Source organism: Nicotiana attenuata, unplaced genomic scaffold (assembly GCF_001879085.1).
Source record: "Nicotiana attenuata strain UT unplaced genomic scaffold, NIATTr2, whole genome shotgun sequence".
Taxonomy (NCBI): domain Eukaryota; kingdom Viridiplantae; phylum Streptophyta; class Magnoliopsida; order Solanales; family Solanaceae; genus Nicotiana; species Nicotiana attenuata.
In genome coordinates, this window is record NW_017673381.1 from 68,911 (window position 1) to 138,299 (window position 69,389).

Sequence of the window (69,389 nt, forward strand, 5' to 3'; positions counted from 1 at the left end):
ATCTAGGCAGGATAGCCGAAGATCGAGCTCGAATGGCCATGGCTGGCCGGACAGAGGTTGAAGGCGACCGGAGAACAGCCATCGAGCAACGGCTTGGTCGAGACCCCTTCAAGATCTGGTCATAGGACCTCAGAGATGAGCGCATAGAAGCCATGGGAGGGCGGTATAGGCCTCCGATGAGTCTGGGAAACCATGGATTAGGGTTTCGGTGAGAGGCGGCGGCTAGGGTTTGAGGTGAGTTGAGAGAGAGTTGAGAAAAAAGGAGGATTCAGAGGCGGCGTATTGTGAGGAATGGGGTAGGGTTTGGGGTCGTTTGAAATTAAAAAAGGAAAGGGGAGGTCTGGGCCGTTGATCAAAAATGATCAACGGCTTAGATTAAAAGAAAGCGGGCAGGTTTCATTTAATGGGTACTGGGTCGGGTTGATTGGGTAATTGGGCTGGGGTGATTTGGGCTCAAATTGGGGTTGAATTGGGTTATCAATTTGGCTATAATTGAAATGCATTGGGGCTAAATCGTAAATAGCCAATTTTCCCTTTTTAATGTTTTATAAAATAGTAACACAATTTTAAAAGCAAATTAAGAGTACTGGGTAAATAAATATTGTATAAATATTAATTTAAAAATGCTGGGATTAATTTTATAATTATAAAATGCTAAAATTACAAGATAGGCTATGATTTCAATTATATGCAATTTAGCTTTAAAAATGCCAAATGAATTTGTAAAAAATATGCAAAAATTACCTTACTTATATTTTGGTGTAAACATGAGAATGAAATAAGTTACTCACCAAAAATGATAATTTGGGAATAATTTTGGATTTTTGTGGTATTAAAACAGGCAATAAATTGGTTTAAAAATCATGAAAAATACCAAAACTCATGGGTGTGCTTATATATGCACACATATGCTATTTTTGAAGTATTTTGGGTACAAAAATACATAGGAAAAAATTGGGTATCAACAATGGCCTCGAGGCAGGTCAATATGAAAAGTAAAGTAAGTACAATAAAGTTAAGAGACAATTCTGATGAGTAATGAGCAAGCAAGTAAGAGTGTGTATTCTTTTGCCAATGATTGATGATGCATTACAAATGATTGGAGTCTCCTTTATATAGTAGGGGAATCCCAAATAAGGTACAATTCTAATTGTAGCAGGGAATCTTATTATACAGCTGTCTAACCGCCTAGTACAAATCTGTTCAGGGATTTACGCCGTGATCTTAGGGCCACCGCGGGAATCTCGCTCTTTTTGTTATAAAACCATAACGGTATTATCTCGAGGTTGATCATACTCGGCCCCGGTATTCATCGAGCACTTTGATCTTCGAGCTTCGTATTCTGCCTTCGGGCTTGAGCTTGATCCATATTGAACTTGTTCCCGACATGACACCTTGAGCCTACAAAATCGGGGGCACATGATTTTGACCGTATACAGATAGTCCCCGCGTTTCTTAGAATGAAATGATAAGAAATGACCTGAGCCTCGATTTTTTGGAGTCCTTGAGATGACGTTATTCCCGTGACGTAGGTGCTCGAAGTGACCAAAACGTCCCGTCGGTTCGCTTCCCCAAAATATTAAATGCTTCACCAGTGGTGGTCGACCATTAGCGCCATCAAATCGTCGTTGCTTGCCTATAAATACAAGGTTTCATTTACTTCAATCTTCAAACCACCTCCAAACTTCTTTTATATCTCCCCCTCTTCATCTCTTCTCTCTCATTACCTGTTAGTTCCGTTCTTTTTAGTGTCAGAAAACACCAAACTCCGCCTATCTCCAATTCTTCTAACTCGAATCAACCTTCCAAAATAGCTCCTCAAAAGGAGAAAGCGTCCTCCTCCTCTTCCCGACCGGCCAAACTTGTGGCGCCGACCCTTCACGAGATTATTCCCAGCCCCCGTGTTTCAAAGAAAGATTTTAACGTTGAAACGCCCCCCCCTCCCCCGCAATCCCTGGCCGATGCGAGCATGTATCTTGATATATCAGTTCAATAACGAAGAAGCACCTCAAGGCCGTGAAGAAAGACTGTGGCTGGGAGACGAGGTCGTGGTACAGATCCCTGACCTCGAGGAGAGCATTACCACTCATGTGGAGGGATTCCTATGTGTTTACACTTACCCCTTTACACTAGGTCCCCTCGATCCAATCGTGATCGACTTCTGCAAAAGATATCAATTCACCCTCGGCTAGATCCACTCTTCTTTCTGGCATATAGTGATTATGCTTCACTACTTCTCTAGCAAGGCCGAGGGACTAGAGTTCACCCTCAATCACCTCATTCGATTGTATCAGCCTCAGCTTTTCCAAGGGTTGATCAAACTCCAACGTCGATCGAGCAAAGACTTCTTCACTAGTAATGACGAAGATAAGGACCGAGACTGGATGAGCCGGTTCATCCGAGTGAGGACCTCGGACGTCATCCCCGAGGAAAAAATGTCGTTCCTAGAGAAATGGAACTCCGATCGTAAGTGAAGTCCATTTCCCAATATCCTCTTATATTCCATTTTCGCATTGTGTGATGACTTTACCTTTTTTGCAGCGGTTGCTTGGATGCCCCATGCGATACCCAACCTCAAATACTGGGTCCGGAAATTAGCTACGACCTCCTCGTATGACGAGCACAGATGACGTGACTTGTCGAAGGGAAAATAGGAGGCCAAACACCACGGTTAGTTCTTTTCCCAAATCTTTGATGCTTTTCCTTTTATCAGAGATGCCATCTTACTTATGCCTAATTTTCATTTATGCAGGCAATGGAGATGTCTCTGAAATGAGGCCGGCCCCGCCCGGGGAAGAGACTGAGTCCTAGATTCCAATATCGGAGAAAGATAACAACAGAAAAAGGGCATCAAAACCCGAAGATCCCCAAGATAAGAGGGACCCTACTCAAAGGCAAAAGACGAAACTCATTCATGTGGACATAGACTCAATCCATCAACTGAATGATGAAGAAGAGGACGAGGGCGAAGAATCGACGCTGGTGACCCGAGTCAGGAAGCCAGTTGAAGCCGTCAAGCCCTCCGAACCGGAGACCCTGCCATGTGGTGAGGAGGCTCCGAACAAAGACGTAGGCAAAGCCCCCGAATCGCCTAAGGTCGAGATTGTTCCTCCGCCTTCAACAAATACACCGAAGGGGACAAGTACCGAGACCCCCGGGGCTGAACAGAGCGCTTCGAGCGACTTGCACGGGGCCTTGACAATAGGTCACTCTCCTCCTCTACCATCTTATTCCGAGGAGGCAATAAAGGAAGCTCAAGCTCTGCGAACGCCTGATCTGAGCGAAGTCCCCGGTGAAGAAGATCTTTTCCGGGATTGCTTTACTGGGTTCGATGATGCAGCCGACCTCAACGATGCATCTACCCTCTTTGAAGAGGCTCATCGTCTTTTCTCTCGGGTAAGCATTAGCTCCTATGGTTGTAATTTTTTCTTTTCCCCTTTCTTCAACTGATATCTCTTTTTCTGCATAGGCCATTACCAGGTTTAGGGCCGAGCTGAGTCAATGTGAGGCCGAGCTCAAGAAATCTTCGGACGAAGGGAAGGCTCTGAAACTCCTTTGCAGCCAAAAGAAGGAGGAGCTCAGAGACCTTTGGGCAGACTTGGCCAAAGCTCGCAAAAATGAGGCCGAGCTTGTCACGACCCAACTTTCCCTCCGTTTGGGTATCGTGATGGCACCTAGTCTTAAGGACTAGGTAAGCCTAATAATTGCGGAATAACAACAATACATAATAACATCTAAAATTCTTCTGAATTGAATCCTTTATACAATGAACATCTTCCCAAAACCCGATAGTACAAGTCATAAGCTCTAAAGAGTTTCGCTACAACTTCTAAACACAACTGTATGGAAATAAGTATAACAGTGTGAATATAAAATAGGAAGGTGAATTTAAGCCTGCGAACGCAACAACAGGTTTACCTTGAGTCTCCTCGGCAAGAATCCGCTCAGCTACTAACGATCAATACCTGGATCTGCACAAAAAAAATGTGCAGAAGTGTAGTATGAGCACACCACAGCGGTGCCCGATAAGTATCAAGACTAACCTCGGTGGGGTGGTGACGAGGAACAGTCAAGACACCCACTGGTCTAATAAGCAGAACAAGTATAAGTATAGAAACAACCGAATATGATATCTATATAAAGACTAAGCGATATTGCTAACAATACAGTAACTACAATAAGGAAAGGAAACAACAAGTAACAGTGGAAAACCATAATAAAGCTCATAAAAGTGAACAAAAAAAAATACAATCCAAATTCAAAATCACAAATACAGCAAGGACAAGTCATAACTCAGCAACTACGGCAGCTTTCACATTAGGTCATAGCCAACAACTTCAATCAATTTGTCAAATCTTTCAGCTGATAAAAAATTTCGAATTATATTTCCTTCAAGTAAATATTTTTCCGAAATAGTTCTCTAAAAATGAATACCTTTCGAATATAACCTTTTCAAATAAATATCCTTTGAATATAAGTCACCCTGTGAACCCTCATCTCATAATCATACAATATGGGTCTCAATACTTGAACCCTAACGCTTCGCATCTTGTGCCTTCATCACACCTCATAATCATACTGACAACTCACGTGCCCAAAAGAGTCATTCTCACATGGAAGGAAAATAAACAAGGGTGTGCGTCTACACTCAGAAATCTCAAGGAGGCTCCTATCTGATAAGGGTGCTTAGCCACGTGTATGCTTGTGCAAGTGTCCTAACATAGTTCATACCAGCTAGTAAGCATAAGGACAAGAATAGACAACATATATACTGTTTACACAGGGATAGGATTAATGAAAACAACAGCTCAGAGCATAGTGATAATAACAGGGGATCTCCCAGGATACCGTCCCGTAGTCCCAAACGTAAATGTACAGAGGATCTCCCGGGATACCGTCCCGTAGTCCCAAACATGAATGTGCAAGGGGATCTCCCGAAATACCGTTCCGTAGTCCCAAAGTAAATATGCAGAACAGGGGGATCTCCCGGGATACTGTCCTGTAGTCCCAAACGTAAATATCCAGCGCAACCAAAGAGAATACAATTACAGCACGGCAGGAAACTCGTACATCACCACAATACGTACAACAGCAACAATGACAATAATACAAGGCACGGCAAGTAAGTCAACTCAAGAACTGTAAATCACGAAGAAACGGTAGGACCAACTCACAAGGGATAACCACAGAAAAGAATGCTGGCATAAAGTGAACAGTTCAACAAGGGAAAACTAACATGTAGCAACGATACCACAACACACAAGTCAATAACAAGGGAATCAACACGAGTCAAGTAGTCCCAAATAAAGGCAAGTCTGCTTTTTAAGGTTGAACAAACACGAGGATATCCGACAATTCAATTAAGGAAGATGATCTTAGCTTCACTTAAGACTAAACAATTATAGGAGGAGATGATGATAAATTCCCAATTAAGACAAGCAGCTATGAAAAGATATCATGACAAAAGGGGAAGCGAAATTCTTCAGTTAAGTCAATTAGGAGTCGATTACGCAATAAGAGTGAATCATGATGCAATTAATTCCAATTAAGCATGTAGAGGTGAAACTAGTAAATAGGAAACTTAGTCATGTCAAGAACACATTCATACCCAGTGAATATAAAGACCTAAGAACTCTAAGGGCCAATTTTCCACAAATAAGTCCGAGCACGCACTCGTCACCTCGCGTACACGAACTACAATCAACATAGAAGACTCAAATTCTAAGGGAAAGTCTTCCACACAAGGTAGGTAAGATACTTACCTCAATCCGGCCAATTCAATACTCAATTTAGCTTTTCCTTTACCAATTCATCAACGCTCGGCTCAATGTAGCCAAAAACTACTTGAATACATCTAACAATGCAAGAGAAAACAATTCCAATTAACAAAACTATGATTCTTATACAATTTGCAAAAAGTCAACAAAAGTCAACTCCACGGGCCCGCACCTCGGAACCCAACAAAATTTATAAAAATCGAATACCCATTCCGATACGAGTTCACCCATACAAAAATTATCCAATTCCGATACCATTTGCTCCTTCAAATCATCATTTTATATTTTTGAAAGATTTCACAATTTTTTCCCCAAATTCCATCCAAAATCACGAATCAAATGATGAATTCAATGATAGATTCATGTATTTTAGCCAAATCCGAGTTAGAATCACTTACCCCGATGAACTTCTTGAGAAACCTTCGAAAAATCGCCAAGATCCGAGCTCTCTAGGTAAAAATATGAAATAAAACCCTAAATCTCATATTTATGGTGCACCTCCCAGATTTCCATCACCGTTGACCGCGGAAAAACCACCGCTGACCGCGGTAAATCCACCGCTACAGCGGAAAGTGTTGACTGCAGTGACATGCTTTAGTATTTTTTCCATAACTTTCTCTACAGATGTCCAAATTATGATTTCCTTAGCTTTCTGAAAACTAGACACGAAGGGATACAACTTTTGTTTTTGAATCATCTTAATATTACTTGTAGATCAAAATATATAGGCTTCCGAAGTCAGACCACTGAACCTGCGGATTCTTCCTCACCGCGGACCGCGAACCATTTTTCGCCTCAGTGGTAATCCCACCGCTGCAGCGAAATATCACCGCTGACAGCGGTCCTTTTGGCCACTGGGGTGATGATTTTCTGCTGTCCACGGCCCCCCACGATCCGGAACAACTTCCGAGTGCCGAAATGTCCGAACTCGCTCAAAACTCACCCCGAAACTCATCTGAGGCCCCTGGAATCTCAACCAAATGTACCAACACATCCTATAACATCATACGAACTTAGTCCCACTCTCAAATCACTTCAAACAACGCTAAAACCACAAATCAGATGCCCAAATGCACGAAAATCACTATGAACTTCAAGAACTTCTAGAATTGCAATCAAGCGTCCGAACCACATCAAATCAACTCCAAACAACACCAAATTTTGCAGGCAAGTCCCAAAATTCATTCCGGGGTTGTTTACTCAAAGTCCAGTTCCGGTCAAATTCTCACCGTTTAAACTTCCGAAACTAGATTCCATCTTCCAATTTGACTCTGAATCATCCGTTATCTCAATTCAACCATGCACACAAGTCGATACACATAATATGAAGTTGTTCAAGACCTTACGCCTCAAAACAAAGCTTAAATTCTCAAAACGACCGGCCGGGTCGTTAAAGAGCTAGACAAGCAGGTAACCGTCATTTTGAAAGAGTATAGTATACATGACCCAACTGTGGAGGCTAGCACTTTAGTGTCTCAACTGCTGCAAAAACTGGAGATGATAGGGCAACTTCGATGGGAGGTCGACCAGGCTAAGGCCAACTGCAACCGGTGGAAGGACAATATGGATCGACTTGATGCTGAGAAAGAGGCTGCTCTAGCCAAACTGGCCTCGGCCGAGACCCAGCTCCGGGGTACTAAAGTGAAAATTTTGGCCCAGGCCAAAAAGATCGATGAGCTCGAGGCCAAACTTGCCGCAATCGTGGCCGAGGTTCAGGGCTGAGGTCGAGAAGACGAAGGTCACGACTGATAAAACTGTTGCTATGTACCTAAGGGATGCTGAAGCTGCTCAAATGGAACTAAGGGAAGCCTCCAACCGGGAGAAACGGAGCAGTGATTTTTCCAAGTGTCAATCCCGGAGGGAGACCCTCGAAGAGATCCATGCTCGAGGTTTCGACCTCACTGAAGAGATAGCCCAAGCAAAATCGCTTGAAGCCGATGCCAAGTTTCTCGTCTCCTCCGACGACGATGATGATGTTGAAGGCAGCCAAAGTGCGTCCGATAATGAAGTTGGGCCCGAAGCGGAAGTTTCTCCCGAGGGAGAGATCAGCCCTGGGCATAGATAGGATTTTTCTTTCTCTTTCTGTATTTTTCTTTTTGTAAGACCTTTCATCAGTCTCTTGTATACCTTTTTCCAAGTATATAAAAGAAGAATTTCCTTAAATGTTTTCTTGATGCTTCCTTTCTTATAAAATTCTTCTAATGACTTCATTCTTTTTAACTGTGTGTTTCAGATTTTATCTCAGATGTTTTCTTCGAAATTGTTGTGGTCGAGTTCTAATAAGGTTCAAACTTTGGGGCATAGACCTTTACGGGCTCGTGCCGGATAATGGTGAGTCCCCGAGCCATAATCGAGTTATTATTTATTTAGGCTTGGGATAATCGAACCCTTGGGTTCGGATCGGGTGAGAACAAGGTCTCGAACCCTAAGTGTATCGGCCCTTAGGCTCTTTTAGATCGGGCCATTATGGCCTCTAAGAGATGGCTATTAATTCCCCCTTTAGGCTTAGAAGACTTGGTAAAAATTTATTTATGCCTTGGCATGCATTTTTTACCCATTGGGTTTTTAAAGGGTTCGGTGTCGATCAGAATCCTTTATTTTTAGTGCCTTAGCACAAGTTCGTATTTGAATAATTTGATACCTCTTAAGGTTTTTCGAGGGCTGATTTTATCGAAGCCCTTTGATTATTCTGCTGAGGGTAGCCTTTATTTAACCGATTTTTGAGAATTCGAAGGCCTATTTTTATTGCGGAATTCGGACGTCTTCGAGCAGCGTTATTTCATTCGTAGCCTTCGGGTGTGTCTCTTAGACTTGTTTCTCGATAACATTTCGAACTTGTCCAAAATGTTAGTCCCCGAGGATAATGGCCTTGGCCTTTACGTCGGGGGTGCCTCTTTGAGGTCTTATGAACTCGAGTTTAGACAATTCAACTGTACTGAGTGTCGACGACAGTCCCCGAGTATTTGAGGTGTGTTTGCGCTTTGGCTCTTGAGCCATTTCTCACAGAATCACAAGTATGGAGTTCGTATAGTAGCAAATTTCTTTGAGACACAAAGTGTCTGATATAGAAAGAATGCTTCTTTGAATAATTCATACATGCGTACATGCTTTGCCATCGGGGCTCGATTATTCTATATGGACACAGTTCATCTGACTGTTTGGCCCATTACAAAGTTTTCCTATCGAGGCCCTTTTTGGCGTGAAGTGTTTTCCTCGAAAATAGTACCTCCGAGGGTGATGCCCCCAGTATTCGAGGTTGATTGAAAAGAAGCCTTGGATACTGTTGAATTCTCCTTAGGTAGCACATAGTTGTTGCCTCATTAAAAACCTTGCCGGAAAAACCCATTCGGGATAAAACCCGATCTAAGGGAAAAAGAGTGCAACGCGTGCTTTAAAACCTAAGGTCTTCGTGTATAAGGGTGCCCTCATCGTCTTCGATCAAACATCTGCAATGAGTTAGTCTTAAATACAAATACAAAAAGGAGAAGGTCATACCTTAGCAATAATACCGTTTAAGTAGTGATACATTCCAGTTGTTTGGCAATTGTTCGCCTTCCATCGTGCCAAGTTTGTAAGATCCTTTTCCGATAACTCCAAATGACTCGGTACGGTCCTTCCCAATTCGGGCCAAGTTTGCCTTCATTCGGGTCTCGAGTATTGAAGGTAACTTTCCTTAGAACCAAGTCCCCAATTCCGAAGTGTCGAAGGTTGGTCCTTCTATTATAATATCTATCGATTCTTTGCTTTTGCGCCGCCATCCGAACAAGTGCATCTTCTCATTTTTCATCTAATAGCTCGAGGCTAGTATCCATAGCCTCGTGATTTGACTCCTCCGATGCATGTCAAAATCTGGCGCTGGGTTCTCCGACCTCGACTGGATTAAGGCTTTGGAGCCATATACCAAAGAGAACGGGGTTGCCCCCGTACTGGACTTCGATGTCGTTCGATATGCCCAAAGGACCTCGGGAAAAACTTCTCTCCATTTTCCCTTAGCGTCGTTCAGCCTTTTCTTCATGTTTTGTATGATAGTCTTGTTTGTCGATTCGGCCTGCCCGTTTCCGCTCGGCTGATAGGGTGTTGATAAGATCCTTTTTATTTTGTGTGCTTCGAGGAATTCCGTTATTTTGTTGCCGATGAATTGTTTGTCGTTGTCGCATACGATTTTGGCAGGTATCCCAAATCGACATACGATGTGGTCCCAGATGAAGTCAATAACTTCTTTCTCTCTCGCCTTTTCGAAGGTCTGTGCTTCCACCCATTTAAAAAAGTAGTCAGTCATAAATAAAATGAATTTAGCTTTACCTGGGGTCGTTGGTAGAGGGCCGACGATGTCCATTCCCCATTTGATGAAAGGCCATGGGGACAGGACTGAGTGAAGCTGCTCTCCGGGCTGATGAATCATTGGTGCAAACCTTTGACATTTATCACATTTTCTAACAAACTCCTTAGTGTCTTTTTCCATGTTATCCCAGTAATACCCAACTCTAATGATTTTACGAATCAAAAACTCGGCACCGGAGTGATTCCCACAAGTGCCTTTGTGGATTTCTCATAGAACATAATCGGTGTCCCCCAGCCCTAAACATACCGTCAATGGTCCATCGAACGTCCTCCTGTATAATGTTCCATCTTCATCCAATGTGAACCTAGCAGCCTTGGTTCGTAGAGCCCTCGACTCTTTATGATCCGATGGGAGCTTTCCATTTTTCAAATATTCGGTATACTTGTTCCTCCAATCCTAAGTCAAACTTGTAGAATTAATCTCGGCATGACCCTCTTCGACTACAGATCTCGATAATTGGACGACAGCCCCCGAGATAATATCATCTTCCTCAACTGATGACCCCAAGTTAGCAAGTGCATCGGCCTCACTGTTTTTTTCCCGAGGCACATGGTCTAGAGTCCATTCCTTGAAGCAGTGCAAGGTCACTTGTAGCTTGTCCAAGTATCTCTGCATCCTATCCTCTCGAACTTCGAAGCTTTTGTTTACTTGGTTCACTACCAATAGAGAATCGCACTTGGCTTCAATGACTTCTGCCCCTAAGCTTTTAGCTTGCTCGAGACCTGCAATTATGGCCTCATACTCGGCCTCATTATTAGTCAACCTAGAAGTTTTAATAGATTGTCTAATAGTATTACCTGTAGGTGGCTTCAAAACAATGCCAAGCCCGGACCCTTTCACATTCGAGGCACCGTCCGTGAAGAGGGTCCATACCCCCGATGATGTACCCGATTTTAGCAGAAGTTCTTTCTCCACTTCGGGTACGACGGTCGGCGTAAAATTGGCCACGAAGTCAGCTATTGATGGTCGTTCCGGGTTGATATTCGATATCATACCCGCCAAGTTCGACGGCCCATTTGGCTAATCGGCCCGATAGCTCGGGCTTATGCAAAACATTTCGAAGAGCATAAGTGGTTAACACACATATGGAGTGACACTGGAAATATGTCTTTAACTTTCTAGATGCGCTTATTAATGCAAGTGCCAAATTTTCTAAGTGTAGATATCTAGTTTCAGCATCTCCTAAAGTCTGACTTACGTAATAAACAGGGAACTGCATACCTTGCTCTTCTCGAACCAGTACACCACTTACCGCTATTTCGGACACTGCCAAATATAAGTACAACTTCTCATCTACCTTCGGAGTGTGAAGCAGAGGTGGGCTCGACAAGTATCGCTTCAATTCCTCCAAAGCTTGCTGGCATTCTAGGTTCCACGCCATTTTTCTTTTTGAGTAAGGAAAAGAACCTATGACTTCGATCTGATGACCTCGAAATGAATCAGCCCAAGGCGGCTATCCGTCTTGTTAGCCTTTGTACGGCTTTCACACTATCTACGATAGATATATCCTTGATGGCCTTGATCTTGTCGGGGTTGATTTTGATTTCCCGATTTGATACCATGAAGCCAAGAAACTTGCTCGAACCGACCCCGAAGGCACATTTTTCTGGGTTAAGCTTCATGTTGTACTTCCTCAAGATTTTGAATGTTTCCTGCAAATGAGTTAAATGGTCCTTTGCGTAGGGACTTAACCAACATATCGTTAATGTAAACTTCCATTGATTTACCTATCTGTTCCTTGAACATTTTGTTAACTAGGCAATGGTATGTAGCTCCAGCATTTTTTAGCCCGAAAGGCATTACATTGTAACAGTATGTTCCAAACTTAGTGATAAACGAGGTCTTCTCCTGGTCCTCGGGGTTCATCTGAATTTGATTGTACCCGAAATAGGCATCGAGAAAGGTAAGGATCTCGTGGCCAGCCGTGGCATGGATCATGCGATCGATGTTAGGCAATGGAAAAGAGTCTTTAGGCCATGCCTTGTTTAAATCCTTATAATCTACGCACATTCTAAGTTTGTTCCCTTTTTTAGGGACTACAACTACACTTGCTAACAACTCGGGGTATTTTACCTCCCGAATGGATCCTATTTTAGGAAGTTTAGTTACCTCATCCTTTATGAATGCATGCTTCACCTCGAACTGGGGCCTCCTATTTTGCTTTATTGGTTTGAACCTAGGGTCGAGGCTCAACCAGTGTGTTGTTATTTCCGGTGGGATCCCTGTCATGTCTAAATGGGACCAAGCAAAACAATCCATGTTATCAATAAGAAATTGAACGAGTTTTTTCCTGAGTTAGAGGGTTAACCCCATCCCCGGGTATACCTTTCTCTTATACTCGATCAGTATGACCTGTTCCAGCCCCTCGACCATTGACTTGGTTGCATCTGACTCTTCGGGAACAACAAAAGTTCGAGGAGTAAGAAAATCCTCTTCTTCTTCCTCGATTACCTGCTTCTTCGATTCGGTCGAGGCTGGGGACGGTTATTGCTATTTGGCCGTCTGCTTATCTTTGGTGCCCGATTTTTAAGAGGTCGAATGCACTGGTATCGGTGTCACCTCATCGACTGCGAACATTTCCTTTGCAGCGTGTTGTTCCCCGTAAAATATTTTCATACCCATCCACTGTTGGGAATTTCATCATCTGATGAAGGGTGGATGGTACTGCCCTCATGTTGTAGATCCATGGCCTCCCGAGTAGTGCATTATACCTCATTTCGCCTTCAATGACATGGAATTTTGTATCTTGGATGGTCTCAGCCACATTCACTGGTAGGATTATCTCCCCCTTCATTGTTTTGCTTGCCATGTTGAGCTGTTTAGGACCTGAGATGCTGGCACAATTTGGTCTTGCAGGCCGAGTTGCTCCACGACCCTTGATCTGTTATGTTTGCTGAACTACCTGGATCCACTAGAACACGTTTAACTTGAATTTTATTTAACAAAATAGAAATTAGCAAGGCGTTATTATGCGGCTGGGAAATGCTTTTCGCTTCCTCGTCATTGAAGGATAGGATGCCCTCGGGCACACAACTCCGAGTCCGTTTTTCTCTGGTAATCGATACCTTGGTATGTTTGGATATAGGCCCTTGCGGAACGTCGACCCCGCCAATGATCATATGAATTGCATGTTGTGGCTCTTCCTGCTCATTCTTTCTGTTGGCGTCTCTTTCTCTGAAGTGGTTCTTAGCTCGATCATTGAGAAACTCTCGGAGATGACCCTCGTTGAACAATCAAGCTACCTCATCCCTCAGCTGTTTGCAGTCTTCGGTTCTATGGCCATGCGTGCCACGATACTTACACATCAAGTTTGGATTTCTTTGAGAAGGATCAGTTTGTATAGGCCTGGGCCACCTGGTGTCTTTGATCCTTCCGATAGCCGATACGATCCCTGATGCATCGACACTGAAATTATACTCCGATAACCGAGGTTCTTCTGTGGGATCGGTATGTTTATCAAAACCATTCTTATTCATAAGTCCCCGAGAATTTTGCCCTCGATCATTTCTTCGGTCATTCCAAGGAGGATTGTGCCCCGAACTGTTATTCCTTCGATCTGTGACATATGGCTGATATTGTTCCCTGTTTGATGTTGGTTCCCTGTCAGTATCCCTTGGGGCTTTAACTGCCAATCTATTTGGATGAACCGAACCCGAGGGGGCTCCTAGCTGGTCTCTTCGACCCTAATTTTTGATTGGTAACGATTATGTACATCTACCCAAGTTACAGCTGGATACTCGATCAAATTTTGCTTCAACTGTCGTGACGCGATCGAACTCCGCTCGTTCAACCCCTGTGTAAAAGCTTGCACAGTCCAATCATCTGAGACCGGTGGTAATTCCATTCGCTCCATTTGAAATCGGGACACGAACTCTCTTAGCATTTCATTGCCCCTCTGTCTTATCTTAAAAACGTCTGATTTCCTTGTTGGAACCTTTATAGCCCCGGCGTGTGTCTTCACGAATGCGTCTGCTAACATAGCAAATGAATCGATGGAATTCGGTGGCAAGTTATGATACCAAATCATCGCTCCTTTTGACAAGGTTTCTTCGAATTTTTTCAACAAAACCGACTCGATCTCGTCATCATTTAAGTCATTTCCTTTAATCCCGCATGTGTACGAGGTGATGTGTTCATTGGGATCGCTCGTCTCGTTGTACTTAGGTATATCTGGCATACGAAACTTTTTGGGAATGGGTTTCGGGGCCACACTCGGAGGGAATGGATTTTGTATGAATTTCTTGGAATCCAAACCTTTCAAGACCGGGGGTGCCACCGGTATTTGATCAACACGGGAGTTATACGTCTCCATATTTTTGTCATTATCGTCAATCTTTTTCACCCCCGACTCGATTATTTTGGTGAGATCCTCGGGCATCCTCATAATCATGGGATCAGCCCCCGAGCCATTACCGTTCGATCTTTCTGGCATCAGCTCAACTTGGCGAGTAATTTCTGGTTCGGCCACACTTGGAGTTTTATGCTGACTTTGAAGCTGAGCGATAGCAACCTGTTGAGCTTGTAGCATCTCGAATATTACTTGGAGTCTAACTCCCCTATCTCCTACACCCTGTGCTCCTTGGCCACCGGATTGGGCTTCCCTGCGTACACTACCTCCGGGGTCTGCGCCTAAATCCGCATTCAAAGTGATGTGTGAACTAACATCAACTGGTTCCACTATCGGCACTTCCCTAGGGTTAATTGGGGGCACACCGGCTCCCAGAGCAACTACATTGTTGTTTTCCCCATGAAATCCAAGACCATCATTGCCGTGTATGGGTGCGTTTTGTGAGTTTGACATGTTTTAACCTGAGAAAAAAAATTCATGACAAGAACAAGTGTGAAAATAACGTGTGTTATCAGAATTAGTACTGAAATAATCACTATTATCTTTAGCCCCACGGTGGGCGCCAAACTATTTACCCTAAAATCCGACTAACAATTAAACTTGTTTTGTGGTCTTAAAGATACGTGATTTAGTCCAATACTAACTAATAACCGAGAAACCAAATGTATAAATTAAAAAAGTAAGTTGAATCAAACCAGTGCTTAAGCAAGTCTTGACCTCGAGCTTTGATGGCCTCGAGGTAGGTCAATATGAACAGTAAAGTAAGTACAATAAAGTTAAGAGACAATTCCGATGAGTAATGAGCAAGAAAGTAAGAGTGTATATTCTTTTGCCATTGATTGATGATGCGTTACAAATGATTGGAGTCTCCTTTATATAGTAGGGGAATCCTAAATAAGGTACAGTTCTAATTGCAGCAGGGAATCTTATTATATAGCTATCTAACCGCCTAGTACAAATCTGTTCCGGGATTTACGCCGTGATCTTAGGGCCACCGCGGGAATCTCGCTCTTTTAGTTATAAAACCATAACGTTATTATCTCGAGGTTGATCATACTCGGCCCCGGTATTCATCAAGCACTTTGTTCTTCGAGCTTCCTATTCTGCCTTCGGGCTCGAGCTTGATCCATATTGAACTTGTTCCCGACATGGCACCTCGAGCCTACAAAATCGAGGGCACATGATTTTTACCGTATACAAGCTCTGTCATATACAATAAGGAAAAGGGTAATAACAGGAACTTCCCATTCCCTTCTGGGCCTCCCCTACTTCCCAAAGCTAGAAAATAAAAAACTTTTCAACCAAAAAAAAAATAGTTGGCAACAATTATGAGAACCAAATATGACAATTAAAATGACCACCACTTACTTCTCTCGGCGAATTTATCAGTTAAACCCTCATATTTGTTCTATACTATAGATCCAATAGAAAAATTAAGGGGCATTTTCATATATATCCACTTTTGGGGTCACCATTGAAGTTATGCCTGCATTGTAAAATTTTGTAAAGTGTACCTGTTCAGATATGAAGTAGTTTAGTCTCTTTAATGCAACTTCAGAAATCAAATCTGAAATTCTTCTATCTTTCAAATGCAATTTCAGAAATTCGAATCTTAAGTAATTCAATCTTTAGAAGGCAACTTCAGATTTCGAATCTTAAGTTCTGAAACATAAACTTGTTCTTCAAATTTCAATAATCTAATACATGATTCAATGTCCAAATGAGCTCAATTTTGGAATATAACTTTCAAATATCATAAAGAACAAATCTCAATCATCATATTATCAAGAAAATAAAAAATTTAAAAAACTCATTTTGCAACTAAGAAGAAGAAGAAGAAGAAGAAGAAGAAGAAGAAGAAGAAGAAGAAGATGATGATGATGATGATGATGAAGAAGAAGAAGAAACTCTAAGCACAAAGCAGAAGAAAAATACAGTAAAGAAGAAGAGAAATATTCAAAACTTGGGAATCCATTAAAAAAATTCTAGAAAGAAGGTATAAATTCAATGGGTGCCACAAAACTAGATGGCACATTAAAATTTTACAAAAATTAAGATCAAAATAGATAGAGGGCTTTAGGGTATACAAGTTAAAACATCAACCAAATAAGGCTAGTCCAAGACCAGGTTGTGATTTGGGGCAAAGTTGCCTTCATGGCCCATTGACTTGTCTCTTTTACGCATCACGTGAACTATAAAGGAAGATGTCCAATATGTGAAGATCCTTCTAATTGTTAACTAGAAGTAATTGGAAGTTTGCTTAGCCCAGTGGAATAAATAAGAGTACCATATTGCTGGTCATTTTATTATTAAAGGGATTTTTACCTATCTATACAATATTTGAAACTTTATTACAAAAGATGTCCATGTTTAGCTAATTACCGACCTAAACAAGTTTTGTCTACCAAATATATATATTTATTTAAACTAGAATCTTTTCTTCAGTAGCCTTCCTTTTTAGACGCGGGAATTTGGGATCACGGAGGATTCTTCGGAAATTTCACTGACGCAATCATCACAATTTAATTAAGCATGTTATTACGCTGATTTTCTCTGATTATCATCGCACAATCAAGTTCTATTCTCTGGTTTTCTCTGTCTCCTCTGGTTTCAAAACCATAAGCGAAGGTTTTGAAAAGAAATTGCAAACAATTATCTACAATGGTATTGAATTCCGCGATATAATGTCAAATTTAGCTATTATGCTTCAGCTAAATGGTCATTAGGATAGCATTAGGAGATACAAAGATTTTAATGTTGATGGAACTGTAGTCAGCGAGGATTCAAATTATAGTCAATTGAATTCTGCAATTGCAGAGCATCTAATGATCGATACCTTCGAAAAAATCATCGAAATCAAATATACTGTCAATGAACGTTGTCCTCCTCCAATGGAAATTCGGAACGATATGGGAGTTCGAGTATACATGGAAGCGAAAAAGGAAAACAAAAGCTTAGGAATGTATCCACTGTGTATAACAGTGCGTGATTTCGATTGGGAATGCAGTATCTCTAATTCGAGCACAATTGCAGGTTTGCTCTATATTTTCAATGGCGATGTTTTGTCATTTCCATGTGTTCTAGAATTATTCTACAGAACATCTACAATGATACTACCTAACAAATGTTGTTCAACTGTTATGACTATTGAAGTATTCAATTTCACGTGTTCTACAATTTTACTACAACTTAGCTACAATATATTTCTGAATTGTAGATACTTTTAATTGAGTGCAGGTTCATCTGGAACAATGAAGTTGATTGATAGGCAAACATCTCCAGGGATTGTGGAATATGAAAGTATCATCATAACAGAACATATGCCAAATGTTATTGAAGTAGGCCAAGTCTACAAAGACAAGCAAACAATTATCAATGAACTGAAGCACTATTCTATCATGAATAAGTTCCAATTTAGGGTGAAGACGTCAAGCGCAAGAAGGTGGTAACAGTTCAATTGTCAAATTCATATTTTTGTTTAATTTGTAGTTTTTTGTATTATTTTTTTATAGTTTATACTTTCTTTGTATATAAATTGTACATAATTTGTAGCTTTTTTGTATATAAATTGTTTAATATAAGCTTTTTGTGCTTAAACAACCTATTATTTTGTAGCTATATTTTTCATAACAATTTTAAAATTATTTTTATTCTGTAGCTACTGCCTGGTATGTGTTGGGGACAATTGTACATGGCACTTCAAGTCCACTAACATAAACGAATCAGCATTGTTCAAGGTTCGAAAATTCAACAGCTTGCATACATACTCTTTGATGGACAATACATACATACAACGCGAACCTACTGACATGGTAGTTGGTATCATGGTTATACCAAAATATGTTAATCCTAAGATAATATACACACCAAAAGACATACAAAGTGATATGTTGTCGGAACATGGTGTGAACTTAACATACATGCAAGCTTGGAGAGAGAAAAAGGATTTGGAATTTTTGAGAGGTCATCCTGCTGATTCCTACAGTCGTTTGCCAAGTTATTTGTATATTCTGGAGAAGGCTTAGCCAAGGTCGGTAGTTAAATTGCAGAAGACTGATGATGACTGTTTCTTGTACGTATTTGTTGCGCTTAGTACATCCATCAAGGGTTGGGAGTATTGTAGGCCAGTTGTAGTAGTTGATGGAACCTTCTTGAAGTCGGCATATAGGGGAATAATGTTAACAGCTAGCACAATGGATGCAGCAGGTATTGTAGATTAATTGTAGAAATATTATTGTAAAGTTGTTTTTCAGTATGTATCTTTTATACTATTAAGTTTTATTACAGAAACTGATTTCTTTTTGCCACATGTATGATAGGTAGCATATTACCACTGGCATATGCTGTTGTTGATTCAGAAAATGACGCATCATGGAATTTGTTTCTTGAGCAATTCAAACATGCGTATGGTGAAAAACAAAATATGTGTGTTGTTTCGGACCGGAATGAGAGTATTGACAACTATGTATTTTAACCTAATATGTGCTCTTTTTTGCTTAGGTTTTGGGTCAAAAATGCGTAAAGGTATTCCCGAAAACTGATTTAATGTGCTTTCTTGCAGGGTTTGGTCAAAATGAGGCAAAGATGCCATAATCAACTCATGAAGGAGTCAAAATTGCACAAATCCAAGGCTGTACTGGAGCACTGACAGTGGCAGAAAAGAGCGGCCGCGCAAGGACCATCGCTGAGGCGGCCACAAATACACGGTCCACGGAAGTGAGATTTAGAGAGGTTGTTTCGGGTACAACAGTGACCGCCGACCGCGATGGAAAAGCGCGACCGCGGAATATCTGGCGCGATCGTGATGGTATTTTCGCTGAGGGCATACTCCTAGGTTCAGAGACCCTGCAAGTTAAGCTTTTCCTGAAGAACGCGGTCCACGTCCAAATTACGTGGCCGTGGTTTAAGCTAACGCGGACGCGATGGGTTTTACGTCGTCCGTGAAACAGGTCCCACTCCAGATTCAAATATGGAGAAACGCGGACCGCGGTCATTATTACGCGGCCGCGGTAGCTCAAGCGCGGACGCAGTCAGAATTACGCCTCCGTGAAACCTCCACAGGGGCATTTTTTGTCCGGGAATATCATCCTAGTATAAATAGATCTTTTTCATATTTTTAGGGTATGTAATATTTTGCTGAGCACCTGAACTGCTGGTTTTTACCTTTTTGAGTAATCTTAGAGTAGATTCATCTTCAATCTTTAGATTTTCATCTTGTATTTGAATATTATGGCTTATATTTCATCTTCAGTTTTTGACTTCTACTGTTATTATGAGTAGCTAAACCCCATAGCTAGGGTTGTGACCCAACCCTAGTGTGGGTATTTAATGGGTCATGAATTTTAGGGCTTAATTGTTTATAGGTTAGTGATATTTAGCTTAATTCATGCTTTAATTGTAGAATTGGTGGTTGCAAACACTGATTCGTGCCTTGATAACGTAGACTCTTCTTGAGAAAGAGGGACTAAGTCCAGGAAAATTAGGCTAACGAGGAATTGGGGTGCATTCAAGAGATTGATAGCCCCAATTAAAGGGTTAAATCTAGAGATAGTAATATCCGACTTGAGCCAATATCATTTGTTATGCATGAACACCCATTAGGTCTTGAGAAAGCCAAATCAGGTAAAGTCACTCAAACTTCTAAGAGGTATAGTGTGAGCACTTATGTGTGATGGTTATATCACGACCCCAATCATAACAAGTTTGCCCTGAATTCTCGATACCGTTAGATATCCACCTAGGCGAAAGTCACTGCCCTAGCCCCTTTTAATCTTTGAAAACAACCAATAAAAATAGTGTATTTAGCCTATTCTAGCATATTGTAGTATAGCATTAGAAGTATAATCAATCATGACCATGTTTGGAGGTGCAATTTGGAACAACACACACATCTAGTTTAGTTAGATACCTAACTCCAAATCAATTAACTCCCTGCGGAAATCGATCCCGACCTTTGTTGGGTAAAACTGCATCGACCATCCTTGCCACTCGATAGTGGTCAGGCTTGGAACGGATCACCTTTTGGCGCCGTTGCCAGGGAGTTAGACGGTTTTAGCTATCTATCTAACTATTTGTGTGTCTTATTTTTCGTTCCTTCCGATTTTCTAATTTGTTTGTGAACTGCTCTTAGGTACAATACGGCTCTTAACAATGATGCTCCCGAAAATTTGCCTTTGGGGGAGGAGGTAGATGATGATAATGTGGATGAGATTCAACCCGAACCACAAGCACAAAGGAGAGGACAACGGCCTCATAAAAATATTCCAAACCCTCCCCAACCTTTAGCAAGGGCAGTACACCGGACGTTTCCCGACGAAGGATACGCAAGTGAAATAGTCCCGCCCCGGATTAGGGCGGGCAACTTCCAAATAACTAACGTTATGCTTACACTCTTGGAACAGAGGGTTTCTTCACTGGAGCTCCACACCAAAATGCCTATAAGCATCTCAAGGGTTTTGTTGATACATGCTGGGGGAGCAAGCAAACGAACGTTTCTGAGGACGCATTGAGATTAAGGCTTTTCCCATTCTCTCTAAGGAGGAAAGCTTTGTATTGGCTTGAGAGATTACCCAACCATTCCATCACTACTTGGGATGAGTTGGCCGAGAAATTCATAGCCAAGTTCTTCTCGTCGGGGCATATGGAGACACTGAGAGATGAGATCCTTGCCTTTAAACAAGAGCCAAATGAACTGCTTCATGAGATTTGGGAAAGGTATCGGACGATGGTTAAAGAATGTCTGAACAATGACATGATCGAAGCCACGATCCAGCAAACATTCTACCGTGGCATCAACACTACCAACCAGTGTGTAGTTAACCAGATAGAAGGGGGAAACTTTATGAACACACCTTATGCTGAGGCGTGTGATATAATTGATGAGATGGCGGATACTTCCTCGGCGTGGCAAAGTCGAGATAATGTGCAACAAGGTGATCCCAATGTCATTCACCTGCACAAAGATCTCCATGACCACGGCAAAGCAATAGCAGAGTTAATTACAACAACGAACCAGTTGGCCAAAGCTCAATTGCAACAAGTTCAAGCGCCAAGACAAGTGAATGCCATGGAAGGGTAAATATGATGGTCAACAAGAGGCGGCAAAGAGGTCAACAAAGTCAAGGTAATCCGGATCAATTTGAGCAAGGTGGTAGTGGTTACAACCAAGATGATGTGCATGATCATCAAAGTGAAGAGGTTCAGTATGTGAACAACTACCAAGGACAACGGGGCAATGCTCCGAATAAACAATAACAATGGAGATCCCAAGGAATTTGGGGGAATCAAAACCAACAAGGAAATTGGAACAGTGGGAACAACAACAACCAAAGCAACTGGGGGAACAACAATCAGAACTAGGGCAACCAGGGTAACCAGGGCAACTGGGGTGGCAATAACAATAGCAATTGGGGAGGTAACAACAACCAAGGGGGTTGGAATAACGGTGATCAAGGGAATCGGGGGCCGGGCTTTCAAAGGCCTCCGATGTATCAACAACCAACAACTTGCCTCTATTTCCGTCTCAAGGTCCTAGCTCGTCAAACAATAAGATGGGAAGGATTGAGTCAATGTTTGAGCAAATGATGAAGAAATACGCCGACTCCGACGCCCAGTTAGCATCCCATAATACTTCTATCCGTAACTTGGAGGTCCAACTTGGCCAGATTTTGCAAGTTTTGAACACTCGCCCTAATGGGGCACTACCTTGTGACACGGTAGTAAACCCGAAGGGAGGGAACAATGCTGGCCATGCTATGGCGGTGACTACAAGGAGTGGTAGAGGTGGTGTTGATAATACCTCTAATGCAATAAAGGTTGTGAGTGATAATGTGTTGGTGCAAGAGTATGATGAGCAAAGCAATGATGTGCAACTAAGTGATGATATTGTGAATGAAGAAGTAAGAATTGACATTATGATAACATGGAGGAAACACAAAATGATGTGAACCCATCTAGGGAACACGTGATAGACATACCAGAAATTGTAGTGCCCAAGGCCAAGGCTCCTTTGCCAAGGCCTCCTCCACCGTACCCTCAAAGGCTTGCAAAATAGAACAATGAGAACCAGTTCAAGAAATTTATTGATATGATGAAGAATTTGTCGATAAATGTGCCTTTGGTGGAAGCTCTAGAACAAATGCCAAGATATGCCAAGTTTATGAAGGACTTGGTAACAAAGAAGAGATCCATGAATTGTGAAACAATCAAGATGACGCACCAAGTGAGTGCCATTGTACATTCCATGGCCCCAAAGCTAGATAACCCCGGTGCTTTTACAATCCCGTGCACAATTGGTAGTGCCGATTTCGCCAAAGCTTTGTGCGACTTGGGGGCAAGCATTAACTTGATGCCATATTCTGTGTTTAAGACATTGGGGATTGGGCAGCCAAGGCCCACATCCATGAGGTTGCAAATGGCGGATAGGACAATGAAAAGGCCATTGAGGATAATTGATGATGTGTTAGTGAGGGTCGAAAAGTTCATACTTCCCACGCATTTTGTGATTCTTGACTGCGAGGTTGACTATGAGGTGTCGATCATATTGGGGAGACCTTTCCTAGCTACAGGGAAGACTTTAGTTGATGTGGAAGCAGGGGAGCTCACCTTCCGGGTGGGTGATGAAAAAGTTGTATTCCATGTCTGCAAATCAATGAGGCAGCCCAATAGCAACGAAGTTGTTCATTTGTGGATCTTGTGACCGAGGTGATTGTTGAAGACACCAGTGCTGTGATAAATGTGGAGGACCCTTTGGAAGCTGTGTTGTTGAACCATGATGTGGCGGAGGATGAAGGCTTGGTGGAATATGTCAATGCTTTGCAAGGAATGGGTTCTTACACATATGAGCCCCAGAAACTTTCCTTGGATCTTGAGAGCCGAAAGACTCCACCAACAAAGTCCTCAATTGAGGAGCCTCTCGTATTGGAGTTGAAGCCTTTGCCTTCACACCTCAGGTATGAATTCTTGGGCCCTTATTCAACTTTGCCTGTTATTCTTTCTTCGTGCTTAACTAACGTGCAGGTTGATGCCACCCTTGCGATGCTCCAAAGAAGGAAGAAGGCAATTGGATGGACTCTAGCTAATATTCGGGGGATAAGCCCCGCCTTTTGCATGCACAAAATTATACTTGAGGATGATGCCAAACCCTCCGTGGAACATCAAAGGAGGTTGAATGAGGCCATGCAAGAGGTCATCAAGAAGGAAATTATCAAGTGGCTCTATGCAGGGGTTGTGTACCCCATTTCGGATAGTTCATGGACTTCGCCGGTACAATGTGTGCTGAAGAAGGGGGGATGATTGTGGTTACAAATAAGTAAAATGAGTTGATCCCCACTAGGACTGTCACCGGATGGAGGGTATGCATGGATTACCAAAAGCTGAACAAAGTGACCCGCAAAGATCATTTTCCACTGCCCTTTCTTGACCAAATGTTGGATAGACTTGCCGGGCGTGCCTACTATTGCTTTTTGGATGGGTACTCAGGTTACAACCAGATTTTGATTGCACCGGAGGACCAATAGAAAACCACCTTCACATGTCCGTATGGAACCTTTGCATTTTCACGGATGCCATTTGGTTTGTGTAATGCACCGGCTACCTTTTAGCGGTGTATGATGGCTATATTTACGGACATGGTGGAGGACTTCCTTGAAGTGTTCATGGATGATTTTAGTGTTGTGGGTGACTCCTTTGAAGAATGCTTGGCTAATCTTGACAAAGTGTTGGCCCAATGTGAAGAGGCCAACTTAGTACTTAATTGGGAGAAGTGCCCCTTTATGGTTGAGGAGGGCATTGTCCTCGGCTATAAGATCTCAAAGAACAGAATTGAAGTGGACAAAGCGAAGATTGAAGTGATTTGAAAACTTCCTCCTCCTACTTCCATTAAGGGAGTTAGGAGCTTTCTTGGGCATCAGGGTTTTACCGGAGGTTTATCAAAGACTTCTCAAAAGTGGTGAATCCCTTGTGCAAGTTGTTGGAAAAGGATGCAAAGTTTGTGTTTAATAATGATTGCATGAAAGCTTTTGAGCTTCTCAAGTATAGATTGACCACCAATCCCATCATCACCGCACCTAATTGGAGCTTACCATTTGAGCTCATGTGTGATGCTAGTGACGTTGCGGTAGGAGCGGTTTTGGGGCAAAGTATCAACAAGATATTTCATCTGGTCTATTATGCAAGCAAAACCATGAATGATGCCCAATTCAATTATACTGTGACCGAGAAAGAGTTACTAGCCATTGTCTTTGCCATGGAAAAGTTCAGGCCATATCTCATGGGTACCAAAGTGATTGTACACACTGATCACGCAACACTCCGTCACTTGATGACAAAAAAGGACTCTAAGGCTAGGTTTCTGAGATGGGTTCCACTGCTTCAAGAGTTTGACCTTGAAATTATTGATCGAAAAGGGTGTGAAAACCAAGTGGCGGACCACTTGTCCCGCTTGGAAGAGGAGGGGAGGCCCCATGATGGCCTCGAAATTAATGATTCGTTTCCAGATGAACAACTCCTCTCCGTGTCTTTGAATAGTATGCCTTGGTTCACCGATGTGGCTAACTTTCTTATAACCGACAGTGTCCCGTGTGAGCTCTCTTCTAACCAAAGGAAGAAGCTTAAACGGGATAGCTTGGATTATTACTGGGACGAGCCTTATCTTTTCAAGAATTGTAATGATGGTGTGATCCGGAGATGTGTTCCGGAAGAGGAGCAAATGAGTATTCTTGATGCTTGCCATTCCTCGCCCTATGGTGGTCATCATGGTGGGGAGAGAACTGCTTCAAAGGTTCTCAGCTGTGGATTTTATTAGCCTACCTTGTATAAAGATGCTAGTGAGCTTGTGAAGAGATGTGATGAGTGTCAGAGAGAGGGTGGAATTTCCAAAAAGGATGAAATGCCTCTCACCATTATTCTTGAGATTGATATTTTTGATGTGTGGGGCATCGGCTTCATGGGTTGTTCGTGAGTTCATGTGGTAACACTTACATTTTGGTTACTGTTGATTATGTTTCCAAGTAGGTTGAAGCTGTGGCTTTGCCCAACAATGAGGCACGGAGTGTGGTGGCTTTCTTGAAGAAATTTTTTTTCACAAGGTTTGGCACTCCTAGGGCGATCATCAGTGATGGGGGTTCTCATTTTTGCAACAAGGCCTTCGATACTTTACTCGCCAAGTATGGTGTCAATCATAAAGTTTCACCCCCTTATCATCCCCAGGCTAGTGGACAAGTTGAGGTCTCAAAGAGGGAGATCAAGAGTATTCTTTCCAAGACTGTCAATGCAAACCGGACTGATTGGTCAAGGAAACTTGATGATGCTTTGTGGGCTTACAGAACTGCGTACAAGACTCCAATTTGTATGTCTCCGTACCGGTTGGTATTTGGGAAAGCATGCCACCTTCTAGTTGAATTAGAGCATAAGGCCGTGTGGGCGCTGAAGAAGTTAAACCTTGAATGGGATGTAGCTGCAAATCTCTGGGTAGAGCAACTAAATGAACTTGATGAGTTTAGGTTTCATGCCTATTCCAGCTCGTCCTTGTATAAGGACAAGATGAAGTAAATATGCCCGGAACAAGGAATTCAAGGAGGGTAATTTGGTTCTTTTATTCAACTCTCGGTTACGACTGTTTCCGGGAAAGCTCAAGTCAAAATGGAGCGGCACTTTTGAAGTGGTGCATGTAACTCCGTTTGGTGCTCTTGATTTGAAAAATAAAAATGGTGAAATCTTCCGAGTTAATGGGCACCGAGTGAAGCACTATATTGGCAAGTTTGATGATAGCCACGTGGTGGCAATGATCCATTTCAAGTGAATGATGGTAATATGCATCGTGCCGCGACGTTATATCAGGCGCTTCTTGGGAGGCAACCCATGTGTTTTTCTTTCTTGTTGACTTTCTTCTTAGTGTAGGCTTGTTTTGGACTAACTAGTTGTGAAGTTTGTGTAGGAATTATTTGTGCAGTGCAGGACTGTTGCTGGAAAAATTTGCCTAAGTGTGGGGAATTACGCTGACCGCGCTCAAAATTCCGCGGTTAGCGGGTGCTTTTTGCGGGGGCGTAAATGGTCAGCGGGCGCGGAATTGGAAAGTCCATAATAGCAATCTCTAAAGTTGTATTCGCGTCCGCGGTTGAAATTTCGCGGTCCGCGTAACTCTTTCGCGGCCACGCTTGTTTTTCCGCTCTCAGCGGTCCAGTCTTTGCAACAGCTATTCAAAAAGGTAAAAGCACAGACCGCGGTGGTATTCCACGGACCGCGCTCAGGTAAGTCGGTGGGTCCTGGTGCTTTTAGTATAAATAGACGGACCTATTTCCTGTTACACTTTTCGAACCTTTCACTCTCACAGCAATAGGTTACTGTTCATCTTCATCTGAGTAGTTTCAAATCCCATTTCACTAATCAAGAGTCCGATTTTCTATAAATTCCACAACTAGTATGCTCAAATCATTGCATTGCTTTTATATTTTGCTTTTCTCTTCTCTTAGTTTTAACTTTTTCTTTTTTAATTAGGGTTTGATTACTTCCCATAATACAAACATTGATGCCTAAAATTCATGTGGCTAGTTCTTACATACTTAAGGGGGGATAGGGTTATTAACCATGCTTGTAATTGCACATATTTTTGTGAAAACCCTAGGTTACATATGTTAGTCGGTGCCAGTGATTTTTGAATTTCACGATCCGCGGTCCACTTTTTCGCGGGCCGCATTTGGTTCATCGTGGTCGCGGCCATGGTTTCGCGGTCAGCGTTCTTAAGCTTCAAAAAAGTCTGGTAACAGATTTCGCGGCCACGTCTACTTTTTCGCGGTCCGCTGTTGATCTTTCATGGCCGCGTCTGCTTTTTTGCGGTCCGCGGTGGTCAATGTTCAGAGAGTTAGTAGTCTGATCCTACTCTCTTCGCGGCCGCGGTTACTTCTTTGCGGTCCGCGGTGGGCACTTCGCGGCCGCGGTCACCTTTCCGCGGTCCGCGGTGCCTGGCTCTGGGAAGCAGTTCTGCATTTTAACTGCAATGTTCTAACATGCTTGAAACTATGTTCTGGCTGTTTTTCTTTGCTTGTCCGCTGCAGATAATGGTCCGATCACGAGGTGGAAGCGGTAAAGCTAAAGGGAGGGCAGAATCCTCCCGAGGCAAGGAAAAAGGAGGAAAAGGATGGACCAAGTTACCACTCGCAGTCCAAAAGTCCATTGGGAAGATGAGAGCAGCCATCAAAGCTGCGGATAGAGCAGCAGACCACTCCGATACGAGTGAGTATGTCCCTTCCCGAGAAGCTTCGGAAGGGGACTCTATGCCCACTCATGTCCCAGATTTCCTGGAGAAATTCCGATTTGTGGATGTACCCACCTCCTCTACTGAGTCGTCTGATGACTCGGAGGAAGGTAGTGAGGCGTCGGGATCATCTTCCCCACCTACTGCAACTCCGGCCTCACCAGCTGCCCCTGCCCCTATTGATGTTGATGATGCCGAGGTCCCGAATGATGGGCGAGGGGGTGATTCCATTGTTGGAGGTTTGGAAAGATCAAGAAATCCGGAGGTGTGGCAGCACAAATTTTTCAGTGAGTTAGCCTACTAGAAATTCCGAGAATGGTGGCCCTAAAGGTCCCTCACCCTAGAAAGTCAATTCATTGAGCGAGACCTCCTTCCCCACAATCCAAATGTCAAAAAGCAATTTGAGGAGAGAGTAGGGTGGAAATGGTTCACCAGCAAAGTTCCGGATGCCAATGAATTTCTTATCAAATAATTCCACACAAACATGGCCCACATCAAAAAGGGCACCACGGTGACAAAGGTCCGGAATCTGAGGATCCGATTTGATGGACAGACATTTAATGAGTATGCCGGTTTCGAGAATGTGGAAGCTGTGCAATATTTGGAAAAGCTGGCACTTGGTGAGGCAGCCCGGCCATGGGTGGCGGAAATATTAGCTCCCAGGACGACACCGGCATGGCTCACAGCAGGGTTCCCAATAGCCAGAAACACCCTCAAATGTGAGCTAAAGGGTGGTCCACCTTTGTTTGCAGCCGGCTGGATCCGTGTCAGCATGGTGCTGTCCCTCTACTCACCCGGTGCATCTTGATAGCTTCCATCATGGCGGGGTATCCCATCAATGTGGGGAACCTTATGCATTACAACATCACAGAGGCAGTTGGGAAGGATGAAAGATCATACCCCTACCCCAATTTCCTCACCATGTACTTTGAGGACCAGGGAGTTGAGAAGAAGAATTATGACACTAAGACAAAGCCAAAGCAACCCTTCTCATGGTACAGCACCAAAGGACCGGACAACCTTAAAGCAAAGGGTAAAGCTGCTACCCCCACTGGCCAGTCTGAAGAGCCAGGGGTAGTGGCCGCCGGGTCAGAGCCATCCACAGCATGGGGATCCTCAGCTACCGTACATCTTCCTTCATCCGGGCCATCCATCACCGAGCCATTGTCTGTGCCAACTTCTTCTGCCTACCCCCAGACTGCACTGCGATTTTCTCAGACTCTATCCAGTATCAACAACTGGATACAGGCAGCTACTTCAAAGCTGTCTGTCTTATCCATTGCAGTAGCAGCTCAGTCAGCTCCAACACAGCCTCAGGTGCTATTATCAGTGGAGGAATCGTTGAAGGAGCTTATGGACAACTAGAAGAATCTCCTGGACAACCAAAAGCTTATCATGGCCACTTTGGATACTCAGGGAAAAGCTATAAAGGACCTGGGCAAGCAGGTCAAGAAGATGAAGAAGACTCGAGCTTCAAAGGAATCAGTGCAGCAGCTTAGGCATGATATACAGAGGTTCACATCAGCTGGTGATATTCCATTGGATTTGCTCTTGGAGGAGCATGTCACAGCAGCACAGGTAGCAGAGCATGAGGCACCAACAGCTGGCCAGTCTGAGGAGCCAACTACCACTACACAGGCTGCTACAAAGATGATTCAGATGCTCCGCAACCCCGTGGTCCCCCATTCAGATTTGGAGATCCAGTTAGAGGACCAAGTGGGACCTGCTGATACTATACAGTCCGAGGACCCCACTGATGTGCAGAACCCGATGCAGACCATATAGGGAGTTCTTTACTCTCTATCCCTTCCCTGATCTTATTTTTGCTTTTAGCATTGGGGACAATGGTAGCTTTTATTTGGGGGGGGGGGGTGGTCCTATTTTGATTTGATAACTGGCATGTAATAATTATGATACTATTTTTCTTTATTTTTATTTATCGTTATTTTTTACTTTCGTTATTTTTCACTTTTGGTATGCATATAACTTTACCATTCCATGTATATATTCAGTCCCATTTTATATATATTCGTTTCTTTCCATTATTTTATACATTCATTTTACTTTCCGTAGTTCACTTTATAACTTCTTGTGATCTTTTTCCTTAATAGCTTAGCTTTTTACTTCCTTTAGTAGCTTCTTTCTTTTGAGTTCTTAGCTTCGTGATCAATAAGCCTTTGGTTTTCTTAATGCCATAGTTCTTTCCAAAGGTGGAGGTTGTGTGAACTGGGTGGCTCTTCCCGATGATGGATGGCGTGACAACCTTCTTAAGGGTTTGAGTCTGTTTTCTTTATATTATTTTGTGTGTAAATAATAGTAATGAATAAAAGTGTCTCAGGCAAGCTTCACTTGGGCCTAGCACATTTACCTTTGACCTTATGGTTAGAAACAAGTTGATTTGCAAAGAATGGCTCTAGTTGTGACTGTTAGACTCTTGTGTTGACTAAACAATCATCAAGTGGCTTATTGAAGCGATTTGTGTTGCTCAATCTTAGCTAGGGTTGTTGTGAGCCCTCGACTCTATTCTGTTTAGCAATCCAACAACTAGTGAGGTGAGGTATTGATTTGCAAGTCCAAGTCCCGTGCCAATAAGTCTAGAAGTTGCCCCGAATGTTTGTCTAGGCGAAATTCTAAGTGTAGCTCGACTTGAGAAATGAATATAGTCTCTCCTTTATCCAACTTGAAACTTGAAAGCATCCATAGCCCACCAAATATAATATCCCTAGTCAACCCCGTTGAGCCGAAGCCCTAGTTCTTTTAATAACCATGATACGAGCCTTTATCCGTTCTATAATGATCCTCTCTTGGAACCCGATCTTTCCTTAGCACAATTGGCAAAAGCATAAGTTTGGGGGGAGAGACGATGAATGTGAAAGTGATAAAAGGTACAAAATGAAGAAAAGAAAAAAAAGAAAGGAAAGAAAAGCCAAAAAGTCAAAAAGAAAGTGAATAGTATAGAAAAATGAAGGGATTCAATGAAAGCAATAATGAAAGGCTGTGAATGATTAGAAAAAGAGAAAAATGATTGTCATAACAAGAAAGAGTGACATTGTGTCTCTCTAGTCCCCTAAGGAAGAAGAAATGACTCAAAGAGTCAAGAAAGTATGAGCCGAAATGAGAAAATGAAGTGCTTAAGGAAATATGAAACCATCATAGACCGATATATCATACCTTGAACCAAAAGCCTTCATTACATTCCCGTAAAAGCCCTATATGATTTCTAGTTGAGTGAGCTTACATTAGTGGTAATTTACATAAGGGTCAAGCTTATGGTACTTAGAGTCGGACTTGTGACATTCCCCTGAGAGAGATGAGCGTACTTGTCTACAATCCTTGTTTTGAGTGCTACAATCTAAAGTAAGATTTGCTTATGGAGAGTAGAGGAGGAAGAGTTTGGGTTCCACAATGGCCTACGTAGTAGAGCGAGATTCCTTGGTGAGTTAAGTCAACTCTTGATGCTCTTGTGTCGCACTAGAACTATGGTACTCAAAAGGTTGTGTGTTGTTGATAATGCATTTGTGTTGAGGGTAATTATTAGTCCCAATTGATGCTTGATGAATTCACCTTAGGACAGCTGAAGTTTTCCTTTCTTTTTCTTTTGGAGGTGGGAATTAATTTGTTTGCTTGAGGACAAGCAAAAGCTTAAGTTTGGGGGAGTTGATAACTATAGATTTTAACCTAATATGTGCTCTCTTTTGCTTAGGTTTTGGGTCAAAAATGCGTAAAGGTATTCCCGAAAACTGACTTAATGTGCTTTCTTGTAGGGTTTGGTCAAAATGAGGCAAAGATGCCATAATAAACTCATGAAGGAGTCAAAATTGCACAAATCCAAGGCTGGACTGGAGCGCTGACAGCGGCAGAAAAGAGCGGCCGCGTAAGGACCATCGCTGAGGCAGCCACAAATACGCGGTCCGCGGAAGTGAGATTCAGAGAGGATGTTTTGGGTACAACAATGGCCGCTGACCGCGATGGAAAAGCGCGGCCGCGGAATATCTAGCGCGGTTGCGATGGTATTTTCGCTAAGGGCGTACTCCTAGGTTCAGAGACCCTGCAAGTTAAGCTTTGCCTGAAGAACGCGGTCCGCATCCAAATTACGCGGCCGCGGTTTAAGCTAACACGGACGTGATGGGTTTTACGCCGTCCGCGAAATAGGTCCCACTCCATATTCAAATATGGAGAAACGCGGGCCGCGGTCATTATTACGCGACCGCGGTAGCTCAAGCGCGGACGCGGTCAGAATTACGCCTCCACAAAACCTCCGCAGGGGCATTTTTGTCCGGGAATTTCAGCCTAGTATAAATAGATCTTTTTCACATTTTTAGGGTATGTAATATTTTGCTGAGCACGTGAACGGCTAGTTTTTACCTTTTTGAGTAATCTTAGAGTAGATTCATCTTCAATCTTTAGATTTTCATCTTGTATTTGAATATTATGGCTTATATTTCATCTTCATTTTTGACTTCTACTGTTATTATGAGTAGCTAAACCCCATAGCTAGGGTTGTGATCCAACCCTAGTGTGGGTATTTAATGGGTCATGAATTTTAGGGCTTAATTGTTTATGGGTTAGTGATATTTAGATTAATTCATGCTTTAATTGTAGAAGTGGTGGTTGCAAACACCGATTCGTGCCTTGATGACTTAGACTCTTCTTGATAAAGAGGGACTTAGTCCAGGAAAATTAGGCTAACAAGGAATTGGGGTGCATTCAAGAGATTGATAGCCCCAATTAAAGGGTTAAACCTGGAGATAGTAATACCCGATTTGAGCCAATATCATTTGTTATGCATGAACACCCATTTGATCTTGAGAAAGCCAAATCGGGTAAAGTCACTCAAACTACCGAGAGGTATAGAGTGAGCACTTATGTGTGATGGTTATATCACGACACCAATCATAACAAGTTTGCCCTGAATTATCGATACCCGTCAGATATCCACCTAGGCGAAAGTCACTGCCCTAACCCATTTTAATCCTTGAAAACAACTAACAAAAATAGTGTACTTAGCCTATTTTAGCATATTGTAGTATAGCATTAGAAGTATAATCAATCATGATCATGTTTGGAGGTGCAATTTGGAACAACACGCACATCTAATTTAGTTAGATACCTAACTCCAAATCAATTAACTCCCTGTGGAAATCGATCCCGACCTTTGTTGGGTAAAACTGCATCGACCATCCTTGCCACTCGATAGTGGTAGAGGCTTGGAACCGATCAAGTATCTTGAAGGCAACATCTACTATTTATACCGGCATGCCACATTATGCTTGCATGTGGCATATTTGGACATATGTAAGGTCAAAGTTCAAGAAGGGTCATCTAAAGTTAAGCGAATTGTACTTTGCTACGGCATGATCATACACAATTGATGAATTTAATGAAAGAATGTCAGAGATTGAAGAGATCGACACGCGTGTTAAAGCATATCTATACGATATTGGCTATCACAGATGGTCTCGGGTATATGCTATAGTGAACAGAACGTGGCCGATGACATCAAACATTGCAGAGTCATTGAATGAGGTAACAAAAGATGCAAGAGAGCTGCCCGTAGTAGAACTATTAGAGTACATGAGGACTCTTCTTGAAAGTTGGACTAATGAAAAGTTATCAAAAGCAAAGGGTACATTCACATACCATGAGAAAAAATACAACAAAGAGTTGGAGGATAACAGGACATTATCGCAGAAGATGAGAGTAATCTATATCCAGTAACATCAGATCAATGATTCCATCAAACTAAATATATACTGTTAATTGTAGATAAATTGTTGTATAATTGTAGTTATTTTGTACATGTTGTCGACAGCTTGTTATGTGTTTGTAATGACATTGTAAGTGAGGCCTCCCACATAACACATCCATACAATAATAGATGGTGTGAAGGGCTTTATTGTTTGTCTTCAAAACAAGAGATATAATTGTGGACAATTCCAGCTTGATGAAATTCCTTGTGAGCATGCTTTGGCGGCTTTGAGGCACAGGAATGAGTCTTATGAAAACTATTATTCTCCTTATTACACGAGGGAGAGCCGTTTGCATACTTATGAAATACCAGTAGACCCGCTGCCTGACGAAAGTAAATGGAATGTGCCACAACATATAGCTGAAGAAGTTGTAAAGCCACCTACTGGGAAAAGACAGCCAGGGAGACCTCAAAAACAAAGATACAAACCATATGATTAAGTAAATGCAAAGAAGTACAAGGTTTCATATGGCAACTGCGTACTAGAAGGGCATAACAAAAGATCTTGTAAGAATGCTCCCAAAAGGAAATAAAAATTGATAAAGTCACTACAATTTTTGATAAATTGTATTGAGGTATTCTGGAGAATTATAGTTGAAGTGTAATTGTGTTGATATATTGAATAAAGACTGTCTCCTATAATGAAATGTTTTCAACTCTTAATGCAATTGGTTTGTAGTTGTTTTGTTCAACTACATTTCTTCAGCCAACAGCCTTAGGGTGGATTCATCAAAGCAACAGTAAGAGAATGGGAACGACATTCCCAATTTCACAAACTCAACTGTAAGATCAGCAGGTGTTGCAGCACTCTTAGACAAACTAATCAAATGAGGAACATCCGCAAATCCGAACACTAAGGACATCAATCTCTCCCCAGTCCACTCCCTTAATACATAATGACACCTCATAATTGTAGTTAAGTTGTAAAGAAATTATATACTAAAAATAACGAAACAAAAGGTAACAGCACAAAACAAAAGTAGTAGAATTAAGTACTAACAACTTTGAACCAAAAAGGCTCTCCCTAGTGTTTTCGATTCTAAGTAGTAGTTTCCTGGACAAAATAACAAAATAAAAGGTAAAACAATTGTAGCACAAATCTGCTACAAATAAGTTTCAACTGATTTGTTCTTAGTTAATAATTTGTCTACAACTTTACTACAAACCAGCTACAACTAAACAATTTAACTATAATTTTTTTACAGAAAAGGGCAAATAATTCTTCTTCTTCCGGACTTGTGTTCTCTCGTTCACAGCTGATGCACCTTTACTTCTTGCTAATCTGCCAGTCACCTCACTCTCACTAATTGCACCAAGCTCTTGCTTTTTCCTAGCATAATCCCAAAGTAGCGCTCCATAGCTACGATGTTGATCAATATCAGAAAGGTCTTCCTTTGAAATCGCTAGCTCTCCAATGCTCACATATTCTGCAAATGCCACAACGTATACACCACAGTCACTGCAAAAACAATTAGGGGAAAAGATTTAGCATTCGGTGTAAAATAAAATCTGTTAAATAGATAGAAGGAAAAGCAACTTTTTCATACAGTGATCCCTCTTTTTGCTGAGGTATCTCACCGACCAACCACTGAATGTCAAGAGGGTCAGTAACAGCTTTTTCAATGTAAACCTTTGTGTTCTTGTAGTTGATGTCTGGACGCTTGCCATAAAAGCCGGTGCATGACAAGTAGAGGGGGATCATAACAGCAAACTTGTTGACAACAGATTCAACAAGGGTGTGATTTCGTGAAGAGACCATAGAATCATAAACATATAGAACCCTATCGGTAATGTCAAACACAGCCAACAACCAATGAAATTTTTCCACAATGTTTATGGGCATAATCACAAAATCAACTTAATCCCATGCAACATTTGCAAGTAGCATGTACCTCAATATGTATTCTGATACGACGTCATGGGGTTTGACAACAGCAAGCTTCTTATCGGCAAGAGCATTAATGTACCTTTGATAAATTTGTTCAATTCTAGTCTTGAACATACAGTCAGTTTGTAAACCGTATTTTATTTTGAGGATCATACTTTCCTCTCTTCCTCAAATAGTATAAAATAACATCAATGTGCTGCAAAAAAAATAGAGTTCATTATTTCTCAATGCTTCATACAATTTAACTACAATTTTTAAGCAAAAAAACTACAATATGCTTAAATAATAGAATACTACAGCTAATCATTAAATTCTGCCGGGGTATGTTTTTACCGTGTCGTTGAGGACTTGTTCGGGATGTACAAAGTATAAAGCCACTTCTTTTTATCAATTTTCTCCACTCCAAGATCATATCACGGCTTAAGCTGGTTATCTTTTATAGAATAAGGTGCCTTCCTCCTATTTAAACACATAGCAATTATAATAAATATGTAGATTCAACTGGAAATCCAAAAATTGAATGCACTCAAAAATATGAAAAATTGTATAAACTAACATTTTTTAAACCGTATCGGTACCAAAGTATAATCACTTATTAATTTCTTCCAACAAGTCAGGATCAACATCGTCGCCAATAACCCCAGTAAATGGATGCTTGAGGAAAATTGTAGGTCCAACACAAGCGCTCCCCCAGAATTGTAAAAAGGGAGAAAGGGTAATCTGGCATGCTTTCCAGGCTTCCTTATTCTTCCTTGATGCACAGGGGTTGTTTCATCTTCGATAAGCTCGCCGAACTTAACAATCTGGGAGAAGTTCTCTGGCAGCTCAAAATCATCAAGTGTTACTTCCCTTTTTTCAGATATGCAGTCGTCTGAATCACCTACATTAATGTAGTCCTCTGGTTCACCTTCAAAATTAAAAAAAAAAAAGAATAAGAAGACATTTTGCATTAGTTGTTTATGGAAAATTGAAACAAATTGCCAAAACCTGTTTTTTTTTCTACAATTATAGTGTAACATATAATACCACTGAAATGTTCACAGAAATCGTCTCCTTGTTGTATAACGTTTTCTTGTTGAATGGGATATTGAATTTTTGTAGTCTCCTTATCCTCATTTAAATGCTCTCCTGGAATGCCAATATTAGCTTCCTGAGTCCACATGCATAGTTTCCTTCTCTGTTACAATAAATGTGTACAATTTAATTAAATTATAGATAATTTGTAGTAAACATTAACATTAATATAGATAAATTATAGTTTAATTGTAGTAAATTTGTTGAAACATTATCCTGGATCTGATATGCAAAATGTATTGTGAAATATGATGATAACATGTACTAAATCCTACCTGCATTTTCTTCATCAAATGCCTTTTCAAATTGGGAAGATAAATCAACACCTACAAGAACATTCTCCTCAATTTAAATGTCATTCATGTGTCCTGTATCTAAGAAAACCATTGGAAATATAATTTAGATTAGTCATTGGTAATTTAGGCTATGTGTAGATATAATGTAGATATAATGTAGAGATAATGTAGATACATGTTTTACTACTGTTGGCCAACACTGGTTTAGCACTACTGCCCGAAATGTGTTGATTGTTCTTTTCTTTGTAATGCTCATCGTTTTTCGTAGAACTGCCAGTAAACTGCAAGCATAATTTGTTAGGCTATATACTTTATGAATGATAATAGAAACTTAGACATGGTAAAAATTGTTGCCTGAAATGACTATATTTCGAATATAACCTTAGCATCAATGTTATCCTTTTGACTGTTTATCGCCTGTAAAACAGCCTTGATTGAATCATTGAGTAGCAGTCGAATGCTACCTAGTTCTTTAAAAACCTCTTTCTTGAAAGTTCTAAGTTCTGAACCCACCTACATATTAAAATAGAAAGAGTTAACGAAAATGTTTGCATAACATAAATTAAAGAAACCATCTAGGATTATGTATAGATGTTACCTTATCAGCATCTTTTCTTAATTTTTTTTTTATTTGTTTCACAATATCTTTCTTGTCATCTTTTCCACTTGTATGCTTATGTCTGGATGGAGATGGGGCATCTGTCGGATGCTCGGACTTTGTTTCATCTCCTTCAAGGATGTATTCAACTTTACCTGGCAAATTCATTCTTGAAAGCTCTTCTGGTGCTTCAATTATGTTGGTGAACTGAGTGGAAAAAAATGTGAGAGACCTAGTCAAAATATGTATTAATTCTGTAGATAATTTATATTAAATTGTGTGCGCAGAAGTGAAAACCATTTACCTTGATCCATGATGATTTGATTATTCTATCTTCCAATGCAGATAACCATATCTTGTCCTTACTAGCTGTCTAGTTAAGTATGCGGGGGATCGAATTAGCAACCCTTGTAGCTATATCCGTGTTGACTGTAGAGCAACACTCATACAACCATATTTTCAAAAGCTAGTGCAAAACTCAAATGAGATAAAATGCACAGAAGGGTTGAGCTTGTGCCAAACGGACTCAAGCAAATGTGTATAAGATTGGATACTCCATGTGTAGTTCGCATACTGCCCCGAGTCCACCAAGTAGAACCTAAAATGGTCTATCAAACCTAAATTATCTTTGTCTGAAGGACAGAGGAAGAATTCTATGAGATAGAAAATACACATCTTGACTGCATCCTCATCGTTCACCCAACTACGCCTGGTTACAATTTGTTTCAAGTTTGACTTCTCAATTTTTTCCTTGTTCAGAAAATAGCTTCTCATTATTTTACTGTCATACTTAGTTGTATAACCAAAGTCCATCACTTCTGTAAAACATCTAAGGCCACTAATCAGGGCAAACTCTCTCAACCCAAAATTCAGCCCTTTATCTCTGCTATAAAAAATTTGAAACCAGATGCGTTCAATTCATACTTCATGAGAATGTGAATTGCCTGATTTTGGATACATATTTTGGTCAAGAAAAGAAAATACCCAAAACATGTCTTCTTAAACAGTTTTAACCCATTTTCAGACAGTAAATCCTTGATTTGGCCAGGAATAGTAGGATCGCATAATGTCTGGAACCTAGTGATGCCATAATCAAAATCATGTGGTGCAAAAAAATTTCGATTCTGCAGCAGAAGAAACAACAAGTTAATAAAACTTGTTTGAAAACCAGAAAACAAAATAACTACATTTATACTACAAATTAACCACAATAAATCTACATAATGTAGACAAAATATTTACATTCCCTAACTAAATGATTTCGAATAATATACAAGCAATCTACAATTTACAGGGAAATGTAAAAAATTTATTAACCTACAACAAATCTACACAATGTAGACAAAATATCTACAAATATAAAAAAAAAAAAAAAAAAAAATTATGTATGTTCACGAGAATGAGAACAAATTTTTTAGCTTTACAAAAAAAAAAATTGAAACTACTGAAATTGTACCTTCTCCAATGACTGTTGGGGTATAGTTTAGCTGATTTTTGAACCTTCTTCTTATTCGAAGGTTTAACAATTGGAGAAACTCTGATTTTTTTTGCAACTTTCGTGATAACTTCTTCTTCGACGAAATCATCATCGGAAGCAATTTTTTTTGCCCTTCCATTTTACAGATTTAACAGACGACGAGGCTTCACCAGCATCCCTATCGTGCTTATGTTTTGTTCGAGCTTCTGCTCTAGCTTCACGAGGGGAAAGCCTGGGCTTGGTCTCTGCTTTTGCATGTGCCGATTTTGAAACTTTTTTGGGCGAATCCTGTGAGTAAACACCCAAATCAAAAGTAGGAATATCACCTACATTAGCTTTTTTAGGGCTAATCTTCGAGAGTGTTTTCTTCTTCATTGAAAATTAAGCAAACATTTAAGCAACTACAATTTTGGTAGAGATTTAGAGCTGGAATCTATAAAAATAGAGAGGAATTTTTGAAGAAGAGTGAAAAAATGTAGAGGGATTTTTGAAGAAGAGTGAAAACATACGTTAATGGGGGGAGATACCCAAGATACGTTGGGGGTATGGAGAGAGAAACGTGGGGGGAGTGCGATATGTACGTTACGGTGATTTTAGGAATTAATTAATTATCGTTAAATTCCTAAAAATATACATAATTGGTAATTTTGTATATATTATGTAATTAGATTAAAACTTGAGTATGGAGGGTAATAAAGTTTCCAATAGTGTATAAGAATGTAAAAATCTCATTATTAAAAGTTCTAAAATAGATATTTTAAATTAACTTCCAATGCCACATTAGTTACAATAATCAAATGATAGGCTGATAAAATAAACTCTATAGTAATGTCAAACGTCATGAGACATGTCAAAATAGATTGAGAACATAAGAAATTGAAAATGTCGATCCGACACGAACAAACTTACACATACAAAGAAAAAAATAACTAATAATGACCAGTCCCTCAATTTTGTTTCCCTTATTACGACAAAAAAAAAAAAGGAATTATATGCCATCATTAAATAAATAAAATTATGCCATACACGTGGAATTTGAAAAGAAAAAAAGAAGAGCGGATCCAAACAAGGATTCTCTCGACGTTACGATGAAAAAGATATATTGTATTAACACAAAGGTATAGAGAAGGCCGAGATATTGTAATGTGAGGACGAAGAGTGGGCGCCATTGGAGAAGCACAAGGACCCAATTCTTACCTGTCAAAAGTCGTCCTCTTTACATTTAAAGGGTCCCCAATTTCCAACCACCCTTATAAACCAAGCCCATAGCCCATACTTCTCTAACCTCGCGTGTTCTTCATTACCACTCTCTCACGAGCAAAATTGTGCAATTCCCTTCTTGTAATTTATGTTTCTCTTGCAAATCATTCGGCAAAATGAACTGATACATGGGTAAAGCCAGCAGATGGTTACGTTCGCTTTTGGGCTCCAAGAAATCTCCGTCGTCGGCATCATCGCCGGCGGCGAAAGAGACAAAGAGTAAGAAGTGGGGTCTTGGGAAATCATCTAATGGTAGTGGGAGAAGCATTGTCGGAGGTGCGGGAGCAGAGATTGTTAATTATGGGATTGAAGAGCCAACCGCGAGACCCTACGCTGAAGCGTTGGACGCGAACAAGCACGCGATAGCGGTGGCAGCAGCCACTGCGGCGGTTGCGGAGGCTGCTTTAGCGGCGGCTCAAGCGGCGGCCGAAGTCGTTAGGCTGACAAGCGGTAGTAGGTCCGCAAAGGCTTATGTCAGTAGCAGCACTGACCGCCGCCGTGAATGGGCTGCCGTTAAAATTCAGTCTGAATTTCGAGCTTACCTGGTTAGTAGTTTTCACTTAATTTTATTTATTTTTTCTTAGGAATAGTAATAATTTTAAAATTCTGAATTTAGGAAAATTAGTTGATACTAGACAAGTGACAAGTTGCATAGTGACTTCGCAATCGTAATGAAAGATAGCATGTGTGGTTTCAAAATTATCTACTCCTTCTTGTCTGTAACGTCACTGTCATTCTTCTTTCAAATCTTCTTGCCACTCTGTTTTTTTGGGCTAAACATTTTTGGGTTTCAAAAAGGTTTGAAAATTTGCTTCTTTTTTAGGAGTATTTAACAGTATCAACACAGAAATAATGCTGTTTATTTTAAGTTTAGAAAAGAAGTTTGTTTTGTTTAATATTTTAGACAACTTCAGTTTCCTACCTACCTTGACACAATTCTATCTACAATAAATAAAACGGGGTACGGACATAACACACCGAAAGGAACGGTGTAGGAAAAGGCAAAACGTGTTTTGTTCACTTCCTGAAGTAGGATGCTTAGTGATGCTAGAAATAGCCGTATTTTAATTGTTTTTGTACGTTAACGATATTTTGAAAATATGGTGTGGCAGGTACAGCTCATTGAAAAAGATAGTACTAGTAATTACTCTAGAAAAAACTGCGTTTTGAAATTTTGTTGACTCCAATCATCTTATGTAGTACTACCAAATAGGACCTTATTGAACCATTTATTACAGTTTTCAGATCTGTCTTTTGAGTTGTTTTTCTCTAGTGAATTGATTCTTCTAATGTCTTGGTCAACCGAAGTACTGGACTAGCTAAGCTAATGACTAGAGTGACTCATCTTGCTATCCCTTTCTGAAGCAGATATCAGTGTCTTTCAATGCTATAGTATTTTTGTCTTCTTCAGGTATGTTATGACTTATGAGGTGGTTAAGTGGTGCCAAGATTGAGGAAAAGGACTTCCCAACTACCCTATTTCACTCCCGTTAAGAAAATAAGAGGTAGCACTAGGCCGACAGTTTTAGTTGGGCGAGGGTGTTAAAAAAACAAATATTACTGATTACTGATGTCCATGGACATATTAGAATCTGACGAGGAATATAATGATGAGTCTTTCGATAATCTTGTTTCTGGAGAGATTTCTATTTAGACAAATCCTACAATTAGATCAATGGTGCAGTGTAGCACTGCACAACTACACTTTTGTGACTATAGGTGCAAGTTCAATATGCATTATATACATTTGAAAATTTTCAGTTATATATGTGGAGTCCGAGAGGAGGAGGGCGAGTTCAGCTTCAGCTGATGCTGGCAATATACAGCCGCATTGGTGCTAATCGAACACTTAAAAGTTAACATAAAGCCGCCTTTGGACCTGCCTTTAAGAGAATTTCATTTTAAATGGTGCATGTTCTCACTGGATGATACCTACTACATGAAATTAATAGGACAGATGCAACATGGTTTAAGAAAAAGATTGATAACCTTTCCGCCGTTTTTCTGTTTGCTCCACATCATTTATCAGCCTATAACTAATTATTGTTGTATATAGTGCTCAAGTATCATATCAATTTTAGACTCAGGCAACTCACCTGAGATATGGGATCAAACGAAACTGCAATATCTTTTGGGTGATATAGAATTTGGATTCACATATGATAGCTAAGATGAATCAACCTTTATTGTTCTGTGGGGCATGTTGCAGGCTAGAAGGGCATTGAGGGCACTGAAAGGACTAGTGAAACTGCAGGCATTAGTCAGAGGTCGTATTGTGAGGAAACAAAGTGCAGATATGCTCCGACGTATGCAAGCCATGGCTCGAATCCAGGCTCGAGCTTCTGCTAACCGGACTATAACTTCAGATCCTCCTTATTCCAGCATCAAAGCTTCACGATTTGAGCATCCTGTAAGTATTATTTTTTAGAGATGAGCTCAGTAACAGCTAGGTTATTTTGAATGTTTCTTTTGACCAATTAATCTTGTTAATCTCCTTCAATTGGTAAGATATTTTTAAGTTTACATGGTAGCATGCAGGAATATTCTTAGATTAATACTTTACCTCAAATATTTTGTTCAGAGCAACTATTGACATGGATTAATTTTGAACTTGTACATTGATTGTATTGTATGGTCATCATTTTATCTTCTAAACCATAAATCATTTGCAGGGCATTGCAACTCCGAGAAAATATGATCCACAACAGTATTCTTTCAATTGCAAATACCATGGGCCAACCCTGAAGGTACCACTCTCCAGTAATTCTGATTTATATTTTATTTTGTCTTTCTAAGCTTCACACATGGTTAGACCTCGGAAGCATATACATTCCCAGAGATGTCTGAAGCTCTTAGAAGTAAAAGGGACCTTATACTCTAACCATTTACGCTGAAGTGCTATGACTACATTCGCAGTGTGCCATTCTAACAACCATATAAGTGGATGTCTGTGCTTATAACTGAACTAAACACAACATGAAAACTCATTTCAGTTAGATGTCCGCCAATTTCAGTCATGCATGCATTGTTGCATCCTGAATTTTTTTCGTTATTATATGCAGAAATCTGGTTCTAAATTGAATGCACATGAGAGCTACGGTCAGGATAGATCGCATTTGGCTTCCCAGTGGATACATCACTGGATGGAGGAATGTGCAACAAATGGCTACGGAGACATTTCCCTGCAAAAAGGTGTTGGAGATCAAGATGAGAGCACTGACAAGATACTTGAGATAGACACATGGAAACCTCGCCTAAACCCCAAAACAAGTGAGAAAAACTCTCACAATTCACATTATTTTTCATCTTGGAACGATAATGCACAGGGAACGAGAACTGTCAACTCCATATCAAGGCATTTGGCAAACCATATGAAACCAAATCCTAGTATATCTTCAGGGGAAGTTTCATCTTTAAAGTCACTGGCATTTTGTCAAGAAACTGAGCAGTCAGCGGCGTGGACTGTTGAGCGCAGCCCCGGCGTGCACTCCACATTGTCCAGACCAGGGAGTAGCAGTAGAAGAGGCCCTTCTCCTTCGAGGAGCGAGTGCTCAAGAAGCTTGTTCGGGGAGTACCCAGGTCACCCCAACTATATGTCTAATACAGAATCATACCTTGCAAAACTTAGGTCGCATAGCGCACCCAGGCAAAGATTGCAGTTTGAGAAAGTTGGTTCGAGAAAGCAAGTTGATGGACTTGTGGATGCAGATACAAATTCAGAGAAGAGTTGGAGATCACTTGGTAACTTTAGGAGCAAAGCAAAACCAGGATCAGGTCGCTCAGACAGAGTAGGGACACCTGATCATCAAGGTGCTGTCCGTTTCAGCTCCCCCTTCGGCTTGAGACAGTAGAGATGCTTCCTTTGACAATTGCGAAGCAATTTAGTCATGCTGTACAAATTGTAATACTAGTAAAAATCAGTCTTGGTCTCAATGTGACCAGAGGTAAGTACTTGCCAAGTTGATGCAAGACTTGTGTCTGTAGAGTGAAAAATAACGGGTTTGCAGTTAATTATCTTGTTTGATGCTTGTCTAGGTATGTCTTCTGTTAATTTGTTAATGTTGCTTGTTACAACATTTGATAAAATGTACCATTTTACCGTCACTTGAAAGTTGTGGACTTGTAAAAATGTTAGTTTTGCACTATCAATGTGACAGGAGCAACTTTTAAGCATATGAAGCAACAAAACAATATTGTTGCCGAGGCACTTTTGACTTAACCGGCGTGACTGGTTTTCCTTCTCAACTCCATATGCATTTTAGTCGAACATATATTACTTTTGAGCTGGAATTCTTTTGTTCATCTTTTGATTTATTGTTTACTTCTGTCAAATATCCAGTCCATTTCAATTTTAAAATCCTAACAGTTACTATAAGATGGATACAGTAATTTAAGAGAGATTTTTCTTGTTTTTTCCTTTCTTCTTTTTTTGCCTATTTATCGGTGTAATGCAGAAAAAAGAAATGTAGGATAGTCACATTCAGTTTTTGTTTTGCAGTCATTTTCGCTTACATGAACTATGCATTCACGGAGGGATTACCTTTCATGTCTACGCTAAAGTTCTTTAATTTTAAGCTGCCTTTTATTAGGTGACTTTTGACCCCAAATGGTTGCACAATCATTAGTAAAAGTGAAATATTTCTTCCCATATGTTTTGGGTCCCATGAGACTGCTCTAAGCCTCGTAGGACAGTACAGTGCACGAAGTATTCACGTAGGGTTCGGAATCGTACTACTAGGATTATGATGTAGACATCCTACCAATACAAGCACTAATGTCTGGTTTCATGGTTATAAATCACACAGAGATAACTTTATCGTTACTCCAAGGTTCCCCTGTGTTGAAGAAGAATAAAATGCCAAAAATACTAATTTTCACATGCTCTTGAATGGGTATTGGGTAAAAATGGCACTCCTTTGGAACCTAGCAACCCCACATGAAGCTGATCCCGAAGTTATTAGAGGATATACAGCTGCACTTCTTACTTTTCTCTTATGTTTTCTTGTGGATTTACCCAAGATGGTGACGTGCTAACAAACATATTGGAACCCATGGATACTTTGATCGAGGCAAGTAAGGGGCATTTGCATCTATACCTGCTTTATGGGTCACGTTTTAACTTGTGCCCGCTTTGCAAAAAAAATTACAAGCGTACCCACTTTTTCGCGTAACTTCAGCATACGGGGCTAAAGTAGCAAAGGCAATCACGCAAAACTTCAGCATTCTAGTAGACGGGCCTGAAGTAGTAAGTGTGTTGAAGCTTTTGTTTGTAATTGTTGAACTTAAGCATAGTAGCTGAAGTTTTATTCTCTATTTGCTGAAGTTTTTGTTTGTAATTGCTGAACTTAAGCATAGTAGCTGAAGTTTTGTTCTCTATTTGCTGAAGTTTTTGTTTGTAATTTGTTGAACTTAAGCATAGTAGCTGAAGTTTTGTTCTCTATTTGCTGAAGTTTTTATTTGTAATTGCACTAAATAAGCTGAAGTATTTTTGTCCTAGATTCATTAGTTTTGTTATTTAGTTCATTTATAAAAATTCAGCACTAAATAAGCTTAAGTTTTTTTGTCCTGGATTCATTAGTTTTGTTATAAAGCTTGTTCAAAAACTTCAGAAGAAGATGCTGAAGTTATTTAGTTCATTTGTAAAAACTTCAGCACTGAATAAGCTGAAGTTTTTTTGTACTGGGTTCATTAATTTTGTTATAATCAGACTACTATAAAATAACCAGATTGCCAACAGTATCTAAATCATAAAATTTTGGAAACAAATAAACGTGAAAAGAACAGAATTATCATGAAAAGAATCACTAAGTGTGACCTTAAACTTCCCGTATGTGGAAATATTCACAAATTATTGTCTACTAACTTACGTAGTTATTTATAATTTACTTTTAAATAATCTGATAAACATACTTATGGCAATCATCCCATGAACTGAAGTTTCATAACAGCAGCAGAAGAAAGAAGAAGAAAGAAGAAGAAGAAGAAAACGAAGGAGGAGGAGAAAGGGGCTAAAGTTGTTTAAAAAGTGGGTACAAATTAAAACTTTTTAAAAAAATGGGCATAGGTTAAATGGGGGGACCTAATAGGACGCCCCGCGCAATTTTTACGGCAAGTAAGGAGTAGCGAAAAAGTTAAACTAGTGGGTTGCGGCCTTTTTACTTTCTCCGTAGCTTACGAGACAAGACAAATTTTTATTCCGAGTAAGTAGAGTACTAACTTTTGTCATTTCCTTTCTTTTTGCTTTTCAGCTTCATGTAATGTTTTCTCCTTTTGCTATTTTTTAGTTGTTGTAGAATTTCTTGTGTGTCATGCATTGCATAGCCTGCTGTGAGTCAATGTTGAACAGTCTACGTGTTAGTCACATCATTCTACTCAGCAAAGAAGACTGATCTTTGTTTAGTTTCCCTTGTAATAGAATAGGCGGGGTAAGATAGGCTAGATGCTTTTACTTAGCTCGTGAAAGTTCATTTCTAGTTAACAAGAATAAGAAAGCAAAGGTAGAGTCCTTTAGCAATATGTGTGTCATTACGTGCTACTATCTCCTCTATCTATAGAAGGGAAGAAAAAAAAAGGAAAGAACAACATTTTCAGCATATTAAAAACAAAATACAAACTGCTCTAGTAAGGTTGCTCTCCTTGATTAGGGTGAAGGTAAGTGTAATTCATTCTTCAGCATCACTTTCCAGAGACCACTTAGTTAAGAGACACTGCAAAGAGAAAAGAAAAGATTGATCAGACATTGTGATAAAACTATGAAATATTAACCACCAAGGTGTGTGGTGGTCATGCTTAAGTAGAGAACTTCTTGGTAGGGAGTTCTTTAACCAGAGCAAATCCCGATTAATAGGGTCAGTGGACCTTGAATATCGGATGGCTAAACCAACAAACAAAATAACTATGAAATAATAGGAGATAAGTAACTTATGGTTGTCTTACTATTCACAGTCAGTGTTAGGGTCAATGGTGAAACCAAGAGAAACACCACAGAAACCAGGCAAAGTGGCAATGGCAGTAGCATTTGGGTTGTAAGTAGTAATAAGGTCCATAACACATCTACAGACGGCCTGGCGCATCTCGGTGGAGCTAGCTATGTTGCTTAGGGTCGTCATAGCAACGCAGCATGGCGCACCTGGTGTCGGATCTGGTGTGCCATAGTTCACAAAGCTGGAGCATGCTGCTACCAGTGCTGTCACTGTGCTACATTCTTCAGCAGCACCAGTGCCCCGAATTATTGAGGCAACCCCCAAAACCATCACCATACACATTACAGATTTCTCTCTTGCCATTTCCTCCAATTCTCTAGTTTTACCTCCTGAAAATTTTTCCAAGTGACACGGTAAAATCTCTTCTACTGGTGTCCAAAATAAATATTAGTGTGATTGTTGTATAATGGTGAGCGTGTGACCATTTCATCCAGGTTGCATGACTCAGTAGTCAGGTCTAACATGCATTCAACACTGGACTCTCAAGGGTTGTTCCATATGTAAGTAAACATTTAGTCCTAGGCCTTAGTACTTCATTTTTTCTTCTCTTTGTTCTGTTCATTTCCTTCTTTTCATTTCGAACCGTGCAATAAGCCACTGATGCTTGTATCACGGTAAGCTGCCTACATCACACACCCTTGGGGTATGACCCTTCTCCAGACCAACGCAAAATGCTTCGTGCATCGGGCTCTTTTCATCTCAGCAGTAAGAAAATATAGAAGTAAAGGCAAAAATGCTTCAAAAACCATCTAAATTTATCCAAGGCAAAATTATCGACAAGAATTATCTAATGAGAATCTGTCTGTTTAGTGAGGGGGAAACCGTAAAATGATGACACGAACTAATCTTGATATCTAGTGCTAAAAACTAGAAAGAGGAAAACATGCTAAAAGAAATAATGATCTAATGACTGCTTTACAGGCCAAAGTGGAAAACTCTTCAAGCCAAATTCTGCAATCATCTCTAATTTCCATCACACTTCCATTTAGAGGTGGGAACACAGCTAAGGTAGTGACACCAGTGACAATGATCATATCCATTAACCCCTCGGAATAGCATCACCAGCCCGACAATAAACCTGCATTTTGAAGCACAAACAGATAATCTGATCAGGGGCATCTGATTTTCTTTCAGATTGAAAAAAAAAGTATGACAAATAGTAACTGTATATACTCATAATACTACTTGTAGAGACAAAGTAGAGTGTCAAGACTAACCCTGCTACCAGCAGCATCAAAGAAAGTAGGCCCAATACGTATTGGTAACCCTTGTATTTGGAATTCACACGAACACCAGCTGGACGATTCCGACGTTCCATCCACCCTAGTTGAGGGCGTGGAAGCAGAACAAAGCCAAGGAGAAATCCAGTCAAGAATCCACCAATGTGAGCAAAATTATCCACATGAGGCAAGATTCCAACTGCTAGGTTGATCACAACTATCACCAAAAGCGTTAAGAGTGCACAAACCTATAGGAAATATCAAAAGGATGATAAGTAGAAATGGCGCGACGTATCATTCCACCCTGTAGTTTCTAATAGCAACACTATCTGAACCTTTTATAAGAAACTGATTCCTGTAACATTGTTTTGGAAACAATTGAGTAGCATTACAAACCTTGTTTGTGTATATTGACCAGTTCGTGATAAGCTCCGAAAGCATAGCGCCAAGTAGGCCAAAGAGTGCCCCTGAAGCACCAACAGAGATGCTCCTCTGAATAAACAAGGAAGAAAGTATGCTCCCACCAACACCTGAAAATAAGTATATAATTCCAATGCGCACTGCAAAGAAAAGATCAGCTTTAACTAAGTATTTAATTGCATTTCAAGAGGTAAGTGAAATAATTCAGTATAAAAACGAAAAAATGAGAGGGAAAATCCAAAAACTAAGAAGAGCATAACATATAACATACCAAAGCCACATTGTTGTTCAAGGCGTATGCCAATAATTACAAGACTCAACATATTTGCAATCAGATGAATAACACCAGCATGTAACCAGATACATGTGATAAGTCTCCATCCTTGATGCTGACGGACCACTTTCTTCCACTCAAGAGCGCCCAGTCTCTGTAACCTTCAGCAAGAACAAAACATATATTTTACCTAAGGCATTTCTCCATCCTAATATAACAATTTATATTTCGGGTAGAAACACTTTAAACTTTGTTTATATGATAATTTCTTAAACAAAGAGGAGAAAAAGAATCACATCCAAAGGCACCAACTCAAGAAACCAGAAACATAGATGTAGAAAGTAAAACCTTAAATAGCTAGAAACACTGATGCCTTGTCAAAATTTGCTCTAGTCAGTAAGGGAGAAGTCTTTGCATGCACCAACTTGAGGCATGCAAATAAAGAGTAGGGATAAATCCCTCCAGGTGCACTCAAATTGGAGGAAGGACCCCATAATAAGTTTCTTCAAGAATTGTATAAGAAAAGAAGTGTATACCCTTAATAGTCTGCAGTTTGCTGGATGTTAGTTAACTCTCTGATTCCGCTATTTAGAAAGCACAGGAGTAGGTTGACAATCAGTGTAAAAATTGTCAAACTGTGATCTGGGGCGGATTAAAAATTACACTATATATATAAAGCAAAATCTGTTTTTTACCTATATATTATGTTTTGAATCCCCTTGACGCAGCCTAAAAGCATAGCTTAGTGGTCAAGGGGGTTCAAAACCTTGGTGAGGTAATTGGTTCAATTCCCACTAGCTACAATCTCTTTTAATTTTTTAACTTTTTTTTTTTGAAACCCCTTAATGGAAATCCTGCCTCCGTCTGCCACTGAGTCTGTGATGATTCCAATCCTCTGTATCTATTAGCTGACCAGTTTAGGATAAATGTATAGCTGACTTAATATATCAGTGCAATCTTTGGGCTGATTGAACTCAAAGTCGTAACAAGTGGAAATAACTAAATGAAAGTACTTAATCAATCAAACAAAAGTTGATAAAAATAACAAACAAATTTCCTGGTCCATGAAGATGTAACTAAAATTTTATGGGCCATGTAGAGGAACTGGTGCATGTGACATGCCCAATGTTAAACAGAAGGAAACTGCTCACTAGTCACGTCAAATTTCACATTGCCTAATTCAAAGCGAGAAAAGTCCCACACAGCAGGTACTTCAACCAGGTAATGGGAAGTTAAACAAAAACTGCACAAATATTCAAGAAATATATCATATTGAAGCCAACCCTAAAGCAATTGTGAAAGCTCCTGGGTTGAAAACACAAGAAACAGTAACTGAAAAGAAAATCCTATAAACAGACCAAATACAGCTAGGAATGGTATGTCCACCTGCTTAATCGTATAGTAAACAAGTTAAAGACACAAACTTTAACCAATAAAAAGGTCTCAAATCATCTCAAGAATACATAAATTTACAGAAATCGCAACATGGGGTATTAAAAAAAACAAAATTGGTACTTACGTTGAAGAAGAAGGACCAAAGAGAGGATTTTCTCTTAACGGCTGGAAAGAAAACCTTCCAAGAAACCTAGCGACACAGCCCGAATTATCATGCTTAGGGCAATTGTTAAAATACATGACAACAACGAACATAACAACGTTAGCCACCACAAACAAAGGGATCAACCAAGAAATCCATGTCGTATCTCTGTGATCTTCAACTGCATACGAGGAAGCATAATTCCTTCCCCTGTCTTTGTCTCCCCTACTTTCTATATCTCCTCCTCTCATCTCTCTGTCCTTTTCTTTTCCAAACTTTTAACTCAAAACTACTGTTACAAAAGGGTATGTTAGAGTTAGAATTTGATGGAGTGAGTAATGGGGTTTAATGGGGGAAAGAACGTGGGTTGTGTAAAGAGAGAGAGAAACAGGGGAGTAGTTGTTAATATTGTTGTGTCTGCTGATGAAGTGAAGATCGTGGGAAAAAGCAAGAGAGTGACCCACGGATAATGGGATTATGACTTGATTTTAGAGTGCGTTTCAGTTTTGTGGTTTTGTTAATATAGAGTGTTATTAAGCAAATTAATAATGGGTGGACCATTAGAATTTATAGGAGATTAGACAACAAAAAGAGTTTTTCTTTAACCCAAAAAGCTACGAAGACTACTTTGTCAAGATTTCTGAAACCGGTAATATATGGGTTTTGGGCTTTCGATTAGACTTGCTTTTATTGGAAATATTGGCAGGTTTGTAACTTTTCATATTACTAGTCTCTACATTCGTGCAATACACGAATATCTTAGGTTAATATTATGCACATACAAAAAATATAAACTTTCAATTGCATAAATATTCTAAAATTAATTGCAACTGAATATGTACGAAGGTTAATATGTAAAAAATTCAATAATCAGTTCCTTAAAGAAAAAGGAATATTGTATACAATCCAAACCAACTAATTTAGCAATATTTTTGCACAATAATAGAAAAAAATAGAACTAAATATTATGAAATCATACAACTATGTGATTAAAGTTACAAAATCTAATGCACCAGCTGAAGGAGCCATCGATCATCCATAACTTCAGAGAAGACAACAAAGTGGCACACAAAATGGCACGGCATGCACTCAATCAAGCAGCTACTTATCAACTACTAGCGACACCACCCCCTTTTGTTATAAATAATCTTGAAACAGATAGGGTGGCACATGTTTATATTGTTAAGAACATTAGTTTTGATGTATGCTATATGCCCGCCGACGTGGGCAATACCAATGTCCTAAAGGCTATTTCTATTTTGACTGATGTAAACGACAATATTCCGTAAGTTTTAATATATATTATCCCTAGTTATCTGTATTGGGTGATACCCTTTTTTTTGCTTGAGCCCGACCGGGTTGGATCCGGTCCGGAGCAAGTCGGGGCCATCGAACCCGACCTGGATGCAAGGTAGAACGACGGCCACGTCTACAACCGAGGTCGAGTCATTTCGAGACCGTTACAGAGCTCGAAAGGAATCACCACCGGATGGAGAAACACACAAGGTCGGAAGCCGGGCTCGTAACGGATAACCAAGCGTCGCCGGATATCTCGCCCAAACGTGATTTTCTCAACCACTTCAGGCCATTAAGGCGTAATTACAGGGATCCACGATGTAATCAATTTACCTACCTTATTTTTACCCTTAATCAGAATGTATAAATGGGTATCTCTCTAAATTCTTGTGGGGCATGAAGCACAATTGTTCTAAGCAATATTATATTCTGCGATTATTTACTTTAACAGCAATTGTTGAGTCTTTATCTTTATTTTCCTCAACCTAAAAGCCTTTTGTATCTTTTAGTTCACGGATCCTTAAAACCCCATATAAATTCAATTGTTATCCGGATTCGAGGGTAAACATTATCAAAAAAAAAAAAGTTATAAAATCACTTAAAGAATATAATAATACTTAATACTATTTCTCTAGTTCAATGATCTTCTTTGATTTAGTTAAGCTTTAATGATTCAAATACATGAAAATCGTATTTATAAAAATATATTAATAACAAAGAAACCAAAGATAGGAAGTCACTTAGTCATTTGTAGCTTTTTTGGCATTAATTTTTTATGTTCTTTTGTTGTTCCATTTACGTTGTGGCATTATTTTTTATGTTCTTTGGCCAGTACACTCATGTCACAAAATCGATATGATGAAACCTCAAAAATATGAAATCGACATCCAACCCACATCATCATCTTAGACAGAAATTGCATTATCGGGTTTATTTTATAATTTTAATTTTTATCTAAAATTGACAGGACTATATTTTGTTGTTCCAAAATAATGCTAACTTATAAACCAACAAAAGTTCCAAAATCATTGTAAGTTTTACTTGGAAGACACCAGGAACACAAGTGTTGCTACTACAACTTGGAGGCTCATATATTCCATTTAGAGCACACCAATTTTATTCAAGATGAATCCTTGATGGAATTAAATATTTATTATTGAATATGAAACCTTTATGAAATTGAATATACTTACTGTAATGTCCTTCTCATAGAAATCTCATCATACTTAGTTTGACTCAGAAACGTTTTAATGAGCTGATCGTCCGAAATTCTAGTAAACATGTTTGATTGAATTAAAAATACAATTTTATCCTGTATGATTTTTTTTGAAGAAATAATTTTATTTTTAGGGGCATAAATGTGACGACCCGAAGGGTCATCACCTGTATTCCTACTCACTCCGTATCTCTGAGGCCGTGAAAACCTCACTTGGGGGTTGCTTCGAATTTGTGTGCGCAGTCCGGACGCGTAGCCGGAACGTATATATATATGAATTTGTGAGAAAGATAATAAAAATTTTGATGTTTTCATTGATTAAGTTTGACTTCGGTCAACGTTTTGGGCAAACGGACCCGGACTCGTGATTCGACAGTCCCGGAGGGTCCGTAGGAAAATATGAGACTTGGGGGTGTGCCCGGAATCAAATTCCGAGGTTCCGAGTCCAAGGAAATGAATTAATGCGTGAAATTGTTTTCTGATAATAAGTAAAGAATTGGAAAGTGTTATTTGTTTAGAAGACTGTGCTGTTGGGCTCGTATTTGGTTCCGACGCCCGGCACAAGTCTTAAATATGAGTTAAGCAATTGCTGTGAAGTTTGGTTAGATTTGGACGTCATTGACGTGTTTTGAGCTAGAAGCAGTAAATTTGATGTTACATGGAAATTGGAAGGAATCATGGGTCTTGAGGCCTAATTCGATGTTGTTTTGGCGATTTGATCGCACGGATGAGTCCGTAGGATGTTTTTGAGTTTATATGTATGTTCGGTTTGGAGCCCCAAGGGCTCGGGTGAGTTTTGAGTAGGTCCCGGGAGGTCTTAGGCTTAGAAGTGTCAGAAATTTGCAGGTCCAGGTGTTGTCGGCCCCCAGCGTGGCCGCGGTCATTTCCGCGCGCGCTGGAAGCCGCGCGACCGCGGTGCATTTCTGCGCGGTCCGCGTGGCTAGGTTCAGAGGGCCAGTATTCCTAGGTCGCCCAGCGCGGCCGCGTGCCATATCAGCGCGGTCCGCGCTGGGAGATTCAGAGAATGAGAATTTTGGTCCATTCCATCCAGCGCGGCCCGCGCACCAAATCAGTGCGGTCCGTGCTGGGTAGGTTCAGAGAGTCATTTTTCCCTCCTTCCTCGGTGCGGCCGCGGGACATTTTTGTGCGGTCCGCGCCGGGTCTCCAGTGCAGTATATAAAGTCGGGATTTTCAGTCATTTTTCACTTTTTCAAAACCCAAAACATAAGAGGCGATTTTCCAAACGATTCTACTTCTTCAAAACGATTGGTAAGTGATTCCTAACTTATTTTCTTTACTCCTTAACATCTTTAAACATAATTTCAACTTCAAAACAAAGATTTTAATGGAGAAATTTGGGAATTTAGGGTAGAACTAGGGTTCCTAAATTTGGGGGTTTTGGACCTCAATTTGAGGTCCGATTTCAAAATAACTTATATATTTGAGTTCATGGGGGAATGGGTAGTCGGGTTTTGGTTCGAACCTCGGGTTTTGACCACGTGGGTCCGGGGACATTTTGGAAAATTTTTGAACAAACTTTGGGAAACTTCATTTTTCATACATTCAAATTGATTCAAGTAGCATTTGTTAATACATTCAAGTAATTTGTGATTAGATTCGAGCGGTTTGGTGGTGGATTCGAGGGGTAAAGCTACATTAGAGGATTGAGTTGAGTTTGGAGCATCCGAGGCAAGTGTTTGTCCTAACTTTGGCTTGAGGGAATAGGATTAGGATGTTATTTGCTACTTGCTAAATGTGGAGTACGGTGTATAGGCATGGTGACGGTTGTCTATGCACCAGAGTCTAGCATGACCGTGAGTCTTAATTGCTTTTAATTCGAATGATGTGACACAACTTCCTTGTTTAATTGATAAATTTCATATAATGTGAACGGTTGAGGAAGAATTGTGATTGGTATATCTTGGAGCGTTGGCTCGAACAGGAATGTGATAGTTGAGAGAGAAGTGATTTAAAAGAGGATGTGTTGTGATTATTCCCTTGCCGGGACGTGTAGACTATTATTATGTACTCTCCCTTACCGGGATATTTGGGCTGTTAGTTGTACCCTTGCCGGGTTAAAGTGTTATGTTGTCGAATTCCCCTAATGGGGCCTTCTTTACAAAGCCAGATATTTTGAACTATGATATGGGATCGTGTGGCACGCCGTCCACTTATATATCTATTATGAAATGGGATCGTGTGGCACGCCGTCCACTTATATATCTATTATGAAATAGGATCGTTGTGGCACGCCGACCACTTATATATTATGAAATGGGATCGTGTGGCACGTCGTCCACTTATATATTATGAAATGGGATCGTGTGGCACGCCGTCCACTTATGAATTAAGAAATGGGATCGTGTGGCGCGCCGACCACCTATAAATGAGCTATGGTATTGAGATAGTTTCGTCGTTATATCCGTTGATCTGTGTTCGCTGTATCTTTCCCCGAGCATGCCCCCTTCCCCTTTTTAGTTGATATTCTTTGTTGTCATTTCTGTTGCCTTTGTATATATATGTATCTGCACAGGTTGTTTTTGGTAGGTCCTGTCTAGCCTCGTCACTACCTCGCCGGGGTTAGGCCAGGCACTTACCAGCACATGGGGTCGGTTGTGCTGATACTACACTTCTGTGCTTTTTGCACAGATCATAGTACCGGAGCAGGAGCTTTTGGACAGCAGTAGGAGCCTTGGGAGCTTACTTCAGTCCGGAGATTTCCGAGGTAGCCTTGCTGACGTCCGCATGGCCCGGAGTCTCTCTTATCCCTGTCTTCCGTTTGATTTCCCTTGTATCGGATCAGACAGTACTGTATTCTTATTCAGACTTCGTATTTAGCATTCAGTAGAAGTTCGTGAGTTAGTGACACCAGATCTGGGTAGAGGTGTATTTGAATTTCCGCACTTGGTTTCAGTTATTTATGTTCGAGACTTCCGCTTTTATATTAATTGCCTCGTTCTTCTTTATACTGTTAATGATATTGAGAGAAATGTTAGATTAATTAGCTTGCCTAGCTCCTATTAGTAGGCGCCATCACGACTCCCGAGGGTGGGAAATCCGGGTCGTGACAATAAAAGTCAGCTAATATTTCAAGGATATTTTTGTCGTTCAACATTTAGCGTCTTAACATTCGTGCTTTTATAATAAATATAGATTAGTCGGTGAAAATAGCACCGGCAAGCCAGTTTTTGGACTGATAATTGAAAAATAGCAAGCGTTTGCAAATCATTAAAAATAATCATTATTTTGCTGCTACACAGAAAGTTCCAGCATAATAAAATTTAGATTGGAGCACCTGTGTATGAACTTCCAGCATATTATGCTGGAACTCCAGTATATTATGCTGGAAGTTCACATGTATAAAATTCGAACTCCAGTATATTATGTTGGAATATCTTCTGGATTTTGAATAGTGTTTTCGTTCATATTTATCTCAACATGAAAAGTGGCTAAATTTCGATTACTTTTGAAACTGTGGCTATTTTTTAATTACCACTTGTAAATCTGCCCATTTTTGAATTTCACTATTAGTTGTTGTTACTAAATTGTCTCAAAATATTTTTCATTTTAGAAGTTCAAAACTAAATTGATTATCTTTTTTCTTTTTTACCCTTAGTAATAGTTATCCTTGAAGACTACAAACCCTTAGCTTTGTTCCAATACCAATGAAGAAAGATTAAGTGGGCGTTTGGACATAAGAATTGTAAAATTCCAAAATAGAGGGAAAAAAATAATAAAATGGTATTTGAAATTAGAATTGTGCTTGGACATGAATATAAGTTTGGGTTGTTTTTGAAGTTTTGTGAGTGATTTGAGTGTAAATTTTGAAAAAACAGCTTTTTGGAATTTTTCAAATTTTCAAAAATTTTCTAAATGCATCTTCAAGTGAAAATTAAAAATTTTATGAACAAACGCTGATTTCAGAAAAAGTGAAAATTTTTTGGAAAAAAGGGAAAAATTTCTTATATCCAAACGGGCTCTAAATATTAAGACATGAATAAGGGTAAAGTAATCAAAATTTTATCCCAATTAATTTTTCTTAAGGAGCGTGTACGAGAATCATGACAGATAATATGAAACAGAGAGAGTAAAACTTAAAAAAAAAAAAAGTAATTAGATAAGTCGTTATCAAAATTGAGAAGGACAACTGGTGAGGAAATTCAGGAAACATAGTAACAAAATGCATGGTGCATGACGTGATTGTTTATCGGGGACATTGGTCACGGTAACCATTCTCAGCTCAAATCAAGTTTTAATTGGCCTGGTATGGTTCTCTTTTTTTTTTCCTTCTTTTTTATTTAATTTTGTCTTAATAAATGAAAGGTTCTTGTAATAATTTAAGATTTGTAAGTTCAAGCATGGTAAGAGCGAAGCGTTATAATTTTATCCATAATAATTGATAATTGATTTGTGTTTTAATAGTTCTAGCTTAATAAATAAAGATTTACATTTGAAAACACATTCAAACTCAACCGCGTAGGCATTTTTCCGCTTGGCTACAAATAAACAAATGTGGATTATAGCCTATGCATGCGGGCAGTTTCACCGCTTGAAATATTTATTGCACCGTCTCTCTAAGTTAGACCAGTTAGGCTGCGACAGTAGCCACAAGAAAATCTTCCAAGTCTTGTCAAATAGAAGATGGAGATGAATACAAGAGACAAACAAAGGAAGCTTGTAGATGCCCAAAGAAAGAAGCATATCCATATACTATCAGATATATCACATTTTATTTATTATCCGTGGCTTCAATTCCAGTATAGCTTCCAAGTTAATTACGTGTCCCAATTGCAAGGAAACAGTGATCGGGGGTTAAGCACAACTACAGCTATATGTAACACGTGAACGCCTTAAAGTAGATTCCTTTTGCACCTTGTTAGTTGTTGTTATTACCATTTTCCAAGTTCTTTTAGCTGATCGATGACTATCAAATGATGATTGTATGAGAGCTTCTCAATTTTGTTCTGGCCGCGCAATGCTCGTTGGAGTCGAATTAGTTAAGCAGAAATCATAATGCACATATGTTATGCAACTAATGATAAAATAGGAACTAGTATTATTTTAGTAAAAGCAGTTAATATCATCCGTATATACGTTACTTGTGGGATTACATTGAATTGTTATTGTTGTCGTTAACATATCAGATAGGAACTAAATACTCGTAAACATTTATAAAAATCATAAATAAAGTTAGGTTTTCCCTCAATGAAAAACAAACTAAAAATTTCTCTTCTAATGTTCTTGAAACAATTTTAATAATAATTAGGATTAATGATGATGTTAAACAATAGTACATTTTACGTATTCATGAAATTAAACCTAATTTTGGAAGTCTGTGCGTGTTCCTATTTTTTTCTTAAAAGTGTTCAAGCTTAGAGAAATTTTCAGGAGCTCTATACTGAGTTGACTCTTTATATCTTTTCCTATACATGCTATGTCTTTTTTTAAAAAAATTCATTATAAATTGATTGATAAGTTGATAGTAAAATTCAAATGCGGTTAAATGATATAAACTATTAGTTTATTTTGAAATTGAAATTCAAATTCCGTCAATTAAGTTCAGAACATGAATACTTTTGAATTGAGTTTTATGGATGAACAAATTTTGTTACCGATGAAAACTAAGAGTCCACCGAACTGTATAGAGAACCTGGTTCTCTATTAGTTCCCACAAAACACACATACACAGCAGTAAGTAAATAAAAGTAGTATATTTTTACATGAAAAACTCCCAGTTCACGAGATTATAAACCACGGCCTACACTCGTAGGATTTCAACTTCACTAACCGAGCAAACTTTAGATTACAACCTATTGTAATCTAGGAATTAAACTTTTAATCCCTCACCTACTTGTAATAGCTTTCTTGCAAGCCTCTTTGTAATAACTCTATTACAAAGCTCACCACTTGACTAACTCTAGTCAAACACAAACACAAGGTTTATGTTTTTACAGAAAATATCCTACCAAATGCTTCTAACTAAGCTGAGTAGGACTTACAAGTAAATAACACTAACAAAGTCACAACGGTACTAAGGACACACGATAAACTCAGTGTCGGGATCTGGTCTTTTGTTCAGTTGCAACTTTGTTCTTCAAGCCTTTGAGTCAATGAAAGGCGGCGGCACACTTAAGAGAAACTTAATGATTTAGGGTTTGCAAGTGTGTGTTTTCCCTTGCCTCATGTTGGTAATATATAAGTGAGGTCATTGGGATAATGTATGCAATTATCCGGTACAAGACATGCTCCATAAAGTAACTGCTGCACTGTTGCGTGTGCAGAGAAACAATGCAACGACTTTAACAGCTGTAGGGAGTTAATTTGTACTGTCATTGGAGGAACTGATAGCCATTTGTTCCCTCTACCATTTCTTTGACTAATCATCTTTGAACTTGTTCCCAGACATGTGGCTTGTTGTTCTGAGTACTTTGAGACTGTGTAACAGGTCCCCTATTTGTTCTCATATGAAATTTGTTAGATCATTAAAATACAAAATGCACATAACTTATCAATTTTTCCCTTTTTGATGATGACAAAATTATAATTGAAGTTCCCCTTGAGAACCAGATCTCCATACAATTTACCTGCAGAATGACGTTATTCCCGCTGAGAACATGTTCCCCTTGTTGTCCCCCCTTCAATTTTCTTCCCCCTTTTGGCATCATAAAAAGAATATATGCAAGTAAACACAAAAAGAAGCCCAACAAGGTTAACTCATGCCACATGTGTGCACACAAGGAAGAGGGAGGGAAGGATGAGGAGGCAAGGGCTTTGAGAAGAATAACTACTCGAGCGTTTGAAGACCGCTTCTCGTTTATCAGCTGCTCTTTCATGTCCTCGACTTGTTTCCTCATATCTGCATTTTCAACAGTCAAGCGAGAAACCTCTGCGCCTTGTGCATTTCTAGAACCATGTTCCTACTTGGGTTGACTGAGTTTACGTTCAAGAATGGCATTCCTGGCCTTCAGCCTCCTTATTTTCCTTATTAGCAGCATTCTGAGCATCAATCAACTGAGAAATAGTAGAATTACTGCCAACACTTCTTGTCATTGTTGATACCTAATTTTTTCTCATATATTTTTAATACATATATATACTTTCAAAATAGCACATATGCAGTTATAAGCATGCATAAGCATTTTTTATAATTTTTCTAAAATTTTAAGAGCTCCAAAATCAATTTATTTTCGCTCTTTTATTTATAAAATATCCAATAATTATTCTTCAAATTACTTTTGTGATGATTTAGTCATCTAAATTTTTTATTTATGCCAACATAGTGTTTAAATATTTTTAGTGTATTTTTTATAGTTATATTTACATTTTATTAGGCTAATTGGGCATCTTCGCAATAATAGCCCATAGCAGTGCATAATTACATTATTGATGCATAAAATGGTCTTTTATATTTTAAAATGTTAAATAAGTATTTTTTAAATTATTTTAGTACACGAAAATATTTTTTGGAAATCATTCATTATTTTTTATAAATTATATAGTTATTAAAGGTGGCTATTTAAAATCTAGCCTACTTTCAATTTCAGCCCCAATTCAACCCAATTACCAGCCCAGTCCCCACTTAAATTTACCCAGCCCAAACCTGAAGACCCGATCCGGCCTCAATACCGTTTAATCTCGGCCGTTGATCATAAAGATCAACGGCCACAAACAACCCTTCCTAAAATAAACCAAAAGACCCCCCACCCCCAAACCCTATCATTCTACACCATCCGCCGCCCTGAAACCCTCTCCCCTCTCAAACTCTCTCAAACCTAACCCCAATCAAACCTCACTGACACTCGTCCATGGCTATCTATGGTGGTTTCTCACCACCTCCCAGGCCTCTAATGGCCTCCCTCACGTTAGTCTTGCCATCTCCAAGGTCCTCAAGGGACCAGGGCTAGTTGGCTTGCATCTATGGTTCCTTTCTCGCCTGTTTCAGGTTGTTCCAGTGTGATTTCGAGTAAGATCGTCCTATATTGACTATGATCTATGGGTTTCTAAGCATGTTTCTTCACTTCTGTGTTGTTCTCCTAAAAACCCTAATTTCTTTTTCTGAACCTCTTAGATCTGTATAGATCTGAGATGATTTGGGCTTGTTTCATGTGAGTTTTACCATAACCTTGAGATTCTTTACAAGAATCGTATGATTTTCAAGTGATTTTCATCTTTTTCTAAACTAGGGTTTCCGAAAATTTCTTTTACAAAATGTTTGATGATTTTTGAGTGCTTGATCTTCTGCTTCTCATGTGTTTCGAACTGATTTTGTAAGTTTGCTATAACTTCCACTCGTTTCTACTGAAAGCCTAATTTTTTCGACTCTTTTGTTTGGGTTCTGAGTTATTTGAGTACTGTCTTTGTTCTTGCCTGGGTTCTTGTGATTTCTCGTGATTTTCTTGCCCTAATATGCTTCTACTGAATTTCTTAGTTCGACCTTTCACTGATTCTATATGCTTGTGTTTATCCTGACTATTCATGTTAAGACCTGTATCTTTCTCCTTGAATCAGTGTCGTTTTAACTATTTGTTTTGTTAAAGTTATGTGTCGAATCCTCACTATTCATGTCTTGCCTTATTTTATACGCTAAACTTGCTGACTCTTTCATGACTCTCTCTTTGATTAAACCCTTGATTATTCTGAATCCCTTATTTCCTGGTTTGATTTGAACACTTCTCCTTAACGAAATTTTCAGTTTTTACTTCTTTACTCGGTTTAATTGGACTGCTTGCCTTAATTAATTCTTTTCCCTTGCCTTATGTGTTATTTTACTGATTCTTACTGATTATTTCCTTAATTGAAGCCCTGTGTATTAACCCCTAATTACCTACTCTGTACTTGATTTCTTTCCTTAAATGTTTGTCCTTCTTGTACCAGTAATTGTCCCGTGATTAAAGGAAAGACTTACTGATTTTACATTTTATTGATTCCCTGAATTTCTCTAATTGCTGATTTTCGATTCTTTTACCTTATTGACTCTACCCTCGAACTGCTATATAAGCACTCTCCTATTCTCACTTCAAAAAACAGAACATTAGTTCACAAAAAGCACACTTACACTCTAAAACTCTCTTTTCTTCTCTGCTACTTGTGATACTCACTAGTCTAGCCGGCTGAAAGCCAAGGCTAGATATTGGAACTACATCTGCTTTATATTCTGCATTCTTTTCTTCAACTGGTATATCTCTAGTTAAATTTTGAAATCCAAACCCTATGTGTTTCATTCCTGCACTAGTTCATCGGTTATAAATTCAACCTGTCTTCCTGCTTAGCATGTCTTATCTTTGTCTTGTTCAATGTATGATCAACATGTCTATAATTTACTTAGTTATCTGATACTTAACCAGCCTATTTGTGAATATCTGTTTACTCCCTTAATTGTGTGATCATGTTGGGTTTTCTATATATGACTCTTATGTACCCCAATCCCTTTATCCCCATATGAGATCTGTTTGTTGAGTGTTTCTGAATCTGAATGTTTTATTGATTATCTGCTGTTTTCAAAAGAGTTTTGGCACACTTCTCAAACTGTCTTTTACTACCAAACAATTGCCTCTTTCTGAAAACCTTTTTCACTTTTAAAGTCATCTCTGCACTATTCTCAAAAACCTTTCTAAAACTATGTCAAGCACTCTCACTTTACTCTTAGATTACTAGGTTCTTTCCCTCTGATATGTGTACTGCCTTGAGACCCTTGAGATCTCTCTGAACTCTGGCATGTCAGAGCTGGACCTTCCACGCTGCACAATAATCAGTTACTATTTTGGAAAGTCTGGGTGTGAGCACTGCCCGGGATCCTTGAGGTCCTTTGGGTACTCTGACACACCTGGACATGAAATTGGCTATGGCACTTTGGCATTTGAGGCTACTGGAGGCTGGGAAATCATTTGGGCCTGCTGCAGGCTCCCTATAGATTAATTTCTGTTTATTTCTGTAATTTATATTCAGTTCATTGGTGTTTAGTGAAAACGGAGGGTAGTGTGTGTGTGTGTGTGTGTGTGTGTGTGTGTGTGTGTGTATATATATATATATTACGGGTAAAACTGGGTAGATACCATGCCTATAGAGTTGTGTTGATTCAAATGTGTTTGTTATGTTTGCTTTACTTCCACACAATTAGAAACCATGTCTATAGGGTCTAAATGGCTTTTAATAATTAGATACCATGCCTATAGGAATTAAAATCAGCTATAATAGAAATCATGCCTATAGAACTTAAAACTAGCTTAGTTAAATAAATCAGTTTAATTCATGTTTGTTTATTCTGAATTGGTTTAGTTCTATTAATCTGTCTGCTTCTTTGAATAAGTCTTCAAATACTGCTTTAAATTAATATTGATAGAAAGCCTATAAGATCTCAAGTTGTCATTTGAAAATCGTTTTACTGTTTTACTGCATTCCTAACCAACATAGATATCATGCTCATAGGACATCACTGTTATACGCCTAGGCAAGCCTATAGGACTATTAAAATTCTGCAACCGTAAAATCATGTTCTGCTATCTGCGATTGCTCATACTCAGCAAGTTTAAAACAGTAGGCAAATGGACTCAGTTCTTTCACGCTTTGGTCCTAATTCAATACTGTATACTGTCAGCTCACCTAGATGTCATGTTCTAAGGTTTTCTCTCAAATACTTAATCGTCTGAGACGTGCATTTGCTTGTTATGTTTGTGGAGGTAAATGTGAGCCTTTAGTTGTTTCCCTTATAAAATACAGTCCTACTTGTTTTGTTTGACGCCTAGACTTTTCTCCTTTAAACACCTTAGGATGGTCTAGAACTGCCCGAAATTAGAGGTCCTAAATACCTCCAGGGCCATAAAGAAGGGACGGGTAATGCACGCATAGGATATCTTTCAAGGTTGTTAAAACGCTTTAGGCTATGATCAAGGGGAGGGAATTGGGTAGTAAGGATATGATGACTACGCGCTAATGTCACGTGTAGGCCCTCATTGAGGAGTGATTACCGGGCATTGTGTGGGTATGATCCTGTAGGCTAACCAACCTAGGACCCCCTTCCTAACTCCCGTTGTTTAAATGAATTTACTTTTCTTTACATACGTGCAACCTGTTCAAACCCTTTTCCTTGTTTCATTACTTGGATGTCAAAATATGCCTTTACTTGCAAGTTAAAACTGTTTATCTGTTTATTTGACTAATTCACATGAATATAAGTTCGGCCGGGACCCACCGTTGTAGACCGCGAGGGGTGCCTAACACCTTCCCCTCAAGGTTATTTCGATCCCTTACCCTAAATCTCTGGTAATGCAAACTAGTCCAGGACGTTAATTGCCAAGGTGCCCTAACAGCACCATAAATTCGTTTAGTGGCGACTTTCAAAAACCAATTCCCAAAAGGAAAAGAGTTATTCCCCCATGAAAATGTTCGAATACCCGGACCTTTCTCCGCGAGGAGGAAAAAAGGGGCGCGACAGCATGGCGACTCTGCTGGGGATGTTTAGGCTCTTACATAACGCACTTATTTTTTATGAATAAGTCCAAGCATGCTCTATTCCACGTACCCTTTCCTCTATTAAATTTAACTGTTATTTTTTAGCATTTATGATTTCTTATATTTTTATGAAACTGACTTGTTCTTTTGTTTTCTTCTGTAACCGTCTTTCAATTATTTAAATACTCATTTATTATTTTCTTACGTGCAAATACTTACAACATGAGTTTATTGTTGCATATATCATACTCCACATAATATTCCACTCGTGCGTATCAATCCTATATCAACGCTTGATGAGTGGTTGCGCTCTTCCAATTTTATTACCTTAAATTCGGAAAAGGCTTATTTGCGGTAAAACTAGTCGAATCAGCGGTGCAGTCAACGGTTCCGTGCCTTTCCCCCTCAAGTCGTCCGCTTGAGGTACCAGTCTAGACCCCATAGTAACCTTACTCTGATTCGTAATTGTGCATGCATCATGTAAACCTAGTCGGATTAGATATGTTTTCCACATAATGAATGCTTTAAGACAAGCCTTGTCCAAAGCCCATCGGGTTTTCTTAATCCCAACGGACATAATCACGTTTTGTGCATTAATTTGGAGAACTAAATGCCAATATGCTAATCATGAATGTATAAATAGTCGAATCAGTGGGGGGAAAAGGCCTAACTTTTTGTTTTGCAGAAAATGAAGATGCTGAAGGAGGACATTTGGCTAGAGCCTATCTGCTGCTGGCTCTGCGAGAGATGGATACCCGGTTGGATGGATGTTAGAAAGATCGAGTCTAGGGAAGGTCCTTCTTGGACCAAATAGGCTAGATTTATTTGCCTTCCTAAATGTAATAAGCAAGTGCCAATAGTGACTTTACTTTTCTAATTATCTTAGTGTCGTTTTTGGATTCGTCTATTTTCGTATTTATGAAATGAGGCATTACTGGCATCTAAAGTTCTCCAAATTTATTTGTGCTAGGCCTACCTCGGGTACAACGAGGCTCCCAAATTAGGACACAAATTACATTCTCGGCAATATGTGTTTAAATAACTACAAAACATTTCAGAATCATTATGACTTGGCTACCTTTTGGTTTTTTCTTTCTTTCTTTTTGACTATTCCCATTCCCAAAAAAGGTTGTTTCGCACAACTGCATCATCACCCATACCTAAAGGTCCTCCACATCCGTCCTCTTCAAGTGATCCTAAAAGCAAAGGAAAGTCCGAATAAATGATACAATGCAGTGGCAATAATTGAGGAGGAGGAGGAAGAAGGCCTCACTATTCAGACTGTGGAGAAGGGAGCTGTTTCAGGAACTGGACCGCCACCCATCCCGGCCCCGCCCGAGTTCCCTGGGTAGCCCTGGCAATTTAATTTCTATAAGCCATTCTAGGCATTTAAATTTTCATAGCAATTGGTTTAAAGACTTACTTGTTTCAAAATAAATGCTTCGATTTCCTCGACCGTACTTGTCTAGATGTTTTTCCAGTTTTAATCAAACCCATTACTCTTTATTATTATTATTATTTCTAACTTTTTCTTTCTACAGCATTATATTACTTTTCCTGATGAACCGGTAACTGTGACGATGTAATGTGATCAAGCAACATGAGGATAAGGATTCGGAATGAGAGGAAGACGAGATACCCGAGGAAGTTGTCAAGGGAGGTGAAAGAACTTTGAGAAATAAGCCCTAAGTCCAATCTGGACGAAAACCGAAAGCAGTAAACTTGGGGACACCGAACCGTTAAGGAGACTCGCAACTAGCATTCAACTTATCACCAAATGGAAAGAAAGTACTTCGTTTCTTAAGGGAAGTATGAGGACATTTTCGCAAATGGTCCATAATGATGACATGACAGGTTTTGAGCAAACGTCCATAGTAGCTCACAAGTTAACCTCAATCCAATGTGTCCACCAGTGAAGCAGAAACTCAGAAAATTTAAACCAAGATATGAGCCTGAAAATCAAGGAGGAGGTTACTAAGTAGATCAAAGCCAAGGTTCTCAGGGTGGTTGAGTAACCCAACTGGTTAGCTGAACATTGGGCCAGTTCTGAAGAAAGATGGGAAAGTCAGAGTATGTGTTTCTAATCGAGATTTAAAACAGAGCAAGTCCCAAGGACGACTTTTCAACTGCCAAATAATACAACATCCTGATCGACAACTACGCCAAGCAATGACTCCAATCCCTTTGTAGATGCTTTCGCGGGTTATTCACCAGATTGCCTGGGATTGGAATGAAGAAGATGCAGAGAAAAATATCTTTCAATTAAACCATGGGGGTGTATAATCTCAAGAATGATGCCATTGGTCTCAAAGGAATGTTGGGCTACTTAACATGAGAGGCATGACAACCATCTTCCATGATATGATGAACACAAGGGATAGAAAGTGTATTGTGGACTTATGTCATTATCAATATCCGAGAGGGTTGTAGACCACATAAGCAGACTTGAGAAAAGTTCCTTCGACGACTAAGGAGGTATCAAACTTGAAACCTGAACTCCCGCAAAGTGTGCATTCGGGGTTCCCTGCAGGAAAGTTACTGGGATTTCATTGTCGCGAGGGATCGAGCTAGATCCATCTAAAGTCAAGGTATTCAGGGATTTACCACCTGCCTAGGGCCAAAAAGGACGTGATGAGTTCCCTAAGGGCGTCTCAAACTATTATCAGTCGCTATCATAGCACAGTCCCCCAGTCATAATTGTCAACACCATCTCAAAAATGCTAAGAAAAGATGCCGATACAAGCTGGACCGAGACTGTTAGAACTTTTGACATAAATCAAAAGGAAGTACCTGTTCCACACCAACCCGGTCTTGGTCCTGCAGAGCCGGGACGGCCTTTTGCTTAACTCCTATCTATTTGTATTTGGATGAGCCCTTCGGATGCCTTCTGGGACAAAAATGAAATGAGACACGGAGAAAGGAGCAAACCATATACTACTTGAGTAAGAAAATTCACACCTTAACGAAGCATGGTACTCTTCTGCTGGAAGCACCCTGCTGTGTTGACCTGGATCAGCCAGAAGTTATAGGCATTACTTCTCTGCCTATACCATATCCTTCAATAATCCAGAATGGATCCTTTGAAAGTATATATATTCAGAAGCCTATGCCGACCGGAAAGTTGGCCAAAAATGCGCAGTACACTGGTTGAGTTGAGTTCGATATCGAATTACGTAACTTCGTAAGAGGCGGTCAAGGACAAGAAGCGTATTATGGCAGATCATTTTGCTGAGAAATCCAGTGGGAGGAGAATACGACCCTTGAAAAATCATATTTAATTACACTGATGAAGAGAGTGATCATAACATAAGAAGACATTAACGGAAAGCATATGACGGTTGGAGATGTTCTTGAACGGAGACTGTAAATTTCAAAGGAGTAGGCAATTTGAAGCAGTTATATGGTATTAGAAAACAGGTCAAACATTATCCGGTATCACGGGCCTAAACTTAGATTTCCCTTACACTAAACCAACATGGCGGAGTATGAAGCCTGCATATTAGGACTCAACATGGCAATCGACGTGAACATTCAAGAAGCTGCTAGTAATCGGGGAATTCAGATTTGCCCTTTGCACCAGTACAAAGGAGAGTGGGCCACCAAAGAATCTAAGATATTGCCATACTGCACCATGGTGTAGGAATTGAGAAAGAGGTTCAACAAAGATAGAGTTTCGGCATGTACCCAGAATTCAAGAATGAGTTTTGCGATGCATTAGCCACTTTGTCATCTATAACAACAATCCCGGTAACAAAACCAATTGATCCCATCCCAAGTAAAGGTCCATAATCAAACCGGCTATTGTGCCCCAGACGTCGAGGAAGAGATTAGATGGAAAGCCTTGGTTCCATGACATCAAAAAGGAGTATTTGGTGAAAGGAGAATATCCGGAGCATGCAAAACCCCACTCAGAAACGCACCTTTGGAGATTGTACAATCATCTTCCACAGCGGAGGAAAATTTTGTACAAGAGAACTCCTGATTTAGGATTGCTTAAGATGTGTCGATGCAAAAGAAAAGCTTCTAAGCTACTTGAGGAGATACATGTGGGACCTGCGCCGCATATGAATGGCTTTGCTGGCCAAAAAAGATACTCAGGCCGTTTACCTTTTGGATGACCAGTGAGGAGACCGACTTTCCAGTATGCCGCAAGAATGCACCATGTCAAGTGCTAGGTCTGATTATGATAATAATTGCCACCAGAAATGAGCTCCAACGCAACAAGCTCGCCTTGGGACCATCGGCGCTTGGGAAAATGGATGTCATTGTCCGATTGAAGCCCACTGCTTCAAACGAACACGGTTTATCTGGTAAAGTACACATGATTAACTTCACAAAATGGGTAGAGGATGACATCTTACAAAGCTGTAAACCAAGAAAGTCGTCACGTAGATTTTGTCAAAGAACAAGAGTAATTGTTTTGCCAGACATCGGAGTTCCAAGAGTTCCAATTGTCACTGATAAATACCAGCCAACTCTCAAACAGTATTTGATGAAAGCCAATGTGGTAAACTTTCCAAAATCAAAGCAGCAAGAATTCCACAGCCTAGTAGATCCTCAGATGAAATGGAGCCGTGTGAAGCCTGCACATACAAAAACATCAAAAAGATAACTGAGAAAGATGGATAGAACCAACAAACAATGCACGAGAAGCTCCTTTTTGCTCGTTGGGATAAACCGCACTACAGTTCGCACATCACCGGAGCAACCTCCCTACAATGTTGGTTTATGCACCGAAATGTCAATCCCCAGCCGAGATAGAAATTCTTCCTTTAAGGATTATACAGGAAGCGAACTTAGCGATGCATGGAATGGATAAGAAGTGCTATAGTAATCAAATTGGCCCCTTATTCGATGGAAAAGGATAAACGCAGTGTGTCACGGTCAGCTTATCCGAAACAGAATGTCCAGAGCTTCAACAAAAGGGTTATAAT

The 69,389-nt window shown here is 39.9% G+C and overlaps 4 protein-coding genes across 4 annotated transcripts; 2 read left to right on the forward strand and 2 right to left on the reverse strand.

Annotated features, from left to right (window-relative positions):
• The first annotated feature begins 33,107 nt into the window (after positions 1 to 33,107).
• LOC109216216 lies at positions 33,108 to 33,908 on the forward strand. The gene is made up of 2 exons (XM_019380350.1): positions 33,108 to 33,419; positions 33,660 to 33,908. Exons 1-2 carry the CDS (start codon positions 33,108 to 33,110, stop codon positions 33,906 to 33,908), a joined length of 561 nt encoding a protein of 186 aa, XP_019235895.1.
• Positions 33,909 to 39,902: 5,994 nt separating this feature from the next.
• LOC109216217 lies at positions 39,903 to 44,203 on the forward strand. The gene is made up of 4 exons (XM_019380351.1): positions 39,903 to 40,606; positions 42,271 to 42,471; positions 42,734 to 42,808; positions 43,124 to 44,203. The coding sequence occupies exons 1-4, from the start codon at positions 40,190 to 40,192 to the stop codon at positions 43,910 to 43,912; spliced, it is 1,482 nt and encodes a 493-aa protein (XP_019235896.1). The 5' UTR covers positions 39,903 to 40,189; the 3' UTR covers positions 43,913 to 44,203.
• A 2,684-nt stretch (positions 44,204 to 46,887) lies between these two features.
• Positions 46,888 to 47,695, reverse strand: LOC109216220 (putative non-specific lipid-transfer protein 14). The gene has a single exon (XM_019380353.1). The coding sequence runs from the start codon at positions 47,345 to 47,347 to the stop codon at positions 46,997 to 46,999; it is 351 nt and encodes a 116-aa protein (XP_019235898.1). The 5' UTR covers positions 47,348 to 47,695; the 3' UTR covers positions 46,888 to 46,996.
• An 83-nt stretch (positions 47,696 to 47,778) lies between these two features.
• On the reverse strand, positions 47,779 to 51,003 carry LOC109216218 (RHOMBOID-like protein 3). The gene is made up of 5 exons (XM_019380352.1): positions 50,478 to 51,003; positions 48,956 to 49,119; positions 48,661 to 48,824; positions 48,262 to 48,512; positions 47,779 to 48,122 (listed from the first exon to the last, which is right to left on the reverse strand). Exons 1-5 carry the CDS (start codon positions 50,744 to 50,746, stop codon positions 48,008 to 48,010), a joined length of 963 nt encoding a protein of 320 aa, XP_019235897.1. The 5' UTR covers positions 50,747 to 51,003; the 3' UTR covers positions 47,779 to 48,007.
• Positions 51,004 to 69,389: the final 18,386 nt, after the last annotated feature.

Coding starts and splice junctions, on each gene's coding strand:
- LOC109216218 (XM_019380352.1), bottom strand. CDS start 50,746: ATGAGAGGAGGAGATATAGAAAGTAGGGGAGACAAAGACAGGGGAAGG. Junction 48,513..48,660: donor GGTCAATATACACAAACAAG/GTTTGTAATGCT, acceptor TATTTCCTATAG/GTTTGTGCACTCTTAACGCT. Junction 48,123..48,261: donor TTGATGCTGCTGGTAGCAGG/GTTAGTCTTGAC, acceptor TTCAAAATGCAG/GTTTATTGTCGGGCTGGTGA.
- LOC109216216 (XM_019380350.1), top strand. CDS start 33,108: ATGTCAGAGATTGAAGAGATCGACACGCGTGTTAAAGCATATCTATAC. Junction 33,420..33,659: donor CATTATCGCAGAAGATGAGA/GTAATCTATATC, acceptor GGACAATTCCAG/CTTGATGAAATTCCTTGTGA.
- LOC109216217 (XM_019380351.1), top strand. CDS start 40,190: ATGGGTAAAGCCAGCAGATGGTTACGTTCGCTTTTGGGCTCCAAGAAA. Junction 40,607..42,270: donor CTGAATTTCGAGCTTACCTG/GTTAGTAGTTTT, acceptor GGCATGTTGCAG/GCTAGAAGGGCATTGAGGGC. Junction 42,472..42,733: donor CTTCACGATTTGAGCATCCT/GTAAGTATTATT, acceptor AATCATTTGCAG/GGCATTGCAACTCCGAGAAA.
- LOC109216220 (XM_019380353.1), bottom strand. CDS start 47,347: ATGGCAAGAGAGAAATCTGTAATGTGTATGGTGATGGTTTTGGGGGTT.